The following is a 72089-nucleotide window of genomic DNA, read 5'->3' as shown; positions in this document are numbered from 1 at the left end:
GTTCTTCCAGCTCTACCGGTTGCTCCGTAAGTACTTGGGATGCTGGTTGGAGGAACGTGAGGACGGGTACCACAACTGCACCATTGACTTGAGTCCAGGACCGAGGGAAGTCTCCGAGCACAGTACTAACCATATCTTCCCTTTCCTCTATGGGTCGAGGGTCTTCTTGTTCCTCTTCAGGGTTCCGTAGCTGTTCGGGACACTTCTTCAGGTGATCCCGGGATACAATGGCTGTGGTTTCCCCTCCGTCTTTACTGATGGTACAGACCTTCGGGTTGTCGTGGCTTGAGGGCAGTACGGTGTACGGGTCCTTCTCCCACTGGTCGTCCAACTTGTGGAGCCGTCTTTTCCTCTTCAAGACCTGCTCTCCGGGCACCAGGGGAACAGCGGGAGCATACTGGTTGTAAGTTTTCTCTTGTCTTTCCCTAGCTTGACAGAGACTTCGCTCCACGCTCTCCTGTACTTTCCGGTACTGCTGCTGCCTCTCTGTATCCCAGTCTGCTTCTGGTGAAGTATCCTCCGGTGTCAGGACTCCCATCTCCAGGTCAAGAGGTAGCTTACCAGGTCTTGCCCTCATCAGGTAAGCCGGGGTACAGTTGGTGGAACCTACCGGGATGTGGTTGTATAGGTCCACTAGGTCGGGCAGCCTCTCGGGCCACAGACTGCGTTCTTCCAGGGGCAATGTTTTCAGAAGATCTATCACCACCTGGTTCATTTTCTCACAAAGTCCATTAGTTTGCGGATGATAGGGTGTCGTCCTTATCTTCCGGCAACCATACAGAGTGCAGAATTCTTGGAAGACCTCCGCTTCAAAGGCAGGTTCCTGGTCCGTCAACACTTGGTCCGGGTACCCGTGTGGACGGCAGAAATGCTGCTGGAAGGCTCTAGCTGCTGTTCGAGCTGTTAAGTCCTTGATGGGGACGACAACCAAGAACCGGGAGTAGTGATCCACGATGGTTAGCGCGTAGACGTAGCCACTTCTGCTTGGGGTCAGTTTTACATGATCCAAGGCTACCAGTTCCAACGGCTGCCGGGTGACGATGGACTGCAGGGGAGTCTTCTGGCTGGCACGGTCCTTCCTTCTTAGGTTGCACGGGCCACAGTCTCTGCACCACCTCTCGATGGTTCCTCTCATGCCTACCCAATGGAACCGCCCGCGCAGCAGGAACTCCAGCTTCTTCCATCCGAAGTGCCCAGCTCCGTCGTGGTATGCCTCCATCACCATAGCTGCGTCTCTTCTTGGCACCACTACTTGCCAGATTAGTTCATGCGTCCGGGAGTTAACCATTCTGCGGCACAACTTCCCCTTGTAAAGGAACAGTCGACTCTTCTCAGCCCACAGTTGCTTGGCTTCCTCCGGAGCGTCTGGGTCAAGGCGTGCATCTGGCCGAGTCAGCATCTCCTTTACCAGTCGGACGGCAGGGTCACTGTCTTGCGTCTCCGCCCAGTTATAATGAGGTAAAGGGTTGAACGTAGCGGATTTACTCCTTACACGGTGGGAATACTGGATAGTCCCATGACGGTGGAATGCGGGGAGTTCAACTTCTTCCAGTCCCTCTGAATCTTCCCCTACGTCCGGTAGATTTGGCATCCTGGACAGGGCGTCCGCGTTGGTATTGGAGCGTCCTGCCCGGTATTTGATTGTGAACTCATAGTTGGACAAGCGGGCCATCCATCTCTGCTCTAGGGCACCGAGTCTTGCTGTGTCCAGGTGTGTCAACGGGTTGTTATCCGTGTACACGGTGAACCGGGAAGAAGCGAGGTAGTGCTTAAAGCGTTCGGTGACTGCCCACACCACTGCCAGGAACTCTAGCTTAAATGAGCTGTAATTTTCAGGGTTTCTTTCGGTGGGTCGCAGTTTTCGGCTGGTGTAAGCAATTACCCGTTCTTTTCCCTGCTGGATCTGTGACAGTACGGCTCCTAGCCCGATGTTACTGGCGTCGGTGTAGAGGATAAAGGGCTGGCTATAATCAGGGTACGCCAGGATTTCATCCCCCGTGAGGGCCATCTTCAGCTGGCGGAAGGACTCTTCCTCTAGCTTCTCCCATCTGAAGGGTGGCTTCTGGTTCTTGGCCTTCCTGGACTGGCCTATCAGGAGGTCCTGCATAGGAGCTGCCTTTTTGGTGAAACCGGGAATAAACCTTCGGTAGTAGCCTACCAACCCGAGGAACTGCCTCACTTCCTTTACGCTGGAGGGGCTTGGCCATTCCTTAATTGCGGTGATCTTATCAGGGTCGGGAGCCACTCCGTCAGCACTCACCACGTGTCCCAGGTACTGCACCTTTGGCTTCAGGAGGTGACACTTAGAGGGTTTCACCTTCAGGCCGTAACTTGCCAGGGCTTCGAACACTTCCGCCAGGTGTTTCAGGTGGTCCTCATAAGTCTTGGAATATACGATGACATCGTCCAGGTACAACAGGACCGTCTCGAAGTTTCTGTGTCCCAGACAGCACTCCATTAATCGCTGGAAGGTTCCTGGTGCATTGCAGAGTCCGAACGGCATACAAGTAAACTCGCTAAGTCCCATCGGGGTGGTGAATGCGGTCTTCTCCCGGTCCGCCTCTGCTACAGGAATCTGCCAGTACCCGCTAGTGAGATCCAAGGTAGAGAAGAAGTTAGCAGATTTTAAAGCAGCCAAAGACTCCTCTATCCTTGGTAAGGGGTACGCATCCTTGTGTGTGATACGGTTGATTTTCCGGTAATCTACACACATCCTCATGGTGTTGTCTTTCTTTTTGACTAAGACTAGTGGGGCTGCCCAGGGGCTACAGCTATCCCTGATTACCCCAGCCTCCTTCATGTCTCTAAGCATCCCCTTGGCGTGTTGGTAGTGTGCAGGGGGTACGGGTCGATACCTCTCTTTTATGGGAGGATGGTCTCCCGTGGGGATGTGGTGTTCTACCCCCTTGACTCGCCCGAAGTCTAACGGGTGTTTACTAAACACTCTCTCGTACTCTTGAACCACCCGGTAGACTCCCTGTTTCTGGTGGGAGGGAGTGGAGTCAGTACCCAAATGTAGTTGCTGACACCAATCCTCCATTATTTTCTTAGAGCCGTTACCTTCCTCCGGGTGAGATGGAGGCAAGGGTTCCACAGACTGTATAGAGTTTTGGTTGATGGTATATAATTTGGCTAGCGTGGCATACCGGGGTAGGTACACTTCCCTCTTCCCGATATTTATTATGCGAACGGGCACCCTCCCATGGCGTACATCAACCACCCCCCGGGCTGTCAAAATGGTGGGCCTACTGTCTGAATAGACTGGTTCTACCATTGCCTGGTAATCTCTACCTCTCAGACCAATAGCTGCCCGGCACCAAATCATCATTTCACTTTTCGGGGGCATGGCAATAGGGAAAGGGTCACACATTCTTACGCTACCAATCTCACCGCCGGAGAGTTCCACCTGTTGCCGTCGCATCAGTGCCCGGATCTCTTTCTGGAGCACTCGCTGCTGGCCGGAGCTGGCGTTCTTGGCAACCTGCTGTAAAATGAAAATCACCTCTGCAAGACAATTTTCAATCACATTAGTTCCTAAAGTTATCTTTGGGTGACTCTCGCGCTTGTCAATGTCTACAATGATCAGTCCCTGCGCTGCCAGTTCGACTCGACCGATTTTAATGGTCATCTCTTTAAATCCGATCTGTGGCACGGGCTGACCATTACTGGCGATGATACTCAAGTCGTCGTCAGGGTAGCGGGTTATATCCGAGTCATTCCAGTACTGCTTGAAGAGCACGTACAGGATGGTGGTGACCTGTGACCCGGTGTCCAGTAGGGCACTCATAGGAATGCCATCCAGTACCACAGGCAAGACTGGACGTCCTCCCACATATTTGTCGCGCCAGTTCGATGGGCCTGGTGATCTTTTTCCTGGGGGTTGGCCCTCTACCCCAGGTTGTGCCAGTTTAAAGGACAGTACCTTGCCATATGTCCGGGTTGATTGCAGCGGCGGCAGATGGGTTGTCCGTCCTCGTTGTATCGGTCGCTGGGTCTTCCTCTGGCCGGTGGGGTCCTCCTTGGTCGACGCCACGGGATGTCCTCCGGTCCGGATGCCAGCTGGATCTTCCCTGGAGTGGAAACCTGTAAAGACTGCACAGTTCGGGTTAGCGCAGCAACGCTTTTAGCTAGCTCTTGGACCTGATGGTGCAAGTCTGGAGCCGGGTCATTGTTCAAAGCCTGCGCATCAGCTCCCACTGGCCCTGCCGACAAGGGTGCCGCCTCCTGGTGGTAAGCGGTAGCAGGGCGCCTGTGGGCCACAACGCCACCCGGTGCCGGTTCTCGGAGCACCCGGATGGCTCTGTCCTTGAACTGTGCAAAGTCTAGATGAGGATCCTGTAAGGCTATGGCCCGCAACTGGGTTCGGTGGACATTGCAATATAGTCCCTCTATAAATTGTTCGGTCAACAGCCTGTCCTCGTTTCCCACGCTGTCAGGGTCGGTCTACTTAATGGCTCTCAGGGCCTCTTGTAGGTTTAGTGCATAGTCCCTTATACTCTCATGTGCTCGCTGCTTGCACCCATAGAATCTAAGCTTAATCTCGGCTGAGGTGCGGGTATCAAAGGTGTCCCTCAGCCGGGTTAGTATCCCTGCGACAGTCCTCCTCCCAGATGGCCAGGACTTTACCTCCCTTTGGGCTGCCCCGGTTAGTTGGGCCACCAGGATGCTCACTTTTTGCTCTTCTGTGTGGGGGTACACCTGGAAGAGGCTATCCAGCTTTTCTCTAAAGTCATTCAGGGTATGTGACTCCCCTGAGTACTGGGGTAGCCAAGCTGCTCCCGGGATATAGGGCATGGTGAAAGGCATGACTGCAGCAGCGGTGGCGCTGGCGGGGGTTGAGGCAGTGAAGCTCTCCTCCGTATCCGACATCTTCCTCCCCCCTAGTGGACCGTGGCCTACCTTGCGATGATCCTCTTCCGTAGGCCGCGGCTCCGCAGTGGATCGTCAGGGTTGAGGACCTTCCATCGCGCTCCTGTGACGTCGGCGTCTGCTGGGCTCCTTCCAGGACCTTACGCGACGTCCGGACGTGAGGCGGGGCTTCAGTTCTCGCGCGCTTTCGGAGTCCACGCCCCTCTTCTTCCCGCGCGGCGTCTTCAAGATGGCATCCAACGGCGGGAAAACTCCAGGGATGGCGGGAAGAAGGCTGAAGATGGCGCCGGATGGCGGGAAAACTTCGCGGATGGCGGGAAGAAGGCTGAAGATGGCGCCGGATGGCGGGAATCTTCACCGATGGCGGGAAGAAGGCCGAAGATGGCGCCGGATGGCGGGAATCTTCACCACAGGTAAGTTTTAAAAGTCTCTTTTTCAGGCACGCAGTACCCGGTGGTTGCGGGCACGAAATCCTGCCGACTACGCCAAAAGTTGACGCGCCCCTGGGCCTGAGTCGCGCAGCGTTGCGCACGCGGGAGCCTACCCGGAGCCGGATCTGATAGGGATAGTAGTCTCGTGGCGGTGACCCGGTCCGTGCCCAGGGAGTCAGACTAAGTGGCGGTATGTTAGCAGTAGATGTTGGATGACTACGCCACCCGTTGAATGCAGCTATGGAGCTGCCGCTGCAGGGCAGACCGCTGAGGCCGGTGGAAGGATGGTGCAGCGTGGATGGTATAACCCCCAACGGGAGGGGTATGGCCTCAGGGCAGCCGACGTGGATGATGGGGGTAGCAGGAACCACTCAGAGACGATGCGGTGTAGTTCAGGGTCTTTACTGGTGACAAAGGTAGACCCTCCCGGAGTACTTGCTAGAGATCGGGGCCTGGTCAGTCCTTGAGCAGATGGGATCTCCCCTGGCCAGGCGGAGTTGTAGGCCTTCCCAACTAACTGTACTCTTCTGGCTACCTTGCTAGAGGCGGGTAAAAGTAGCCCACGTCCCTGAGTGTACCGTGTGGTGCTCACCCGTATAGCCGGTGACTCGGGGCCTTCTAATGGCTTCCGCTCCACGACGGCGGTGCTGGTCCCACGCGTGTGACCGTGCCTTCGGGTTTCTGGGCCAGAGGACCCGAAATCCCCTGCCGGTCGGTTTCTGCTGCTGGGTATGGATTAGTCCCCACAGCTTCGGACTCCGGGTCCGGTGATAACTTCTCAGTCAGGGCGAGCTCTGCAGCTGCCAGCCCCTGACTCATTGTAGCACTGCTCCCACAGAGCTCCTGTTGTTTCTTCCTATGGCTGCTTCTCTTCTCTACTCTTCTTCTACTCTGTTCTCCTAACCCTGCCTCAGCCCCAAGTTTATATAGGGGAAGTTCTTCCCCTCCCAGGACTGGGCAGGAGGTGTGGCATGCATAGGATTCCTGACCAAGAGACCTCCCACCTGCTCTCAGACATAATATTGCTATTATTGTGGAGACCAGAAACCTGGGGTGCCACATTTACATGGCCCCGCATAGTGCTCCGTACTGTATACATGGCCCCGCATAGTGCTCGTACTGTATACATGTCCCTCCATAGTGCTTTGTACTGTATACATGGCCCCGCATAGTGCTCCGTAATGTATACACGGCCCCCGCATTGGGCTCGGTACTACTATATACATGGCCCTGCTTAGTGCTCCGTACTGTATACATGGCCCCGCATAGTGCTCCGTACTGTATGCATGTCCTCGCATAGTGCTACCTACCGTATACATGGTCCCGCATAGTGCTCCGTATTATATATATGGCCACGCATAGAGCTCCATACTGTACATACTGTATACATGGCCCCGCATAGTGCTGCACACACTATAAATGGCCCTGCATAGTGCTGCACTCAGTATACATGGCCCCGCATAGTGCTCCGTACCGTATACATGGCCCCGCATAGTGCTTCCTACTGTATACATGGCCCCGCATAATGCTCCGTACTACTATATACATGGCCCCGCATAGTGCTCCGTACTATATACATTGCCCCGCACACTGCTCTGTTTTGTATACATGGCCCCGCAGAGTGCTGCACACAGTATACATGGCCCCGCATAGTGCTAAGTACTGTATACATGGCCCCACATAGTGCTCCGTACTGTATACATATCCCCCGCATAGTGCTCTGTACTGTATACACGGCCTCGCATAGTGTTCCATATTGTATACACGGGCCCGCATAGTGCTCCGTACTCTATATACTGCCCCCGCATAGTGCTCTGTACTGTATACATGGCCCCCGCATAGTGCTCCATACTGTATACATGGCCCTGCATAGTGCTGCACTCAGTATACATGGCCCCGCATACTGCTCCATATTGTATACATGGCCCCCATCGTGCTCCGTACTCTATATAGGACCCCAGAAAAGTGCTCTGTACTATATACATGTCCCCGGCATAGTGCTCCGTACCATATACATGTTCCCCGCATAGTGCTCCGTACTATATACATGGCCCGGTATAGTGCTCCATACTGTATACATGGCCCTGCATAGTGCTGCACTCAGTATACATAGCCCTGCATAGTGCTCCGTACTGTATACATGGCGCCGCATAGTGCTCCCTATTGTATACATGGCCCCGCATAGTGCTCCGTACTGTATACATGGCCCCCCATAGTGCTCTCTACTGTATACATGGCCCCACATAGTGGTCCCTACTGTATACATGGCCCCGCATAGTGCTCCATACTGTATACATGGCCCCGCATAGTGCTCCGTACTGTATACATGGCCCCGCATAGTGCTCCGTACTGTATACATGGCCCCGCATAGTGCTCCATATTGTATACACGGCCTCGCATAGTGCTCCGTACTCTATACATGGCCCTGCATATTGATCTGTTTTGTATATATGGCCCCGCATAGTGCTGCACACAGTATACATTGCCCCGCACAGTGCTCCATACGTATACATGGCCCCGCATAGTGCTCCGTACTGTATCCACTGCCCCGCATAGTGCTCCGTACTCTATATACGGCCCCCGAATAGTGCTCTGTACTGTATACATGGCCCCCGCATAGTGCTCCATACTCTATACATGGCCCTGCATAGTGCTCCGTACTGTATACACTACCCCGCATAGTGCTCTGTACTGTATGCATGGCCCCGCATAGTGCTCCGTACTGTATGCATGGCCTCGCATAGTGCTCCGTACTGTATGCATGGCCTCGCATCGTGCTCCGTACTGTATACATGGCCCCGCATAGCGCTCCGTACTGTATACACGGCCCAGCATAGTGCTCCGTACTGTATGCATGGCCCAGCATAGTGCTCCGTACTGTATACATGGCCCGCATAGTGCTCCGTACTGTATACATGGCCCCGCATAGTGCTCCGTACTGTATACTTGGCCCCGCATAGTGCTCCGTACTATATACATGTCCCCGCATAGTACTCCGTACTGTATACATGTCCAACGCATAGTGCTTCGTACTGTATACATGGCCCCGCATAATGCTCCATACTAATATATACATGGCCCCGCATAATGCTCCATACTACTATATACATGGCCCCGCATACTGCTCTGTTTTGTATATATGGCCCCGCATAGTGCTGCACACAGTATACATGGCCCCGCATAGTGCTCCGTACTGTAAAAATGGCCCCGCATAGTGCTCCGTACTGTATACATGTCCCCCGCATAGTGCTCTCTACTGCATTCATGGCCCCGCATAGTGCTCCGTACTGTATACACGGCTCCGCATAGTGCTCCATATTGTATACACGGGCCCGCGTAGTGCTCCGAACTGTATACATGGCCCCCGCATAGTGCTCCGTACTCTATACGTGGCCCTACATAGTGCTCCATACTGTATACATGGCCCCGCATATTGCTTCGTACTGTACAGATGGCTCCGCATAGTGCTCCGTACTGTATACATGGCCCCTCATACTGCTCCATATTGTATACACGGGCCCGCATCGTGCTCTGTACTCTATATACGGCCCCCGCATAGTGCTCTGTACAGTATACATGGCCCCACATAGAGCTCCATACTGTATACATGGCCCCGCATAGTGCTACCTACTGTATGCATGGTCATGCATAGTGCACCGTACTGTATACATGACCCCGCATAGTGCTCCGTACTGTATACATGGCCCCACATAGAGCTCCATACTGTATACATGGCCCCGCATATTACTCCGTACTGTATACATGTCCCCCGCATAGTGCTCTGTACTGTAAACATGGCCCCGCATAATGCTCCGTACTACTATATACATGGCCCCGCATAGTACTCCGTACTGTATACACGGCCCCTGCATTGTGCTCAGTAATACTGTATACATGGCCCCGCATAGTGCTCCGTACTGTATACATGGCTCCCGCATAGTGCTTTGTACTGTATACATGGCCCCGCATAGTGCTCCGTACTGTATACATGGCCCCGCATAGTGCTCCATACTGTATACACGGACCACATAGTGCTCCGTACTGTATAGATGGCCCCGCATAGTGCTCCATACTGTATAGATGGCCCCGCATAGTGCTCCATACTGTATACACGGACCACATAGTGCTCCGTACTGTATAGATGGCTCCGCATAGTGCTCCGTACTGTATAGATGGTCCCGCATAGTGCTCCGTACTGTATAGATGGCTCCGCATAGTGCTCCGTACTGTATACATGGCCCCGCATAGTGCTGCAAACAGTATAAATGGCCCCGCATAGTGCTCCCTACTGTATACATGGCCCCGCATAGTGCTCCGTACTGTATAGATGGCCCCGCATAGTGCTCCATACTGTATACACGGACCACATAGTGCTCCGTACTGTATAGATGGCTCCGCATAGTGCTCCGTACTGTATACATGGCCCCGCATAGTGCTGCACACAGTATAAATGGCCCCGCATAGTGCTCCCTACTGTATACATGGCCCAGCATAGTGCTCCCTACTCTATACATGGCCCAGCATAGTGCTCTGTACTGTATACATGGCCCCGCATAGTGCTCCGTACTCTATACACGGACCGCATAGTGCTCCGTACTGTATAGATGGCCCCGCATAGTGCTGCACACAGTATAAATGGCCCCGCATAGTGCTCCCTACTGTATACATGGCCCCGCATAGTGCTCCCTACTCTATACATGGCCCCACATAGTGCTCCCTACTGTATACATGGCCCCGCATAGTGCTCCGTACTGTATACATGGCCCCGCATAGTGCTCCGTACTGTATACACGGCCCAGCATAGTGCTTCGTACTCTATACATGGCCCCGCATACTGCTCTGTTTTGTATATATGGCCCCGCATAGTGCTGCACACAGTATACATGGCCCCGCATAGTGCTCCGTACTGTATACATGGCCCCACATAGTGCTGCACACAGTATCCATGGCCCCACATAGCGCTCCGTACTGTATACATGGCCCAGCATAGTGCTCCCTACTGTATACATGGCCCCACATAGTTCTCCTTACTGTATACACGGCCCATCATAGTGCTCCATATTGTATACACGGGCCCGCATATTGCTCCGTACTCTATATGCGGCCCCCGCATACTGCTCTGTACTGTATACATGGCTCCCGTATAGTGCTCCGTACTGTATATATGGCCCCGCATAGTGCTCCGTACGCAAACATGACCCCGCATAGTGCACCTACGTATACATGGCCCCGCATAGTGCTCCGTACTCTATATACGGCCCCCGCATAGTGCTCCGTATTGTATACATGTCCCCTCATAGTGCTTCGCACTATATACATGGCCCCGCATAGTGCTTCGTACTGTATCCACGGCCCCGCATAGTGCTTCATATTGTATACCCAGCCCCGCATAGTGCTCCGTACTCTATATACGGCCCCCGCATAGTGCTCCGTATTGTATACATGTCCCCTCATAGTGCTTCGTACTGTATACATGGCCCCCGCATTGTGCTCGGTACTACTATATACATGGCCCCGCATAGTGCTCCGTACTGTATACATGGCCCCGCATAGTGCTCCGTACTGTATACATGGAACCGCATAGTGCTCCATATTGTATACATGGTCCTGCATACTGCTCTGTTTTGTATATATGGCCCCGCATAGTACTGCACACAGTATACATGGCTCCGCATAGTGCTCCGTACGCAAACATGACCCCGCATAGTGCCCCTACATATACATGGCCCCGCATAGTGCTCCTTACTGTATATATGGCCCCGCATAGTGCTCCTTACTCTATATACGGCCCCCGCATAGTGCTCTGTACTGCATACATGGCCCCCGCATAGTGCTCCGTACTCTATACGTGGCCCTGCATAGTTCTCCCTACTGTATACATGGCCTCGCATAGTGCTCCGTACTGTATACATGGTCCCGCATAGTGCTCCATACTGTATACATAGCCCCGCACAGTGCTCTGTACTGTATACATGGCCCCGCATAGTGCTCCATACTGTATACATGGCCCTGCATAGTGCTCTATACTATATACATGGCCATGCATAGTGCTCAGTACTGTATACATGGCCCCGCATAGTGCTCTATACTATATACATGGCCATGCATAGTGCTCAGTACTGTATACATGGCCCCGCAAAGTACTCCGTACTGTATACATGTCCCCCTCATAGTGCTCCGTACTGTATACATGGCCCTGTATAGTGCTCCATACTGTACATACGACCCAGCATAGTGCTGCACTCAGTATACATGGCCCTGCATAGTTCTCCGTACTGTATACATGGCCCCGCATAGTGCTCCGTACTACTATATACATGGTCCCGCATAGTGCTCCATACTACTGTATACATGGCCCCGCATAGTACTCCATACTGTATACAAGGCTCCCGCATAGTGCTCAGTACTACTATATACATGGTCCCGCATAGTGTTCTGTACTGTATACATGGCCCCGCATAGTGCTCCGTACAACTATATACATGGTCCCGCATAGTACTCCGTACTGTATACATGTCCCCTGCATAATGCTTCGTACTGTATACATGGCCCCGCATAGTGCTCCATCCTACTATATACATGGCCCCGCATAGTGCTCCGTATTGTATACACCGCCCAGCATAGTGTTCCGTACTACTGTATGCATGGCCCCGCATAGTGCTCCGTACTGTATACATGGCCCCCATAGTACTCCATACTGTATATGTGGCACCCCAGGGGTCTGGTTTCCACAGTAATGTAATGTTATGTCTGAGAGCAGGTGGGAGGTCCTTTGGTCAGGGATCCTGTGCATGCCACACCTCCTGCCCAGTCTTGGGAGGGGAAGGACTTACCCTATATAAACCCGGGGCTGAGGCAGGGTTAGTGAGTAGAGAAGAAGTAGAGACAGAGAAACAGCATAGGAAGAAACAACAGGAGCTCTGTGGGAGCAGTGTACAAGGAGTCAGGGGCTGGCAGCTGCAGAGCTCGCCCTGACTGAGAAGATTTCTTACCGGACCCGGAGTCCGAGGCTGTGGGGACTAACTCCTACCCAGCAGCAGAATCCATCAGGCAGGGGATTTCAGGTCCTCTGGCCAAGAAACCTGAAGGCACGGTCACACACATGGGACCAGCACCGCCATCGTGGAGCGGAAGCTACTAGAAGGCCCCGAGTCACCGGCCATACGGGTGAGCACCACACGGCACACTCAGGGACGTGGGCTACTTTTACCCGCCTCTAGCAAGGTAGCCAGAAGAGTACAGTTAGTCTGGGAGGCCTACAACTCCGCCTGGCCAGGGGAGATCCCATCTGCTCAAGGACTGACCAGGCCCCAATCGCTAGCCAGTACTCCGGGAGGGTCTATCTTTGTCACCAGTAAAGACCCTGAACTACACAGTACCGTCTCCGAGTGGTTCCTGCTACCCCCATCATCCACGTCGGCTGCCCTGAGGCCATACCCCTCCCGTTGGGGGTTATACTATCACGCTGCACAATCCTACCACCGGCCTCAGCGGTCTGCCCTGCAGCAGCAGCTCCCTGGCTGCACTCAACGGGTGGCGTAGTCATCTAACATCTACTGCTATAACATCGCCACTTAGTCTGACTCCCTGGGCACGGACCGGATCACCGCCACGAGACTACAACCCGCAACAGATCCGGCTCCGGGTAAGCTCCCGCGTGCGCAACGCTGCGCGACACAGGCCCAGGGGCGCGTCATATACATGGCCCCGCATACTGCTACCTACTGTATACATGGTCATGCATAGAGCTCCATACTGTATACATGGCCCCGCATAGTGCTCCGTACTGTATACATGGCCCCGCATAGTGCTCCGTACTGTATACATGGCCCCGCATAGTGCTCCGTACTGTATTCATGGCCCCGCATAGTGCTCCGTACTACTGTATACATGGCCCAGCATAGTGCTACCTACTGTATACATGGTCCCGCATAGTGCTCCGTCCTGTATACATGACCACGCATAGTGCTCCGTACTGTATACATGCCCCGCATAGTGCTCCGTACTGTATTCATGGCCCCGCATAGTGCTCCGTACTACTGTACACATGGCCCCGCATAGTGCTACCTACTGTATACATGGTCCCGCATAGTGCTCCGTCCTGTATACATGACCCCGCATAGTACTCCGTACTGTATACATGTCCCCCACATTTTGCTTCGTACTGTATACAAGGCCCCGCATAGTGCTCCATCCTACTATATACATGGCCCCGCATAGTGCTCCGTATTGTATACACGGCCCGCGCATAGTGCTCCGTACTGTATACATGGCCCCGCATCGTGCTCCGTACTGTATACATGGCCCCCATAGTACTCCATACTGTATACATGGCCCCGCATACTGCTACCTACTGTATACATGGTCATGCATAGAGCTCCATACTGTATGCATGGCCCCGCATAGTGCTCCGTACTGTATACATGGCCCCGCATAGTGCTCCGTACTGTATACATGCCCCGCATAGTGCTCCGTACTGTATTCATGGCCCCGCATAGTGCTCCGTACTACTGTATACATGGCCCAGCATAGTGCTACCTACTGTATACATGGTCCCGCATAGTGCTCCGTCCTGTATACATGACCACGCATAGTGCTCCGTACTGTATACATGCCCCGCATAGTGCTCCGTACTGTATTCATGGCCCCGCATAGTGCTCCGTACTACTGTACACATGGCCCCGCATAGTGCTACCTACTGTATACATGGTCCCGCATAGTGCTCCGTCCTGTATACATGACCCCGCATAGTACTCCGTACTGTATACATGTCCCCCACATTTTGCTTCGCACTGTATACATGCCCTGCATAGTGCTCCATCCTACTATATACATGGCCCCGCATAGTGCTCCGTATTGTATACACGGCCCGCGCATAGTGCTCCGTACTGTATACATGGCCCCGCATCGTGCTCCGTACTGTATACATGGCCCCGCATAGTACTTCGTACTGTATACATGGCCCCGCATAGTGCTCCGTACTGTATATATGGCCCCGCATAGTACTTCGTACTGTATACATGGCCCCGCATAGTACTCCATACTGTATACATGGTCCCGCATACTGCTACCTACTGTATACATGGTCCCGCATAGTACTCCGTACTGTATATGACGCGCCCCCTGGGCCGTGTGTGTGTGTGGATACCTGGAACCGGACCTTTTGTGGATGCTGGGGGTTGTAGTCCTTGCGTGGCGGGGACCCGGTCCCGTGGCTCAGGATGGTCAACCCAAATGGCAGTCTATTTATAGGGTTTTGTGATTAAATGTCCGACTACGCCACCCGTGGATTGCGGTAAGAGTGAACCGCCGCTGCAGGGCCGACCGCTGAGGCTGGTGTTGTGGGTGCAGCTGAGGGTAGTATAACTCCCCACGGGATGAGTATAGCCTCAGGGCAGTAAATAGGGATGTTGGTGGTGATGGTGCGCGGGAGCAGCAGTAACCACACGGAGTCTGTCAAACAATTCAGGGTCTTTACTGTTGGTGGTATTAAGGGACCCGTCCGGAATACAGGTTAACAATGGAGGCCTGGTCAGTCTGAGAGCAACTGGGAGATCCCGCTGGTCAGGGGGAGTTTGTAGGCCTACCGTGCTGACTTCAATCTTTCATGGCTATCCCGCTGTAGTGTAGTGGTAGCCCACGTCTCTGAGTGTTGTTCTCACCCATATGACTGGCGACTCGGGCCTTCCGTACTTCTCACCCCTCCAGGGCAGTAGTGGTCCCTCTTGCGTGGCTGAGCCTCCAGCCTTCCTTGGGCCAGAGGACTTGAAGTCCCCTGTGTGGTGGTTTTCTGCTGCTGGGCTTATAACCCTCACAGCCTCGGACTCCAGTGTCCGGCTTTGTAAGCCTCTAGCCAGGATGAGCTCTTCCAGCTCCCCTCCTGGCCTCGTGTTCCTCCTCTGCCTACAGGGACTCCTCAGCCGGCTGCTGACCTGTCCCTATCTGCAACTTCTCTGGAACTTGTCCGGCACTTCTCTCACTAACCACGCCCCAGATCCAGTTTATAAAGGGCAGGTTTCTCCCCTCCCTGGACTGAGGCAGGAGGTGCTGAATGCTAATTGTCCCCAACCAGGGAACCTCCCACCTGCTCTCAGACATGACATTGCTGCCACTGTGGCGACCAGACCTGGGGTGCCACATTTAAATGTCCTCCGCACAGTGCTCCGTACTGTATATGTAATGCAGGTGCCGGGATGCAACGCACAGAGACACAAGGCGAGAACAGTAAGAGTTGAATATAAACAGTTTATATATATATATATATATGTAACAGGTACGCTGAACAAGGGATTGCAACAAGGGTAATAAACAGTAATTTGAAGTATTAGCAAAATGCGAAGTCTCTCAAGGTAATGTGGTGCCCTCGATCATGAGAGACACCACGTGAGTTCCTTAACTGTGCATATGGCTCTAGCGGTGGTCACCGGTTATTCCCGCTAGGCCTTGAGTCTTTTTCCGGATAAATTCAATTAGATTGCGTTGAGCTTCTTTAGCCCCAACCGTTCCCCTCCCAACCTGAGTACCTAAACCCAATTGTCCCCGATACCGTGGGTGAACAGTAGAAGTGAAGGCCCTGTTCAAGTATTCAGCTCCTCTGCTTTCGCTGGCGTGACTTTCCTGAGGCAGCCGTCTCTCAAGTCCTCTCTGCTTGGCCGTTGGAGGCAATCTCTCGAGCCTTGGGTAGGGGGGTCCAGACCTCGTCTGTCGGCGGGTGATGTCGGGTTCCGCGAACTCACTCAGCACCGCAAGCAGGTTCCGAGTCTCCTCAGCATGCAAAGCACTCGGGTCACATCTGTGAGGGATCTGGAGCTCTTCTACCGGTGCCCGGCTGTGGCACGTCACAGGTCTCTGGCTTAGGCCTGTCACGCGGGGCTTCCCAGCACGCAGGGAACACGTCTGCTCCTTTCTGCTGCTTGGCGCCAAAGACCCCTCAGGTTTGGCGCACTGGCCTCTTATCTCTCGGAACTCCTTCCTGGAAGTCACCTGATCGGGTCCAGCGTCTAAATCTGCTCTCCCTTCAACTTCCCTTGCATATCTTGGTTCCGCTTGACTGTGTCTGGCCAGCAGATGGCAGCCTCTCTCCATTTTTGAAACATCATGTAGGAGTTCCCTTGCAAGCTCTCTCGCCTTTGCTACATTCCTCCCTCCTTTTTGCTCGCCAGTCCTCGTGCGAGTGGACTTCTCGCATAATTGATGCCTCTTTCCAGGCAGTGCAAGTTCAGACAGGAGTTGGGCACACTCCTGCATTTTCTGCTGGATTTGAGACCAGATAAACTCTTCTTGAGCATACCGGTTAGGAGGAATTCCGGCATTAGCCCGCTCAGTTCTGCGGGGCTCCTCTTGCGGAGGTGACTCCGGGAGATCCGATGAATCAATTACTAGGGATTGCAAGTCATTTCTCGACTCATTCTGGGTTCCACTCGGGATTGGCCTCAATGGTTCTGACGGGCCCAACTGCATTGTGGCCCATCCTTCTTCATCCCCCAAGGTTCCTGCATGTGGCACTTCAGCCAATACGTTTGAAGGCCCAACTTCGTTACAGACTTCTGCTTCAGAGGAGCAAGGTCGCAGCATATTGCGGTGCAACACCCTGGGTGTTGCGGCGTCTTCCCCTTCGGGCCTAACCTCGTAGACGGGGTTGTCTGGGTGAACCTTCTTCACCACCCGATATGGTATCGCCTCCCAACGATGGTCAAGTTTACTCCCAAATCGTTTGGCCCTTACCAGTACTCGGTCTCCTGGCTGAAATGATCCGCCTGCAGTCGGGGGCCGATCTGCATGCTCTACTTACTGAAACTTCTGAGCAACCAGTCTTCTCACTGTATGGAGCTGACGCTGGTGTTCTCGAATCCAGGTACTTGGGCTACTGCCCGGGCCGGAGTCTTCTGAGTCTAGCTCCAGTTCAGTAATTTCTCGCCCACTTCTTCCAAACAGCAACATGCAAGGGGTGTAGCCGGTAGTCGCATGAACTCAATTATTATACACCCACACCATCTCTGACACAAATTCGGGCCACTTCATCTTTTTGTTCGCTTCCAGCGTTCGCAACATTTGCAACAGGGTTCGGTTGAAGCGCTCGCATGCGCCGTTCCCTTGAGGGTGGTAGGGTGTTGTTCGAGATCGGTCGATCCCATAGATGCAGTATAGCTTATCCATCACTCATCCTTGGAAGCAGGCCCCCTGGTCAGAATGTATTCGCTTCGGGCACCCATAAAGCCAGATAAAATCCTGACAGATGGCCTTAGCTGCGGCTTCTGCTGTCTGGTATTTAGTAGGCGTCACTACTGCGAACTTGGTGAAGTGATCAGTCATGACTAAACAGTGTCCCTAACCATTGTATGAAGTTCCTATCATCAGGTAGTCAATCATCAAGACTTCCAAGGGGCCAGAAGTTCGGATAGTCTGAATGGGAGCTCTTTGTTCCGGGGGCTTGTTCAACTCACACTGACGACATGTTCGGCAGACCCCCTTGACGTCTTGCCGCAGTTGAGGCCAATACACCAGCCGTTGCAACCACCAAAAGGTCTTTTCTACACCGAAGTGAGCACCTCTTCTATGAGCTTCTTCGGCTAGCGGCATTACTAGCGCTCCTGGAACTACCACCAGCCAGGTAACATCAAACTCTCGAGGCAGCTGGATTCTTCGCCATAGCAAGCCGTCCTTCAGGAAGAGCCTCTTCCACTGGCCTAGGATTTGTAGGGTAGTTGGAAGTGAAGAGGCTCTGGCTTCCTGGTCGGGTCTTTGCCTAAGGGCGACCCATTCTCTCAGCTTTGCTAACTCTGGGTCGGACTGCTGCAGATGTATCCATTCGTCTCTTGAACGGACCAGAATTTGAGTGGGCCTCGGCTCCTCTCTGGTCTCCTGGGCGTCGACCACAACAGCGGCGAACTGGCTGAAATCCGGGATCTCGTCGCCTTCGAGCTCCTCAACTCTGTCCCTCTTCGGCCCTGCCTGAGTGACCCGGGACTGGGCATCTGCATGAGTGTTCAGGGCCATGGACGGATAGGCGATTTTATATTGGTATTTGGACATCCTTGCGACCCACCGCTGTTCTAACGTGCCCAGTTTGGCGTTCTCCAAGTGGGCCAAAGGGTTGTTATCTGTCCGCACTTGCACTTCTGACCCTGACAAGTACTCAGCAAATTTCTCGGTCATGGCCCACACCAGTGCCAGTAGCTCCAGCTTAAACGAACTGTAGTTGTCCGGATTCTTCTCCGTGTCTCAGAGTGACCTGCTGGCATACGAGATCGCTCACTCTTTTCCTCCTTGTACTTGAGCCAGCACTGCTCCCAGTCCATGCAAGCTTCCATCAGTGTACAACATAAAAGGCGCAAAAAGTCAGTGTAGGCCAGGATTGAGGCATCCGTTAGCGCCATTTTTAATGCTCAGAATGCCTCTTCTTGTCGGGGTCCCCACTGAATGGGCTGCCGCTTGGCTCCCCCAGCCATTCCTCTCAGCAATTCATTGAGCGGGATCGCAATCTTAGCGAAGTCTTTAATGAATCTGCGGTAGTATCCAGCGAGCCCCAGGAACGCCCTCAGTTCCCTTAGATTGATGGGCGTGGGCCACTTCTGCACGGCAGCTACTTTCTCCGCATTGGGGTGCACTCCTGCACTGGACACAGTGTGCCCCAGATATTCAATTTCTCATTTGAAGAGACGACACTTACTAGGCTTAATTTTCAGGCCGTGACTTTGAAGCCGTTCTAACACTTGTTCCAATCGGCGGAGATGATCTTCAAACGTAGCGGAATAGATAATTATATCGTCCAGATATATTAAAGTGGCTTCAAAGCTGAGGTCCCCCAAGCATCTCTCCATCAGCAGTTGGAAGATTCCTGACGCATTTGTTAGCCTGAAAGGCATCCGATTGAACTCAAACAGGCCCATAGGGAGAACAAAAGCTGTCTTCGGACGATCCTTCTCAGCTACTGGGACCTGCCAATAGCCACTGGCCAGGTCGAGGGAAGAGAAGAATTTGGCACTCCCTAGTGCAGATAGAGACTCTTCAATTCGGGGGAGTGGATAGGAGTCCAGTACTGTACAGACATTCAGCTTTCGATAGCCTATGCAGAATCTCAGGGTACCAGCCTTCTTCCGGACCAGCACGATCGGAGCCACCCAAGGACTCTGACTTTCAAGGATCACACCGTTCTGTAACATGTGGGCCAACAGCTCTTTCACCTCCTGGTACATTTGTGGCGGCATCCGCCAATATCTCTCTCTGATGGGAGCAGTATTTCCGGTGGATATTTCGTGCTGAATGTCCCGAGTGCACCCGAAATCATCTTCATGCTGTGCAAACACTCCCTGATATCGCTGTAGAAGTTGTTCGATCTGCCTTACTTGTCCAGCAGAAAACTCAGTCAGATTAGCCTCCATTTCCTTCAAGAGGTGGCGCCCAGCCAACGGTTCTCTTCCATTCTCTTGGCTATTGAGGGACACCTCCAGGGTCCATGGCTTTCCTTCCACAGGTACCAGCCCTATAGCGTCAGCTCTAGTAAGGGCTTCTGGCATTATACACACTCGCGCCACCTCTTGTCGGGGCAACAACTGTAAACTTGTGCCACTTAAATTGATGCAACGCACGGGTACTCTACCGTGCCGCACAGTGGCCAGGGTCCGAGCAACCAGGAGTCCAGAGGGAGCTTCCTCTCCCTCCATTGGTTCAATTTGAATGCCACACCCTCTAAGGACACATGTGCCAGCACCGGTAGAGTGAGTACAGTCTGTCCCACTGGCAGTGTCATTGTGGCTTCGGGTGGTATCGATACCTTACCAAGGTACTGAGAGGTAGCGGGCAATTTTTGAATCTGACTGACCCGCACGAGATGCTGAAATACTCTCTTGTTAGCTGGGTCTCGAGTGGCACGGGTCCAGTTGTTTTTGTTACAGCCCTCAGCCAGGAACTGTTCGACCTCTTTCAGCACATTCATGCCCAGGGTTACAATGGGCCCATTGCCTCCGGGCCCTGTGGTCAGTACGATCCCTTTCCGACCGAGGTCCTTTCCACATGCCCGAACGGACATCCATACTACTCCCGCTACTGGGATAGGTAGTTGATTAGCCGCCACCAGTTTGACAGTGGGTTCCCGGCAGGAACGAGCGACTTCAGGAAAGTGACTTTGGAAATACGTCTCAGGCATAGTGGTCACTTGAGACCCAGTGTACATTAAACAGGGGATCCACTGCCCATTGAGTTCAGCCCAGATAATGGGCCTCTCGGAGACAATGTCTTCAGAGCTCCCTCTTCCACTCTCTGAAGCTCGAGACCCCACGGTATGCTCCACAACCGTGGGGCATTTTAGTTTAACGGCTGTCTCCTCCTCCTCCTTTCTCGGTTTGGACAGTCTTTGGAGATATGATCTCTACCTCCGCAGGTCCAGCACTCTGGTCCTCGTTCTACCGATAGGTCGGGTACATGCTGTGCTGGGGCCGGGTAGGAACGCTTTTCTCGCTCTGGTCTCCGTCCGTGTTGGGCAGTACGGTCCGTCGGCAAGGGGGCAGTAGGGGTCTTTCTAATAGCATTCAACTCACCCGAATGTCTCGAATTTCCTGACGTGTTTCCCGTACTCAATCAGGCTCTTTGTTGGTGAATTCAGGGGCAATTGCCTCATGACTTCTAACTGTGGCTTTGAGAACAGGAACTTCTCTCTCCAGGACTCTAGCTTCAGCCCCTACCTCCAGGAAGCCCAGATCAGGGCTCAGTCGCAGCCGCTTCTTCAGGATCTGCCTCAGGCAAGTGTCTCTCAAGCCAGCAATCAGTTGGTCACACAACACCTCATCTAATGGTCCCAGTCCTCGGTTCCCATCTCGAACTTTCTTGGTGATATGGGCCGTCACTTCCTGTAATCCATTAACATACTGATTTACTGTCTCATTTTCCCCTTGGACCCGCTGAAACAACTGTAAGCGCAAGTGTCCCAAATCTGTAGTGTCACCGTGCATGTCCTCTAGAATTTTTATCACTTTGTCCACGGTGTCACGGTCCCCAGGTGGGCGGTACATCATAGTCTGCCGGGCCTCTCCATCAAGGGTTAGGAGGGCCAGCTCCGCCTGGGCTAGGGGATCGAGGAGATACATACGTAGCATACTTCTCAGTCTTTCTACCCAGTCCCACAGTGACATGCCATCCCCCATAAACTTGGGTAGATGGCTGAGCATAGCCCCCAAAGATATATGGCTCCGGCCGGACCCAGTCACAGGCTGCTCCGCCATCTCTGCGTCTGAATGTTGCATCCTGCCGACTACGCCAAATGTAATGCAGGTGCCAGGATGCAACGCACAGAGACACAAGGCGAGAACAGTAAGAGTTGAATATAAACAGTTTATATATATATGTAACAGGTACGCTGAACAAGGGATTGCAACAAGGCTAATAAACAGTAATTTGAAGTATTAGCAAAATACGAAGTCTCTCAAGGTAATGTGGTGCCCTCGATCATGGGAGACACCACGTGAGTTTCTTAACTGTGCATATGGCTCTAGCGGGGGTCACCGGTTATTCCCGCTAGGCCGTGAGTCTTTTTCCAGATAAATTCAATTAGATCACGTTGAGCTTCTTTAGCCCCAACCGTTCCCCTCCCAACCTGAGTACCTAAACCCAATTGTCCCCGGTACCGTGGGTGAACAGTAGAAGTGACGGCCATGTTCACGTATGCAGCTCCTCTGCTTTCCTTGGCGTGACTTTTCTGGGGCAGCCGTCTCTCAAGTCCTCTCTGCTTGGCCGTTGGAGGCAGTCTCTCAAGCCTTGGGTAGGGGGGTCCAGACCTCGTCTGTCGGCGGGTGACGTCGGGTTCCGCGAACTCACTCAGCATCGCAAGCAGGTTCCGAGTCACAGCACTAGGGTCACATCTGTGAGGGATCCGGAGCTCTTCTACCGGTGCCCGGCTGTGGCACCTCACAGGCCTCTGGCTTAGGCCTGTCACGTGGGGCTTCCCAGCACGCAGGGAACACGTCTGCTCCTTTCTGCTGCTTGGCGCCAAAGACCCCTTAGGTTTGGCGAGCTGGCCTCTTATCTCTCGGAACTTCGTCTTGGAAGTCACCTGATCGGGTCCAGCGTCTAAATCTGCTCTCCCTTCAACTTCCCTTGCATATCTTTGTGGCGCACCTGAGGGTTCGACCGCCACAGGGATGCTGCACCTCTTTAACGGGGTGTAGTGTTCCTCCTTTGAGGTAAGAACAGTGCGATGGTCGGGACCCTACCTCCACATCCAACACCACACTTCTCCCACCAGAGGGGGCTAGTAAGCACTAGGTGCTGCCCCTACTGGGAATCGGGAGACTGGGGAACCAAGACATAGGGGAACCAACTAGTGGGTGAGGGTGGAGGATTCACATTTTAGTGACACTTTAAATTTCATATTTAATACACAGCCATCTTGGGTCTGGGTTCTTTGATCGTGACCTTCCTCCCTGAACGTGGATCCTGTGTGGACCTGCAGAGGATGGAGGCACGGCCCTCGTACCCTGGCCTTGGGTCGAGGGGCAGGTCGCAGATAATGAATGTCTCAGCCCGGTCAAGGACCATGACCAAGAAGACCCGGAGCTTAGGAGTGTAGCTCCACCGCAAATGGATCCCAGGGGGGTGCAGATGGAGTGGTATACGCCACCTGTCCTCGCCAACCTGATCTATTCAGAGGGATTCCGGCTGCAAGAGGGGAACCGGCCCCCGACACCTGACCTTGCCACTCTACGTCCTGGTCAGGGAAGTCCGGTAGGCCCTGAGGATCCCACCGGGTAACGGACGGAGCGGAGCTGCCACCCGTACCCTTTTTCTGAGTGAAGTTCAGAGGGAGACCCGGCCTATCTACACACACACAGACAGGAAAGGACCCGGTCTGAAGTCTAGGAACACTTTGGTGCGGGGTCCTGATTGAACACTGGACTTACTCGGAGGTTGTCGGACCCCCCCCCGTCTCTGGTGACCGCAGAACTCCGCGAGGAGCAGGGAGAAGCCTTTCAACTGCAATCTCCACCGTGAATAAAAACCCTGGAAGTTAACCCCTATGGCCTCCGGACTCTTTATTCTGCATTACACCGCACTACGCAGCACCAGACCTCCTACACTACAACCCCCTCCATCCTGTCTCTCTGCCCTGAGGCCCTGCTCCGCCTGTGGGGATGAGTAACAACGACGGCTGCCATAACATCCTGCCTCAGCGGACTGCAGCAGCTCTGGTGGCCTTCACCAGGTGCCACAGGTGGCGTAGTCGAGATCAGCCACTCAACCCGGATAAGCCCATACCATCCTTTTTTAATGTGACGGCCCTGGGCACGGAGTGGGTCCGGGCCACGGCTGCACCCCATCTACAACACAGGACCCGGCTCCGAGTCCCCCATCTCCCAGGGTAGGGCTTCCAGCGTCACTCATCTTGGTTCCGCTTGACTGTGTCTGGCCAGCAGATGGCAGCCTCTCTCCATTTTTGAAACATCATGTAGGAATTCCCTTGCAAGCTCTCTCACCTTTGCTACATATACATGCCCCGCATAGTGCTCCGCACTGTATACATGGCCCCGCATAGTGCTCCGCACTACTGTATACATGGCCCCGCATAGTGCTACCTACTGCATACATGGTCCCGCATAGTGCTCCGTACTGTATACATGACCCTGCATAGTGCTCCGTACTATATATACAAGGCCCTGCATAGTGCTCCATACTGTATACATGACCCCGCATAGTGCTCCGTACTGTATACACGGCCCCACATAGTGCTCCGTACTGTATACATGGCACCGCATAGTGCTCCATACTGTATACATGGCCCCACATAGTGCTCCGTATTGTATACATGGCCCCGCATAGTGCTCCATACTGTATACACGACCAAGCATAGTGCTCCGTACTGTATACATGGCCCCGCATAGTACTCCGTACTGTATACATGTCCCCCTCATAGTGCTCTGTACCGTATACATGGCCCCGCGTAGTGCTACCTACTGTATACATGATCCCGCATAGTGCTCCGTACGGTATATATGGCCCCGCATAGTGCTCCATACTGTATACATGGCCCCACATAGTGCTCCGTACTGTATGCATGGCCCCGCATAGTACTCCTTACTGTATACATGTGCCCCTCATAGTGCTTCGTACTGTATACATGGCCCCGCATAGTGCTCCGTACTACTATATACACGGCCCCCGCATTGTGCTCGGTACTACTATATACATGGCCCCGCATAGTGCTCCGTACTGTATACATGGCCCCGCATAGTGCTCCGTACTGTATACACGGCCCCGCATAGTGCTCCGTACTGTATACATGGCCCCGCATAGTGCTCCGTACTATATACATGTCCCCCTCATAGTACTCCGTACCGTATACATGGCCCCGCATAGTGCTACCTACTGTATACATGGTCCCGCATAGTGCTCCGTACTGTATATATGGCCCCGCATAGTGCTCCATATTGTGAACATGGCCCCGCATAGTGCTCCATACTGTATCCATGGCCCCGCATAGTACTCCGTACTGTATACATGTGCCCCTCATAGTGCTTCGTACTGTATACATGGCCCCGCATTGTGCTCGGTACTACTATATACATGGCCCCGCATAGTGCTCCGTACTGTATACATGGCCCCGCATAGTGCTCAGTACTGTATACACGGCCTTGCATAGTGCTCCATACTGTATACATGGTCCCGCATACTGCTCTGTTTTGTATATATGGCCCCGCATAGTGCTCCTTACTGTATCCACGGTCCCGCATAGTGCTTCATATTGTATACCCGGCACCGCATAGTGCTCCGTACTCTATACGTTGCCCTGCATAGTTCTCCGTACTGTATACATGGCCCCGCATAGTGCTCCATACTGTATACATGGCCCCGCATAGTGCTCCATACTGTATACATGGCCCCGCATAGTGCTCCGTACTGTATACATGGCCCCGCATACTGCTTCGCATTGTATACATGCCCCGCATAGTGCTCCATCCTACTATATACTGTACATGGCCCCGCATAGTGCTCCGTATTGTATACACGGCCCGCGCATAGTGCTCCGTACTACTGTATACATGGCCAAGCATATTCCTCCGTACTGCATACATGGCCTCGCATAGTGCTTTGTACTGTATACATGGCCCCGCATAGTTCTCCGTACTTTATACATGGCCCCGCATGGTGCTCCATACTGTATACATGGCCCCGCATAGTGCTCCGTACTGTATACATGGCCCCGCATAGTGCTCCATACTGTATACATGGCCCCGCATAGTGCTCCGTACTGTATACATGGTACCGCATAGTGCTCCGTACTGTATACATGGCCCTGCATTGTGCTCCGTACTGTATACATGGCCCCGCATAGTGCTCCGTACTGTATACATGCCCCGCATAGTGCTCCATCCTACTATATACTGTACATGGCCTCGCATAGTGCTCCGTATTGTATACACGGCCCGCGCAAAGCGCTCCGTACTACTGTATACATGGCCCCGCATATTCCTCCGTACTGTATACAGGGCCCCGCATAGTACTTCATACTGTATACATGGCCCCGCATATTCCTCCGTACTGTATACATGGCCCCGCATAGTGCTTCGCACTGTATACATGCCCTGCATAGTGCTCCGTACTGTATATATGGCCCCGCATAGTGCTCCGTACTACTGTATACATGGCCCCGCATATTCCTCCGTACTGTATGCATGTCCCCCGCATAGTGCTTCATACTGTATACATGGCCCCGCATAATGCTCCGTACTACTATATATATGGTCCCGCATAGTGCTCCGTACGTATACATGGTCCCGCATAGTGCTTCGTACTGTATACATGGCCCTGCATAGTGCTCCGTACTACTGTATACATGGCTCCGCATAGTGCTTCGTACTGTATACATGGCCCCGCATATTCCTCCGTACTGTATACATGTCACCCGCATAGTGCTTCATACTGTATACATGGTCCCGCATAGTGCTCCGTACTACTGTATACATGGCCCCGCATAGTACTTCGTACTGTATACATGTCACCCGCATAGTGCTCCGTACTGTATACATGGCCCCGCATAGTGCTCCATACTACTGTATGCATGTCCCCCGCATAGTGCTTCGTACTGTATACATGGCCCCGCATAGTGCTCCATACTGTATACATGGCCCCGCATAGTGCTTCGTACTGTATACATGGCCCCGCATAGTGCTCCATACTTGTATACAGAGTCCTGCATAGTGCTCCGTACTGTATGCATGTCCCCCGCATAGTGCTTCGTACTGTATACATGGCCCCGCATAGTGCTCCTTACTGTATACAGAGTCCTGCATAGTGCTCCGTACTGTATACATGGCCCCGCATAGTGCTCCATACGGTATACATGGCCCCGCATAGTGCTTCGTACTGTATACATGGCCCCGCATAGTGCTCCATACTACTGTATACATGTCACCCGCATAGTGCTTCATACTGTATACATGGCCCCGCATAGTGCTCCATACTACTGTATACATGTCATCCGCATAGTGCTTCATACTGTATACATGGCCCCGCATAGTGCTCCATACTACTGTATACATGTCATCCGCATAGTGCTTCATACTGTATACACGGCCCCGCATAGTGCTCCGCACTACTGTATGCATGTCCCCCGCATAGTGCTTCGTACTGTATATATGGCTCCGCATAGTGCTCCATACTACTGTATACATGTCATCCGCATAGTGCTTCATACTGTATACATGGCCCCGCATAGTGCTCCATACTACTGTATACATGTCATCCGCATAGTGCTTCATACTGTATACACGGCCCCGCATAGTGCTCTCTACTGTATACATGGCCCCGCATAGTGCTCTGTACTGTATACATGTCACCCGCATAGTGCTTCATACTGTATACACGGCCCCGCATAGTGCTCCATACTACTGTATACATGTCATCCGCATAGTGCTTCATACTGTATACATGGCCCCGCATAGTGCTCCATACTACTGTATACATGTCATCCGCATAGTGCTTCATACTGTATACACGGCCCCGCATAGTGCGTCGCACTACTGTATGCATGTCCCCCGCATAGTGCTCTGTACTGTATACATGTCATCCGCATAGTGCTTCATACTGTATACAAGGCCCCGCATAGTGCTCCATACTACTGTATACATGTCATCCGCATAGTGCTCCGTACTGTATACATGGCCCCGCATAGTGCTCCATACTACTGTATACATGTCATCCGCATAGTGCTTCATACTGTATACACGGCCCCGCATAGTGCTCCATACTACTGTATACATGTCATCCGCATAGTGCTTCATACTGTATGCATGTCCCCCGCATAGTGCTCCATACTACTGTATGCATGTCCCCCGCATAGTGCTTCATACTGTATACATGGCCCCGCATAGTGCTCCATACTACTGTATACATGTCATCCGCATAGTGCTTCATACTGTATACACGGCCCCGCATAGTGCTCCGCACTACTGTATGCATGTCCCCCGCATAGTGCTTCGTACTGTATATATGGCCCCGCATAGTGCTACCTACTATATACACTGTGTTCCAAATTATTATGCAAATAATATTTTCTCAGATTTTCCCAAATTACCTATATGAATTGCAGTCATTGTAATTTTCCAGTCAAATAACTATTAGAGTACAATTGAAAGGTTTTTGTACAAGCTGCCTATGATAACAGTATATTTTTAAAAAAATAAAAAACTCAACTGCACTCAAAATGCATGTTCCAAATTATTATGTACAGCAGAGTTTTCAACCTTTTCATTTTAATAAAGAACAAAAAATGGTCATTTTTGAAATTATAAGCATTAGCAGGTTATTACAAACTGAAATCAAACAGTTTTCAACTCAAAACTTTATTCTAGGTGATGTTACATTTGCACATAGGACCCCTTGTTCGAAAGAAGCTTCTGAACTTTCTCGTCCATTGAATTTGTCAGGTTTTGGATGGTTTCTGCTTCAATTGTTTTGCATGAGGACAGAATACCCTCCCAGAGCTGTTGCTTAGATGTGAACTGCCTCCCGCCATCATAGACACTCCTTTTGATGATGCTCCAGAGGTTCTCAATGGGGTTGAGGTCAGGGGAGCATGGGTGCCACACCATAAGTTTGTCCCCTTTTATGCCCATAGCAGCCAGAGATGCAGATGTGTTATGTGCAGCATGAGACTAATTCAATGCAGCTGGAGGTCACATGACCGCCTCCAGCTCTGCAATATATGGTGTCCTGCCTGGCTCAGCCTGCAGCCTGCAGCTGAAGCCTGGCAGGAGACTCTGACTGTGAAAGTCAGTGAAGATCTCATGTAATGTAATATATGTCTATCAGAAAAATAAAAATTAATGTCCCATACAGGGACAATGTAAAAAAAAGTAAAAAAAAATGTTTTGAAACTGTTAAAAAAAAATTACAAAATAAATTAAAATAAATAAATAAAATATTAAACCGATAAATCTGTATATTTATGCAAAAATAAAAAAAAGTACACATATTTGGTATTGCCGCGTCCGAAACAACCCGAGCTATAAAATTGTCACACTAATTAACTCCTTCTGTGCACACCGTAATAAAAATAAATAAAAAACGGATAAAAAAACTATGCTTTTTCCTCATATCGCCAAACAAAAAGTGGAAAAAAATGCGATCAAAAAGCAAAATGGAAATAAGAAAGGTACCGCTGAAAACGTCATCTTGTTCCGCAAAAAAAAAGCCACCATACAGCTCCATCAGCCGAAAAATAAAAAAGTTATAGCGCTCAGAATAAAGCAATGCAAAAAAAATATTTTTTCTATAAAATTGTTTTATTGTGTAAAAGCACCAAAACATAAAAAAAATATACAGTAAGTGTAGTATCGCTGTAAACGTACTGACCCGAAGAATAACGCTGCCTGATCACTTTTACCACACGCAGAACGGCATAAAAAAAAACTCAAAAAACAATTCTTGAATTGTTGGTTTTTGTTAATTTTACCTCCCAAAAAACGGAATAGAAAGCGATCAAAAAATGTCCCGTACGCAAAAATTGTACCAATAAAAATGTCAACTCGTCCCGCAAAAAACAAGCCATCACATGACTCTGTCGGCCGAAATATGGAAAAATTATAGCTCTCAAAATATGGCGATGCAAAAACTAGATTTTGCAAAAAAAAAGCGTCTCTTAGTGTGTGACAGCTGTCAGTCATAAAAACCCGATATAAATCTGGTATCTCTGTAATCGAACCGACCCGAAGAATAAAGTAATCTAATCAGTTATATCACACTAGGAACGGCGTAAAAAAATAAATAAAACCAATTCTTCACCTGCTACTGATTTGTTTATTATGTCTCCCAAAGATCGCAGTATGGCTCGTCACACATTTATCCTGCGCTCTGCGCTGAGCACTTACGCCAGAGTTTCCGTGTAAATCTCTAAAATATGTGATTCAGCCGGAACCCATGACGGAAGATTCCCTGTAATGAGGCAGATATAGGCCACTGTGGATGCCGTCTGGCCTGTGATCCCACGGTGTCATTTGTTTTAGGCGTGCATAAAAGTGCGGTTGGCCACAGTTTTGTGCACTTCTGAAAAAAAGGACACCACTAAACAGAGGCCAGACGGAGTCCAGAGTAACTCTGCTGCCTCATTACAGTGAATGGATCCCGCAGGGGTTTCATCTGAATTACATCACTTGGAAATTTAGATGGAAACCCCGATGTAAGTGCTCAGCATAGAGCGCCGGATAAATGTTACGCAAAATGTTCCCAATAAAAGCTTCAACTCAGTCCTCAAAAAAAGCTAGTCCCCACTCAGGTCCGTCATCTGTTAAAAATATAAGGGACTTCCAAGTTACTGGTAGCAGAAAGGCTTTGGAAAAGCGAAATGGCCCTTGCCCCCCAAAAGAAATTCAGAAAATTTTGTGCTCCCAAATCCAAATGCCTATTCTACAATAATTTGTTCTCCAATTGTCAAATAGCGCTCTGTCCCCCCCAGATCCCGCCGTATGGCTGAGTGGTACGATACAGCCACATATGGGGTATTGCCACTTTTAGAAGAAATTGTGTGACACATTTCGGCACCATTTTTACCCATTGCCCTGTGTGAAAATGTAAAATCTGAGGGTAAAACATTTTTTTGTGGTAAAAATCTAATTATGCTTTTATCACTGCCCAATGGTATAAATTTAAAAATTAAAAAATACTCACTACTTCCCTAGATGAATTCCTTGAGAGGTGTAGTTTACAAAATGGGGTCACTTGTGGGGGTTTCTGCTGTTTCGGCATGTCAGCGACTCTTCAAATGTGACATGGTGTCTGCTGCCTATCCCAGCCAACATAGCGCTCCTTTCTCTTCTGAACCCTGCCGTACACCAAAGCAGTGGTTTTCCCCCACATATGGGGTATCAGCGTACTCAAGAGAAATTGTACAACAAATTTCATGGTGCAATTTATCCTGTTACCCTTATGATAATGCAAAATTAGGGAATGAAAAACATTTTTTGTGGGAAAACTGTGAAAATTTTATTTTTATGCCTCAATATTATAAACTTCTGTGAAGCAGCTGGGGGTGCAAGGTGCTCACCACACATCTAGATAAGTTCCCTAAGGGGTCTAGTTTCAAAAATGGTGTCACTTGTGGGGGGTTTCCACTGTTTAGGCACATCAGGGGCTCCCCAAATGCAACATGGCGTCCGCTAATTATTCAAACAAATTTTACATTAAAAAAGTCAAATGGCGCTCCTTCCCTTCCAAACCCTGCCGTGCGCCCAAACAGTGGTTTGCCTCCACATATGGGGCATCGGCGTGTTCAGGAGAAACTGCACAACAAATTTCATGGTGCAATTTATCCTATTACCCTTATGATAATGCAAAATTAAGGGATGAAAAGCATTTTTGTGGGAAAAATGTGAAAATTTTATTTTTACAGCTCAATATTATAAACTTCTGTGAAGCACCTTGGGGGTTCAAGGTGCTCACCACACATCTAGATATGTTCCCTAAGGGGTCTAGTTTCCAAAATGGTGTCACTTGTGGGGGGTTTCCACTGTTTAGGAACATCAGGGGCTCCCAAAATGCAACATGGCGTCCGCTAATTATTCAAACAAATTTTACATTCAAAAAGTCAAATGGCGCTCCTTCCCTTCCAAACCCTGCCGTGTGCCCAAACAGTGGTTTGCCTCCACATATGGGGTATCGGCGTGTTCAGGAGAAACTGCACAACAAATTTCATGGTGCAATTTATCCTATTACCCTTATGATAATGCAAAATTAAGGGATGAAAAATGTTTTTGTGGGAAAAATGTGAAAATGTTATTTTTACAGCTCAATTTTATAAACTTCTGTGAAGCACCTTGGGGATCAAGGTGCTCACCACACATCTAGATATGTTCCCTAAGGAGTCTAGTTTCCAAAATGGTGTCACTTGTGGGTGGTTTCCACTGTTTAGGAACATCAGGGGCTCTCCAAACGCAACATGGCGTCTGCTAATTATTCAGACAAATTTTACATTCAAAAAGTCTAATGGCGCTCCTTCCCTTCCGAGCCCTGCTGTGCGCCCAAACAGTGGTTTTCCCTCACATATGGGGTATCAGCGCACTCAAGAGAAATTGCACAAAAAAATTTGGGGTCCAATTTTTCCTGTTACCCCTGTGAAAATAAAAAAAATTGGGTCTAAAGTAACATTTTTGTGAAAAAAGTTAAATGTTAATTTTTTTCTTCCACATTCCAAAAATTCCTGTGAAGCACCTGAAGGGTTAATAAAGTTCTTGAATGTGGTTTTGAGCACCTTGAGGGGTGCAGTTTTTAGAATGGTGTCACTTTTGGGTATTTTCTGTCATAAAGACCCCTCAAAGTGACTTCAAATATGATATGGTCCTTAAAAAAATGTTTTTGTAAATTTTGTTGGAAAAATGAGAAATCGATGGTCAACTTTTAACCCTTATAGCTCCCTAACAAAAAAAAATTTTGGTTCCAAAATTGTGCTGATGTAAAGTAGACATGTGGGAAATGTTATTTATTAACTATTTTGTGCGACATATCTCTCTGATTTAAGGGCATGAAAATTCAAAGTTTGAAAATTGCAAAATTTTCAAAATTTTCGCCAAATTTCCGATTTTTTCACAAATAAACGCAAGTGATATCAAAGAAATTTTACCACTATCATGAAGTACAATATGTCACGAAAAAACAATCTCAGAATCAGGGGGATCCGTTGAAGCGTTCCAGAGTAATTACTTCATAAAGTGACAGTGGTCAGAATTGAAAAAATTGGCCTGGCACGAAGGCAAAAACAGGCTCTGGTGCGAAGTGGTTAAAATGAAAAGGTTGAAAACTCTGCTGTGCATAATAATTTGGAATAAGCATTTTGAGTGCAATTTGAGTTTTTTATTTTTTGGAAAATATACTGTTATCATAGGCAGTTTGTACAAAAACCTTTCAATTGTACTCTAATAGTTATTTGACTGGAAAATTACAATGACTGCAATTCATATAGGTAATTTTGGAAAATCTGAGAAAATATTATTTGCATAATAATTTGGAACACAGTGTACATGGTCCCGCATAGTGCTCCGTACTGTATATGACGTGCCCCCTGGGCCGTGTGTGTGGGGGAATACCCGGAGCCGGGTCTCTGTGTGATGCTAGGGGTTTTACTCTCCGTGGCGGTGACCCGGTCCCGTGGCTCAGGGTGGTCAAACCAGTGGCGGATCTGTTTACTTGGTTTGTAATGTTCAAGTGTCCTACTACGCCACCCGTGGATTGCGGTCACTGAGAACCGCCGCTGCGGGGCAGACCGCTGAGGCTGATGTTGTGTGCGCAGCAGAGGGTAGTATAACTCCCCATGGGAGGAGTATAGCCTCAGGGCAGCGAGTGTAGATGATGGGGGTGATGGTGCGTGGGAGCAACAGTAATGACTCAGAGTCCAGTGATGCAGTCCAGGGTCTTTACTCACAGTTTTACACTCCAAGCCACTTCTGCAGGTAACGGCTGCCCACGTCGTGCTGTGCTCACCAGGTGAGGGGCTCGGCCAACTCCCAGGTACCTTTGGAATGCTTTTCAGGACCCCCTTCGTGTGTCCTTTCTCTGGCCTGTCGTACCCCACAATTGACCGCGTTTCTTTCCAGCTGCCTCGGGCCTTGGCGGGCAAAGGTATATTCCGTTTCCCTGGGTCCAATGTGGTGCCTTCCTAACGGGTGTAGTGAGGGGCCGTGCACGTACAATGCCACGGCCTCCGGTTGCTAGCTGAGGGTAGTTGCTCTCCTCCACTAGATGAGGGATCCGGTTCCCTTTCTTGGCCTGACTCTGGTAGCGGCGGGCGTGCGGTGGCGGCTGGCCGGTCCGCACCCCTGGGGTCCCTTCACTCCACTTCTGGAGCCTCCTCCGTTCCTCTCCTCTCCTTTCCTCTTCTCCAGGACCAGGCCTTGAGACTTGGCCTGCCTGCGGAGCAGAGCCCATAGAGAGCCCCTGCTCCCAGCCTCCCTCTCTCTCTGCTCTCTCTCTTCTTTTCTCTCCGACTCTAAGATGGTGCCCACCATATATACTCCCCTATACAGTGCACCCGGGATCTACTCTCCCCACCCAGACACTACTGGGTTCCCCCTTTCTAGGTGTTCCCTCCCCCCACTCCAGCCAGGGACAGGGACAGTTGTGCTCACCCTTGGGAGCATTGTTGCCCTGTCCCCTGGAAATGTGGTGTAGTGCATGTGGGTGTTAGGGTCCTGAGCCACACTCCATCCTTACCTGGAAGTGAGATATCACACCTCTGGGTGAGCTGCAATTCCTCTGTAGCGACCGAACCCTCGGGGCGCTACATATACATGGCCCTGCATGGTACTCCGTACTACTATATACATGGCCCCACATAGTGCTCCGTACTGTATACACGGCCCGCGCATAGTGCTCCGTACTACTGTATACATGGCCCCGCATATTCCTCCGTACTGCATACATGGCCCCGCATAGTCCTTCATACTGTATATGTGACGCCCAGCTGCGCTTGGTATCACAGATCTGGAAGAGTGCATTGATGGATTCCTCCACAAGAGGCCCCCATAACCATACACACATCTCCACCTTCCAACTCAGACCAGCAGAGGGAGCCCGTTAGGGATATAAATAGGGAAGGTGGGGCCAGGCAGTTCTGTCTGGTTTAGATGTTGAGTCCAGATCAGTCTGAGAAGAGCTACCTCAGAGGACAGAGTCTGTTCCAGCTCCAGCAGTTGCTAGTTTGCAGTGGAGTTCATTCAGACCAAGACTCAGTGTAGCTCAGAGCAGCGAGCTTTAGGTGTGCCGGCGCCATAAGATCGGTGAAGCGTGGCAAGCTGCCATTAGTGTGTATAGCCTAGTGAGGGCCAGAGTAGGCTGAAGGCAAGTGGAGAGTTAGTACGTAGGGGGCAGAGGAGCTTAACTGGCTCACCCCGAAGCTTTACCAGACACTGGGTCCAAAGCTTCAGGTATCTCTATGACCCAGTAAGGCATAACCGGAATCCCTGGAGAACTACAAGTCCCAGGATCGCTAAAGTGCTGATACGTAACAGAGCCAGGAAACACATAGGCCCCGTAAGCTGGGAGCGTGCACTCCAAGAGAAGGCCCTACCACAAAGTCAGCCAGCGCAGGACAGAGACAAAGTTAGGCCTAGCTCCAGGCAGGTCAGAAACTTACTACGCAGAGGCAAGTAAAAGGAGGCCCGAAACCCGCTCATTGGGGAGGATCCTGACAGGCACCCTTCACCCTGCAGCGCTCCGGGACGTGCCTGAATTTCCATCAGTAAAAGGTAGTGAAGTGACTATCGTGTCTGTCCCTGTTCTTGCTCTGACCCGGCTGGGTCTCGCCTGTCCTGCATCCCCCTTCATACGCTGCCCTGAGGCCTAGCTCCACCTGTGGGGAGCAACACCATCAAGCTGCCTTATCACCAGCCTCAGTGGACTCCGCAGCGCTGGTGATTCTCACCAGAAACCACAGGTGGCGTCACGAACTCTTATAGAATTAACAAATATCCACCCTTTCAAAGAGCGACCCAAGGGTACGAGCCTGGGAGCCGACCACCGCGACATCCCCAAGGCCAGGCAAAGGTCCAGGTACCGAGTCATCCCCATCCCCTGGGCTAGTCATATACATGGCCCTGTATAGTGCTGCATACAGTATACATGGCCCCGCATAGTGCTCCGTACTGTGTACATGGCCCCGCATACTGCTGTTTTGTATACATGGCCTCGCATTGTGCTGCACACAGTATACATGGCCCCGCATAGAGCTCCATACTGTATACATGGCCCCGCATAGTGCTCCGTACTGTATACATGGCCCCGCATAGTGCTCCGTACTACTATATACATGGCACCGCATTGTGCTGCACGCAGTATACATGGCCCCGCATAGAGCTCCATACTGTATACATGGCCCCGCATAGAGCTCCATACTGTATACATGGCCCCGCATAGAGCTCCATACTGTATACATGGCCCCCCATAGTGCTCTGTATTACTATATACATGGCCCCGCATCATGCTCCGTACTGTATACATGGCCCCGCATAGAGCTCCATACTGTATACATGGCCCCGCATAGAGCTCCATACTGTATACATGGCCCCGCATAGTGCTCCGTACTGTATACATGGCCCTGTATAGTGCTCCATACTGTATACATGGTCCTGCATAGTGCTCCGTACTGTATACATGGCCCCGCATCGTGCTCCATACTGTATACATGGCCCCGCATGGAGCTGCACACAGTATACATGGCCCCGCATAGTGCTCCGTACTGTATACATGGCCCCGCATAGAGCTCCGTACTGTATACATGGCCCCGCATAGTGCTCTGTATTACTATATACATGGCCCCGCATCGTGCTCCGTACTGTATACATTGCCCTGCATAGTACTCCGTACTACTATATACAAGGCCCCGCATAGTACTCCGTACTGTATACACGACCCCCGCATAGTGCTCGGTACTACTATATACATGGCCCCGCATAGTGCTCCGTACTGTATACATGGCCCCGCATAGTGCTCCCCACTGTATACATGGCCCCGCATACTGCTGTTTTGTATACATGGCCCCGCATAGTGCTCCATACTGTATACATGGTCCCGCATAGAGCTCCATACTGTATACATGGCCCCGCATAGGGCTCCGTACTGTATACATGGCCCCGCATAGTGCTCCCTACTGTATGCATGGCCCCGCATCGTGCTCCGTACTGTATACATGGCCCTGCATAGTACTCCGTACTACTGTATACATGGTAGTAAACACTTCGGCCAGCGTAATAGAGGTCACGAGTATGGAGTGCGGAAGAACCGCAACTCACACCCCATAGTCGCAGGAAAAATCTGCCTACTCAAAATGAGTGTAAAAACACAAGAAAAAGCTGAGTGTACGGCATATATGAAAAACTTTATTAGTAAAAGTATAAATACATAATATTACATGTATAATAGATGGATGCAGATAGGGAGGCGATACGGATGCAAGAAAACACGTAACAAGTATCCACAGCTAAAAAATATAGCAGGATAATAAAAAGAGGGGGAGAAGGAAGAGCGACCCAAGGGTAACATATGTTAGTTGATGACAAAGTAGGAGAGGTATATGTAGAAGGATATCAATAATTCAAATAATACTGAATAAGTATCCCACTTTTCCTACAGTGGGGCAAGAGTAGTTATAATCCATGATAGAGGATACACTCACCAGTATAATCACCAAGGGACGCTCAAAGGGGGGGCAGGGGAACAAGGCAGGAGCAGACCAGTGTGGGACCTGCGGGCCTCGACGCGCGTTTCGCAAGTTCGCTTTGTCAAGAGGCGTCACAATGAAAGCACCGGCGTCTTTTTAAATATCCCTCCAGAAATTGGTCACATGTGCATGCATGTGACCGGAAGGAAATGGCCGCCGACCGGAAGGCGTGAGCGGCGCATGCGCAGGGATCGTCAGAACATCCCGCCCCCAGAACGCCCGTCATGACGTCGGCGCGAACCCGGAAGTGCTAAAGAGCAGAGTCCGGGGCAGCGCCGACACCATGGAGACAGACGCATGGGAAGCCAGGAGGGTGAGTAGCCCCGCGCATGCGCACCGCCCGACCAGGGAGCCGGGTATAGTTACCAAAGTACTAATGTCCACATATACATTGTGCCACCATACTCGGATACAATAAATCTCACATGGTACATATATAGGTAGGTACAGCTACAAAGATTGAAGTACAAAGGGACAATAGGTGCTAATATAAAAACGTGAGGATGTCCATGGCACCAAAGCAGCCTGAGGGCAGTGTCCGTAGATGTCAATGATCATTCCATTTCCTTATCTTCAATCTTATCAACGGGAGGGAGTATATCACCAGAAAGCAGGCTTCACGGCAGGTATGAAGTCCACAAAGAGAAAGACACTATGTATTAAGTATAAGAAAAAAAGAAGTTAAAAAATAAACATACTAATAAATATACACATTAAAACAACATGAGCCACAGAGGCTCACTGCCATGATGAAATATATACAGAAGGGGCCACAGGAGAGCATGCAGCGATTAACAAATAGGCTGCATGGTTAATAGTATCCAGAAAGAGGATAATCATATGGTCATAATATCTAAATTTGTTCCTCCATAATACCCAATAGGGAATTGGAGGAACCGTCATTCCAAAGGAGGCGCAGGACAAAAAAGCACGATATATATCACAAAAAAGGTGAGAAGCCCAAACTTTCATTCAGACCCCGCGGTGCCAAGGTGTTAAGGGTGATGATCCATCTCGCCTCTTTTTGGGCCAGGAGGCGTTTAGCATTCCCCCCCGGGAGCCAAGACACACCTTATCGATCCCCCGCACTCTGAGTGAGCGGGGGTCACAATTGTGAACAGCCTTAAAATGCCGTGGCAGTGTCTTCAGCTCCCGGGGATCCGTGGCCGTGCGAGCCGCGCCAATGTCCCGGACGTGTTCCCGAACCCTGATTTTGAGCTCCCTGCTGGTCAATCCTATATAAATTAATTGGCACCCGCATGTGGCCAAATAGACCACATGTGTGGTGCCACATGATATATGGCGACGAATGTCAAATTGGCGGGAGCCATCAGAGTTGGAGAAAGACGTGCAACGTAGGACGCAGTGGCCACAGGGGAATGAGCCCACCGTGGGACCGCGGGATCCAAAGAAATTGGGACGCGGGGGGACATAGTGGCTGGAAACCAGAACATCCCCTAGCGTCCTAGATCGTCGTGGCGTCATGTGAGGGAAATCGCCTAGGCAGTCCCGAAGGGAGGGCTCCGTATGAAGTATACTCCAATGTCGAGAGAGGATCTGCCGCATAGCTCCCCACTCATGATTGAATGTGGATATGTAGCGGATCCTCTCAGGTATCCCATGTCTAGGCACAGGGGAGGGATGGATGAGATGGTCCCTGGGCGTGTCGCGGGCCCTCTTATAGCCACGGCCGATACATCGATTACTGTAGCCACGTTGTTTAAAGCGATCAGCCAGATCTGCAGCCTGTTTCTCAAAACTAGAGTTAGTGGAGCAGATACGCCTCATCCTGAGGAACTGTCCAACTGGAACGGCTCTGATGGTAGAGCAATCATGAGCCGATGAGGCATGAATCAGGGAATTTACTGCAGTAGGCTTCCTAAATACATCTGTCTGGATTCGACCATCCGGATCCACCTCAAGGGTGACATCCAGGAAGTCGATCCTTTTAGGATGATAGGTATAGGTAAGCCTAATTGCATAAGTATTGGAATTTAGTCGTGACATAAAATCGTCGAGCTCCTCCACCGTCCCCAGCCAGAAAAATAGAATGTCATCTATATATCTCACCCATGACACGACCCGGTCCGCGCCCTGCACTCCCCCGTCGCCAAAAATCTCTCTCTCCCAGGCTCCCAGGAAGAGGTTGGCGTACGAGGGGGCACAGGCCGCACCCATGGCCGTGCCACGCCTCTGGAGATATACCGTGTCATTGAAGAGAAAATAGTTGTGGCAGAAGACGAATTGGAGGAGCTCAAGGATAAATTCCCTGGAGGGTCCGTCCAGGTCAGAGCCCCCCAGGAAGAGGCGAACTGCGGAGAGGCCCAGATCATGGCTGATGCATGTGTATAAGCTCTCGACGTCGGCCGTGACCATAAGGGTATCATCTGTCACAAGGGCGCCGTCAACCCGTGTAAGGACGTCCGTCGTGTCCTTCACATAGGAAGGAAGAGTGCTTACAAGAGGGCGAAGATGGTAGTCTATATATTGACAGATGGGGCCACATAGCCCCTCAATTCCTGACACGATCGGACGTCCTGGTGGGCTGAGAGCGTCCTTGTGAATCTTGGGCAAGAGGTAAAAGGTCGCCGTCTTGGGGAAGCGGACCGTTAATGCCTCCACAGTTCGTTGGTCGATGATACCTATATTACAGGCCCGCCCAAGGATACCCTGAAGTGTGGCAGAGAAGGAGGCCGTGGGATTGTATGACAGTTTAGTGTAGGTCTGAATATCTCTTAATTGGCGCATTGCCTCTTTCTCATACATGGAGCAGGGCCAAAGAACGATGTTCCCTCCCTTGTCTGCCGGTTTAATGACAATGTCCGGCAGAGATTGTAGTTGATGGAGTGCCGTGCGCTGGTAATACGTGAGGTTGTCCCGGCGTCTCCGTGTAGGGAGGCGCCCCAAAGCTTCAGTTACCAAGCGCACAAAAATCTCAATTGCCGGACTCAGAGACAAGGGAGGGAACTTCGTTGATCTAGGGTGTCGAGATTGTAATCGTGTACCTGTACTAGGTGATTCTTCCTGCTCCAACAGTAGATCTTCGAGGTTTCGTAGGGCCTCCCTCTCTGTCACAGTCAGGGAACATCCCTCACCAGGTGCTCTAGAATGCAATTTATGTAAAATTAATTTCCGGGCAAACAGGTGGAGGTCCTTGAGGGCAGTGAAATAGTCAAAGGCATTCGTAGGTGAAAAGGATAGGCCTAAGCTCAAGACCTCCATCTGTGCCCGGGTAAGAGTATGTGAAGATAAATTAATGACACGGAGCCCTCCCTGGGACACACTCACCTGGTAAGGTGTGGTAGGTTTCCTCCTGTTGAAGGGTCTCGTCTTGATCCTCGAGATCTGCTGAACCTCAGAGACCCGTCAGGTGGTTAGGTTCTCAGAGGATGGCTGTTCACTTGTAGAAGCCGTTGAGGCTAGCGAGGAGGACCTGGAGCGCAAGGGACGGGCGTAATGAGATCTGACTCGAGATCTATCTTGGGGGATCCGCCACCTATATACACTCTTTGATTGTTTATCGTGAATGTCACGTTGTAGTTTTTTAAGTTTATTGGCGTGGATATCTTTCACCCATCTCTGGCACTCCAGGTCCATCTCGTCGTTCAGCTGTTTCAATTTAGTGGAATCCAATTCTTTTTTAAATTGCGTTTGAATCGACTCAATCTCCTTTTCCATTGTATCAAGAGATGAGTCATTCAGATCTTTCAACAGGCTAAGGAAACCAAAGGAGCAGGTGTTAGCTAGGTCCTCCCATTTGTCTTTAAAAGCCTCATCCTCAATGGGGAAGGAGGGGAAGATCTGCACCCGCAAGCCACGTGGAATCAGGGCCTTCTCAATGTATTTAGTCAGGAAGGCCCTGTTCCACCATGTGCGTGTCCTACGCCTCAGGAGTGACTTAAATTTAGTAATGCTGTCCTGTAGCCCCTGCTGTATCCCCAAGCCCCCATGTATACATGGCCCCGCATAGTACTGCATACAGTATACATGGCCCCGCATAGTGCTCCGTACGTATACAAGGCCCCGCATAGTGCTCCGTACTGTATATATTGCCCCGCATAGTGCTCCGTACTGTATCCACGGCCCCGCATAGTGCTTCAGATTGTTTACCCGGCCCCGCATAGTGCTCCGCACTCTATATACGGCCCCCGCATAGTGCTTTGTACTGCATACATGGCCCCCGCATAGTGCTCCGTACTCTATACGTTGCCCTGCATAGTTCTCCAAACTGTATACATGGCCTCGCATAGTGCTCCATACTGTATACATGGCCCCGCATAGTGCTCCGTACTGTATACGTGGCCCTGCATAGTGCTCCATACTGTATACATGGCCCCGCATAGTGCTTCATATTGTATACATGGCCCCGCATAGTGCTCCGTACTATATACATGGCCACGCATAGTGCTCCGCACTGTATACAAGGCCCCACATAGTGCTCTGTACTGTATACATGGCCCCGCATAGTGCTCCATACTGTATACATGGCCCTGCATAGTGCTCCATACTGCATATATGGCCCCGCATAGTGCTGCACACAGTATACATAGACCTGCATAGTGCTGCACTCAGTATACATGGCTCCGCATAGTGCTCCGTACTGTATACATGGCCATACATGTTCCCGCATAGTGCTCCGTACTGTATTCATGGCCCCGTATATTACTTCGTACTGTATACATGTCACCCGCATAGTGCTTTGTACTCTATACATGGCCCCGCATAGTGCTCCGTACTACTATATACATGGTCCCGCATAGTGCTCCGTATGTATACATGGTGCCGCATAGGACTCCGTACTATATACATGTCCCCCGCATAGTGCTTCGTACTGTATACATGGCAATGCATAGTACTCCGTACTACTATATACATGGCCCCGCATAGTGCTCCGTACTACTATATACATGGCCCCGCAAAGTGCTCGGTACTGTATACACGTCCCCCGCATAGTGCTCTGTACTACTATATACATGGCCCCGCAAAGTGCTCCGTACTGTATACATGGCCACCGCATAGTGCTCTGTACTGTATACACGGCCCCGCATAGTGCTCCGTACTGTATACATGGCCCCGCATAGTGCTCCGTACTGTATACACGGCCCCGCATAGTGCTCCGTACTGTATGCACGGCCCCGCATAGTGCTCCATACTGTATACACGGCCCCACATAGTGCTCCGTACTGTATACATGTCCCCCTCATAGTGCTCAATATCGAATACATGGCCCCGCGTAGTGCTACCTACTGTATACATGGTCCCGCATAGTGCTCCGTACTGTATACATGTCCCCCTCATAGTGCTCAATATCGTATACATGGCCCCGCGTAGTGCTACCTACTATATACATGGCCCCGCAAAGTGCTCGGTACTGTATACACGTCCCCCGCATAGTGCTCTGTACTACTATATACATGGCCCCGCAAAGTGCTCCGTACTGTATACATGGCCACCGCATAGTGCTCTGTACTGTATACACGGCCCCGCATAGTGCTCCGTACTGTATACATGGCCACCGCATAGTGCTCCGTACTGTATACACGGCCCCGCATAGTGCTCCGTACTGTATGCACGGCCCCGCATAGTGCTCCATACTGTATACACGGCCCCACATAGTGCTCCGTACTGTATACATGGCCCCGCATAGTACTCCGTACTGTACACATGTCCCCCTCATAGTGCTCAATATCGTATACATGGCCCCGCGTAGTGCTACCTACTGTATACATGGTCCCGCATAGTGCTCCGTATTACTGTATACATGGCCCCGCATAGTGCTACCTACTGTATACATGGCCCCGCATAGTGCTCCGTACTGTATACATGGTCCCGCATAGTGCTCCGTACTGTATACATGTGCCCCTCATAGTGCTTCGTACTGTATACATGGCGCCGCATAGTACTCCGTACTGTATACATGTGCCCCTCATAGTGCTTCGTACTGTATACATGGCGCCGCATAGTGCTCCGTACTACTATATATATGGCCCCGCATAGTGCTTCGTACTGTATACACGGCCCCCGCATTGTGCTCGGTACTACTATATACATGACCCCGCATAGTGTTCCGTACTGTATACATGGCCCCGCATAGTGCTCCATACTGTATACATGGCCTCGCATAGTGCTCCATACTGTATATATTGCCCCGCATAGTGCTCCGTACTGTATACATGGTCCCGCATACTGCTCTGTTTTGTATATATGGCCCCGTATAGTACTGCATACAGTATACATGGCCCCGCATAGTGCTCCGTACGTATACATGGCCCCGCATAGTGCTCCGTACTGTATATATTGCCCCGCATAGTGCTCCGTACTGTATCCACGGCCCCGCATAGTGCTTCAGATTGTTTACCCGGCCCCGCATAGTGCTCCGCACTCTATATACGGCCCCCGCATAGTGCTTTGTACTGCATACATGGCCCCCGCATAGTGCTCCGTACTCTATACGTTGCCCTGCATAGTTCTCCAAACTGTATACATGGCCTCGCATAGTGCTCCATACTGTATACATGGCCCCGCATAGTGCTCCGTACTGTATACGTGGCCCTGTATAGTGCTCCATACTGTATACATGGCCCCGCATAGTGCTTCATATTGTATACATGGCCCCGCATAGTGCTCCGTACTATATACATGGCCACGCATAGTGCTCCGCACTGTATACAAGGTCCCACATAGTGCTCTGTACTGTATACATGGCCCCGCATAGTGCTCCATACTGTATACATGGCCCTGCATAGTGCTCCATACTGCATATATGGCCCCGCATAGTGCTGCACACAGTATACATAGACCTGCATAGTGCTGCACTCAGTATACATGGCTCCGCATAGTGCTCCGTACTGTATACATGGCCATACATGTTCCCGCATAGTGCTCCGTACTGTATACATGGCCCCGTATAGTACTTCGTACTGTATACATGTCACCCGCATAGTGCTTTGTACTCTATACATGGCCCCGCATAGTGCTCCGTACTACTATATACATGGTCCCGCATAATGCTCCGTATGTATACATGGTGCCGCATAGGACTCCGTACTATATACATGTCCCCCGCATAGTGCTTTGTACTGTATACATGGCCCTGCATAGTACTCCGTACTACTATATACATGGCCCCGCATAGTGCTCCGTACTGTATATGATTCGCCCCCTGGGCCGTGGGGCACGCGGATCCGGGCAACAGGGAAACGATGGGGGTAGTAGTGGCGGCCCGGTCCCGCGGCTCAGGGTGGTCAGACCAATGGTAGTCTGCTATGTACCGTTGATAATGTCCGACTACGCCACCCGTCGATTGCGGTTATTATGAACAGCCGCTGCAAGGTAATCCCCTGAGGCTGATGGTGTGTGCAGCTGAGATTGGATAACTCCCCACGGGAAGAGTGTACCCCAGGGCAGTGCAGTGGATGATGGGGGTGGTTGTGCAGGGAGTCCCAGTACCGGTAGTGCTGGAGGAGCGAGAAAGTACACAGACAACGTACTGCAATCCAATGTCTTTTACTCACAGTTCATGTGCTCCTGGTCACTTCGGCACCAGTAGTGACCGCCCGAGCCGTGCTGCGTCCACCAGGTGTGGGGCTCGGTCAACTCCCAGGCAGTTCAGAAGTATGGCTCAGGACCCCCTTCTGTCCTTTCTCTGGCCTGCCTCACCAGTGACCCACTTTTGTCCAGCTGCCGCGGATCTGCGCGGGTAAACGTGGGCCCCGTTACCCGCTGTCCTATATGGTGCCTTCCTAGCAGGTTTGATGAGGTGTCGCACCAATAAATGATCACGACCTCCGGTCTTTGGCTGAGGGTAGTTTCTCCTCCACCAACTTGGGATCCGGTACCCTTAAGCTGCCTGACCCTTCACCCGGTATTCTCGTGGGTTCTTAGGGTCCCTTCCACCTTCTTGTTCCTGAGCCCCTGTGTTTCTCTCTCTCTTCTCCTTCTTTCCTGTTCCTTCTTCTCCTCCTTTCTTTGGCCTCTTCTCCAGGCCCACTTCTCTTTCTCCTCTCAGACTCCGGCCTTTTCTCTAGGCCTGCCTCTGAACAGAGCTCCTACAGAGCCTCTGCTCCCTGTCTTCTCTGACTGGACTTCACTTCATCTACTCCCAGAACTAAGATGGTGCCCACCTTTTATACCTCCCTTTACAAACATGAGCCCAGGTGACCAGCAACCAATGGGCTCCTACCTACGCTCAGGAACCGTCCCCTCCTGCTCCTACATCACTGGGTATTCCTCCCCCCTCCCCACTCCAGCCAGGGACATGGTCTGTCGTGCCTGCATTTCTGTCTAATGGGAGCACCGTTGAGCTGTCCCTCGGAAATGGGGTGAGTGTGCTGTATGCAGCTACCTGAGCCCTGGTCCATACTCCATCCTTACCTGGGAGTGGAATATCACACCTCTGGCAGAGGTGAAATACCCCTGTAGCGGCCGAACCCTCGGGGCGCTATATATACACGGCCCGCGCATAGTGCTCCGTACAACTGTATACATGGCCCCGCATAGTGCTTCCTACTGCATACATTCCCCCGCATAGTACTCCATACTGTATACATGGCCCCGCATAGTGCTCCGTACTACTGTATACATGGCCCCGCATAGTGCTCCGTACTGCATAGATGGCCCCGCATTGTACTCCATACTGTATACATGGCCCCGCATAGTACTCCATACTGTATACATGGCCCCGCATAGTGCTCCGTACTGTATACACGGCCCAGCATAGTGCTCCGTACTACTGTATACATGGCCCCGCATAGTGCTCCGTACTGCATAGATGGCCCCGCATTGTACTCCATACTGTATACATGGCCTCGCATAGTACTCCATACTGTATACATAGCCCCGCATAGTGCTCCGTACTGCATACATGGCCCCGCATAGTACTCCATACTGTATACATGGCCCCGCATAGTGCTCCGTACTGTATACGTGGCCCGCGCATAGTGCTCCGTACTACTGTATACATGGCCCCGCATAGTGCTCCGTACTGTATACACGGCCCGCGCATAGTGCTCCGTACTACTGTATACACGGCCCGCGCATAGTGCTCCGTACTACTGTATACATGGTCCCGCATAGTGCTCCGTACTGTATACATGGCCCCGCATAGTGCTCCGTACTGTATACATGGTCCCGCATAGTGCTCCGTACTGTATACATGGTCCCGCATAGTGCTCCGTACTGTATACATGGCCCCGCATATGCTCCGTACTGTATACATGGTCCCGCATAGTGCTCCGTACTGTATACATGGCCCCGCATATGCTCCGTACTGTATACATGGTCCCGCATAGTGCTCCGTACTGTATACATGGCCCCGCATATGCTCCGTACTGTATACATGGCCCTGCATAGTACTCCATACTGTATACATGGTCCCGCATAGTGCTCCGTACTGTATACACGGCCCCGCATAGTACTCCGTATTGTATACATGTCCCCCGCATAGTGCTTCGTACTGTACAGTCATGGCCAAAAGTTTTGAGAATGACACCAAAATTATATTTTCACATGATCTGCTGGCCTCTGTTTTTTATTAGTGTTTGTCTGATGTTTATATCACATACAGAAATATAATTGCAATCATATTATGAGTACCAATAGGTTATATTGACAGTTAGAATGAGTTAATGCGGCAAGTCAATATTTGCAGTGTTGCCCCTTCTTCTTCAAGACCTCTGTAATTCTCCCTGGCATGCTCTCAATCAACTTTTTGACCAAATCCTGACTGATAGCAGTCCATTCTTGCATAATCAATGCTTGCATTTTGCCAGAATTTGTTGCTTTTTGTTTGTCCACCTGTCTCTTGATGATTGACCACCATTCTCAATGGGATTAAGATCTGGGGAGTTTCCAGGCCATGGACCCAAAATCTCTATGTTTTGTTCCATGAGCCATTTAGTTATCACCTTTGCTTTATGGCAAGGTGCTCCATCATGCTGGAAAAGGCATTGTTGGGCGCCAAACTGCTCTTGGACGGTTGGGAGAAGTTGCTCTTGGAGGACATTCTGGTACCATTCTTTATTCATGGCTGTGTTTTTAGGCAAGACTGTGAGTGAGCCGATTCCCTTGGCTGAGAAGCAACCCCACACATGAATGGTTTCAGGATGCTTTACAGTTGGCATGAGACAAGACTGGTGGTAGCGCTCACCTCTTCTTCTCCGAATAAGCTGTTTTCCAGATGTCCCAAACAATCGAAAAGGGGATTCATCAGAGAAAATGACTTTGCCCCAGTCCTCAGCAGTCCACTCCCTGTACCTTTTGCAGAATATCAGTCGGTCCCTGATGTTTTTTCTGGAGAGAAGTGGCTTCTTTGCTGCCCTCCTTGAAACCAGCCCTTGCTCAAAGAGTCTCCGCCTCACAGTGCGTGCAGAAGCACTCACACCAGCCTGCTGCCATTCCTGGGCAAGCTCGGCACTGCTGGTAGTCCGATCCCACAGCTGAAACAGTTTTAAGATACGGTCCTGGCACTTGCTGGTCTTTCTTGGGCGCCCTGGAGCCTTTTTGACAACAATGGAAAGCTCTCTCCTTGAAGTTCTTGATGATGCGATAGATTGTTGACTGAGGTGCAATCTTTGTAGCTGCGATACTCTTCCCTGTTAGGTCATTTTTGTGCAGTGCAATGATGGCTGCACGTGTTTCTTTAGAGATAACCATGGTTAACTGAAGAGAAACAATGATACCAAGAACCAGCCTCCTTTTAAAGTGTCCAGTGATGTCATTCTTACTTAATCATGACTGATTGATCGCCAGCCCTGTCCTCATCAACACCCACACCTGTGTTAATGGATCAATCACTAAAACGATGTTAGCTGCTCCTTTTAAGGCAGGACTGCAATGATGTTGAAATGTGTTTTGGGGGTTAAAGTTCATTTTCTGGGCAAATATTGACTTTGCAAGTACAGTAATTGCTGTTAAGCTGATCACTCTTTGACATTCAGGAGTATATGCAAATTGTCATTACAAAAAATGAAGCAGTAAACTTTGGAAAAATTACTATTTGTCTCATTCTCAATACTTTTGGCCATGACTGTATATGACTCGCCCCCTGGGCCGTGGGGCACTCGAATCCGACTACTCCTCCCGTGGATTGCGGTCAGCATAGGCGGATTATAATGAGGTCAATCCGGGCTACCGCCCGGGGCCCTGGGCTGCCATGGGGCTCGGGGCTCCCAGGGGCCTGTGGCCGGATTGACCTCATTATAATGTGTGACAGGAGGGCCCGTGAGTCGGAAGATGGAATCTGCTCTGCTGTGTCCAGCGGCGCTGCGAGGATGACTCACAAGCTGCTGACTATGTAAGTGCAGGAGAGGAGGCTCCGCCACCTGCTCCGGCCTCCAGCAGAGCACAGAGCCAGCCTACAGCATGGCCACTGCTCTCCCTGCCCCCTACCCGGGACTGAATGTTACCTCTCCGCTCTCCCCCTCCTACCCTGCAATTACACCAGAGCTCTGCAGTTGGGCCTCAAGAGGAGGAGAGGCTGCCCCACAGAGAAGATGGAAGAACCTGCATAATGTACAGAAAGGGTAAGTCCATGTGCAGTGTGTGTGTGTGTTTTATATATATATATATATATATATACATATATATATATATATATATATATATATATATATATGTGTGTATGTATGTATATGTGTGTGTATGTATCTATATCTATGTATTTGTGGACCATAATAGGGGCTCACTCGCTGTCGTGGCCCAGGCTGCTTCCCCTGTGCAGGACCGCTGGCACTTCACCTGACATGGCCGTGATCTGTGCGGCTGTGTCTGGTATTAATGACACGGCAGGGGCGACACTGCGCCTATAATTGTGCTTGTGTATTGCCCCTGCCGCGCCATTACTACCAGACACAACCGCACAGCGCACGGCCATGTCAGGTGAAGTGCCGGCAATCAAGCAGCGCCAGAGGTCCTACACAGATGCTGTAGAAGCAGCCCAGGCCCCAACGGCGAGTGGGCCCCTCTGATGGTCCAGGGCCATGTCTGTGACATACCGGCGGCCCTGGACTGAGACATGCATGAGGAGCTGCTGGACAGGACAGTTTTATGTGTTTATAAGATATGTACGTATGCATGTGTCTGTGCGCATATCTGCGTACCGTGTGCATGTGTGCGCATATCGTGCGTGCGCACGTGTGCTGGCCTGGCCGCATCACAGCTAGAAGACACGGCCCTGTGCGCGCCAGTGTCTGCTAGCGTGACGTCATGCAGTGTGCCCTGCACTGCTTCTTACCACCATAGAGGAGCTGGACGACTGGAGCCGAGCAGGGGGACGGTGAGTGATGTGTCAGTGTGTGCAGATATCATTGTGTGATATGTCTGTTTATATGTATTTTTGTGTTTCAAATGTGTTTATGGCTAAGTGCCCACGATGCAGAAATGCTGCATATTTTTTCCGCTTCTCCCTGGCAGGAAAAATGCATGCAGATTTTACATGCGTTTTTCCCACCAGGTAGAAGCGTTTGTCAAGCGTTTTTGCATGCATTTCCGCATGCGGGTTATCAAGCACTTTTCCAAGCGATTTTAGCATCACTTGGAAAAGTGCTTGATAACTTGGTCACACTATATAAATCCATGCAACCGGCATATATAGTGTGACCAAGTAATAGTTAAAAAAAAGAATAAGAATGGTAAAAAGTAAAGATTATACTTACCTTCTGATGGCCCCCGGTCTTCTCTCCGGTGCGTCCGGTGTGTTGAGCGGCTCACGGTCATGTGACGTCATGTGACGTCATTTAGTCATGTGACAGGTCATGCGACAGCCGATATCAGCTGTCGTGTGACCTGTCACATGACTAAATGATGTCATGGCAGGTCCTTTCATACCACCGCAACGCATACAACAGACCGGACGTATCGCTGAGGAGACCAGGGGCCATCGGAAGGTGAGTATAATCTTTATTTTTTTTATTTTAAATTCTTTTTTTTACAGGTACTATGGTACCCGGGTATGGATGAGAGCCTCCTTTTCTCCAGACCAGGGTACCATCCGCACAATGAATCGCTTCATATCCGCGTGTGCACATGTAGTCATGCGGATATTAAGCGATTCAATGCAAGTCAATGGCGGCAATTACGCTGCGCGTCCGCAAAATTAATGGACATGCTGCGTTTTTTCTGCAATGATAATCCGCATTGGAAACTTCCGCAGCATGTGCAAAGCACATGAGGATTATCATTGGGGAACATGGGGCACGTATTACCAAGCGTTTTTTCAGCGTTTTCGCTGCGGAAATTCCGTGGCAAAAACGCTTGAAAAACGCACAGTGGGCACGAAGCCTATGCGTGTATGTATCTTTGTATATGTTTGTTTGTGTGTGTGCGGCCTTCGGCTGTATCTGGGGGGGGGCACCGTGCGTCCTTCGGCTGTATCTGGGGGGGGCACCGTGCGTCCTCCGGCTGTATCTGGGGGGGGGGCACCGTGCGTCCTCCGGCTGTATCTGGGGGGGGGCGCTGTGTGTCCTCCGGCTGTATCTGGGGGGGGGGCACCGTGCGTCCTCCGGCTGTATCTGGGGGGGGCACCGTGCGTCCTCCGGCTGTATCTGGGGGGGGGCACCGTGCGTCCTCCGGCTGTATCTGGGGGGGGGCGCTGTGTGTCCTCCGGCTGTATCTGGGGGGGGCGCTGTGTGGCCTCCGGCTGTATCTTGGGGGGGCGCCGTGCGGCCTCCTGCTGTGTATAGGAGGATTATGTGAAAGCTCATATTATACAGTATGAGACCCTACATACATAGTGGGATGTCCGCATACTTAATTGTGCTCAATATTAAGTCATACAATTAATATAAAAAAATAATTATAATTAATACGTTAATATTGTGCAGAATTAATTTCACGTGAACTGTCACATGATCTATCAAAGGGGGATCATGTGACAAGTCATGTGATACATCAGGTGTGTGTGTGTGTGGGGGGGGGGCCCATGCCGTCTAAACTGCCCGGGGCCCTTGCTACTCTTAATCCACCCCTGCCGGGGTGCCATCATTCACAGGCAAAACAGGGCAATTCAATTTAAAATAGCAAGTCCCCCAACGCGTTTCACCGCTTACTTGGCGTCATCAGGGGCAGGGACACAAACAATAATGGCCGTCGGCCGTCACCCCCCCCCATACATAGCTTATGTAGGTGTAGACCCACCAATAAGATACTGAGTGATATATCTGCAATTACCAGTCCTGTTGATCGACAGTCCATGCCAATCCTAAAGCTGCTACGTATCACTATCATCCGTCACACACAAGCATCGTATTAACAATGTTACTATGGAAATAACTTACCAATCCCAAAAGCTTGCGGTGCTACACAGCCCAATGACGAATCCACTCGTCACCCAAAACCTCACCATGACGTCTGACACTTTGATAGGGCAACATTCACCGCAGTACAAGCCAATCCTAGGGCTGTGACATACCGCTATTAGCCAATCACGAACAAGTACCGCCTCACGGACCGTTGTCATAGTAATGAACTACCAATCAGGTCAGTCTGCATTGCCGCATGGACCAATAGGAGCTGCGCTCGTCAGCCATCACGGCATAATGATGCGGAATAATGTGATACGGCAATTTCCTCTGTGAATACTCCGCCCCCCTGTGGACTCTCGGAGTTCCTACACGCTCGTCATTATGATGCAACGCATTGTGATTGGATGAGAGCTCAGCCGAATCGCTGTATCTGAAACGACATAGAGCTATGCCACCGCCTATTTACACATTGCCGCGGCATCGAATGTATCATTGTACTTACATTCAATAGGAAACTTATCAGAACCGCCTGCGTTTAGCTTTGTATTATGAATTTAATGTTTATATTGTTATCTATAATAAATATGCTTAAGATTAAATGTTCAGCATCACGTAACCTATTTCTATCTTAGCTGCACTACATAATAAGCAAGACTTCTGGATGCACATAGATCCATTTTATATTACTAACTTAGTGGCACCTAAGGGTGAATAATCACTACTGTCACCTTCTTAAGAGGTTACTAACAGGATATTATTATTGGCTTGAAATTGTAGCATCCGAGCTCTATGATAATATAAGTATGAAAGCAGCAGCATATCGGCTTAGAATTTATATTCAGGATAATGCATTTTAATCATGGTCTAAAAAAGCCATAGTGGACAACCTTCCCTACACAAACTGATTGAGGAATAGTTGTCAGACTGTGATATTAATCATATAAACCTTTATATCAAACAGATCTGCTTCTCTCTGTTCTCAGATAGGACAAGGGAAATACAGAGCATAAATAATAGGGCCAAGTCACCCGCCCTTTCCCCCTTTAAAAGTAAAGAAATAAAAGATCATCATAATTGGCATCACAACGTCTGTAAGGTTTGTTAGGGATTGTGCAGTTGACGGCACAAACATCAGACCGCACTCAGACCAATATTAGTCTATGGGGTCGTGCCCACTATGCGTTTTTCAAGCATTTTTGCTGCGGAATTTCCACAGTGAAAACGCTTGGTAATACGTGCCCCCTGGTCCCCAATGATAATCCTCATGTGCTGTGCACATGCTGGGGAAATTTCTGCTGCGGATTATCATTGCGGAAAAATACGCAGCATGTCCATTAATTTTGCGGACATGCAGCGCAATTGCCGCCATTGACTTGCATTGAATCGCTTAATATCCACATGACTACATGTGCACGCGCGGATATTAAGCGTTTCAATGTGCGGATGGTACCCGGGTCTGGAGAAGAGGAGACTTTCATCCAGACCCGGGTACCATAGTACCTGTAAAAAAAAGAATTTAAAATAAAAAATAAACATATACTCACCTTCCGATGTCCCCGGTCTCCTGTATGATGCGTCCGGTCTCTTGTACGGCTCGCGATGGTCTAAAACAGTGGTCCCCAACCTTTTTTGCACCAGGGAGCGGCTTGAAGCAAGATCATTTTTCCATGGCCCAGCAAGGAGGGGGTGGGGTGGGCGGGGCTTTGGTCATATGGGGGCGGGGTAATGGAGGGATTTGGAGTTTAGTGCATACTTATCATATAGTGTAGACCAGGTCCCCGCCAGGAGCTATGCCAGGAGCCCCACATAATGTGCTGTGCCAGGAGCCGCATCACTGAGGCCCCATCACGCCCTGCAGCAGAACAGGGCAGCTGTCCTGACAGCTGCTGTTCAGCTGCATTTACTTCGTCCCAGGGGCGGACACAGACTGTAGTGGGCCCCTGTGCAAGAAATTTTTGGGGGCCCCCCCCGCCCTTCATAAGGCAACAAAGTTATGTAAACATAACCCCTCCCATGTGCATCTCTCACCCCCCCATGTGCAGCTCACCCCCCGTGCATCTCTCATCCACCCCCCGTGCATCTCTCATCCCCCCCGTGCATCTCTCACCCCCCCGTGCATCTCTCATCCCCCTCCGTGCATCTCTCATCCCCCCGTGCATCTCTCATCCCCCCCGTGCATCTCTCATCCCCTCCGTGCATCTCTCATCCCCCCGTGCATCTCTCATCCCCCCGTGCATCTCTCATCCCCCCGTGCATCTCTCATCCCCCCGTGCATCTCTCATCCCCCCCGTGCATCTCTCATCCCCCCCGTGCATCTCTCATCCCCCCCGTGCATCTCTCATCTCTCCCCTCCCCCCATGTGCATCTCTCATCTCTCCCCTCCCCCCCATGTGCATCTCTCATCTCTCCCCTCCCCCCATGTGCATCTCTCCCCTGCCCCCCATGTGCATCTCTCATCTCTCCCCTCCCCCCATGTGCATCTCTCATCTCTCCCCTCCCCCCCATGTGCATCTCTCATCTCTCCCCTCCCCCCCATGTGCATCTCTCATCTCTCCCCTCCCCCCCATGTGCATCATTCATCTCTCCCCTCCCCCCCATGTGCATCTCTCATCTCTCCCCTCCCCCCCATGTGCATCTCTCATCTCTCCCCTCCCTCCCATGTGCATCTCTCATCTCTCCCCTCCCCCCCATGTGCATCTCTCATCTCTCCCCTCCCCCCCATGTGCATCTCTCATCTCTCCCCTCCCCCCCATGTGCATCTCTCATCTCTCCCCTCCCCCATGTGCATCTCCCATTCCCCCCACTCCTAGTTAATTGTATTTAAAAAAAAATAAAACTTGTTATACTTACCCCCATGCGATCCCTGCAGAATCCTGGCGCTCGTCCAAATCGCTGACACCGGGTTCTCCTGCCTTCCGGTCATGTGACGGCGCCGTCACATGACCGGAAGTCAGAGGAATTATGAGATGTCCTGGACGCGGCGCTTTGCATGGGGCCGGGGGCCCCATGAGGAGAGAGACGCACAAGAGGGGGGCTCCGAGGGGGCTCCTACCGGCCGGGCCCCATACTGGAGTCAGGGCAGTCATGCCCTGATGGCGGCCCTGCTGGAGGCTGGAGGGGCCCCCTCTCCCTCGGGGCCCCCTCTCCCTCGGGGCCCCCGTTCAATGAACCGGCTGCACGGGCGGTAGTTCCGCCCCTGCTTCATCCTGCTTCAGGACCTGTGGTGACATCACAGTTATGTACCTTGATGTCATCACAAGTCCTCTACAGGTCTACCCTGCGGGAGTCTAGAACAGCGGGCAGCATCCACCCCACACAGTGTGCTCTGAGCCACCGCAGACCAGAGCACACTGTCAATGTTTAGTGATTGTCTGTGGCGGTGCCGCGGACCGGCTGAAAAACGGACCGGCGGTTGGGGACCTCTGGTCTAAAAGGACCTTCCATAACGTCATTTAGTCATATCACAGGTCACGCGACCGCAGACGTCGGCAGTCGCGTGACCTGTCACATGACTAAATGACGTCATGAAAGGTCCTTTTAGACCATCGCGAGCTGTACAAGAGACCGGACGCAGTGGAGAAAAGATCGGGGGCCATCGGAAGGTGAGTATAATGTTTTTTTTTTCAATCTTTTTTTCAACTATTAACTTGGTCACACTATATAAATCTATGCCGGTCGCATGGATTTATATAGTGTAACCAAGTTGTCAAGCACTTTTCCAAGTGATGCTAAAATCGCTTGGAAAAGCGCTTGATAACCCGCATGCAGAAATCCATGTGAAAAACGCTTGACAAACGCTTCTACCTGGCAGGAAAAACGCATGTATAATCCGCATGCGTTTTTCCTGCCAGAGGGATGTGGAAAAAATTTGCAGCATTTCTGCATCTTGGGCACTTAGCCTTAGGGGCCGTGCACATGTCCAATATTTTCCTTGGACAAAGCCGATACGAGAAGAAAAAAAAATTGCTGTACGCCCAGGCTTCATCTGATATTCAGATCGCACGAGGCCATGAAAGTCAATGAGTCTGTAGAAATCATTGGACTGCACTCGGATGACATCTGAGTGCAGTCCAATTTCCGTGGACTGACAGAATGGAGATGATGGAGAATTTTTTTCTCTCCATCTTCTCTTGGATGAGAGAAAATATGTTGGTGTGACCCTAGCCTAAGTCTGATCTATGAAAATATAATTAACATGTATGGTAAATGCTGTTCAGAGAGAAACATAGAAAAACCATAAGTGAGTAAAAGAAATAAAATAAATAAACTAGAATTGCGTGATTACCTTCCTTGAAAAAAAGAAAATAAACAAAAACAAGAAAAAGAGCTTAAAGTTGGCACAAAAAAGTAAAAAATAAAAAAGTTCTCTTTACCTTGCCAACTCTTCTTCGTCTGTACACTTTCTGCGGTTCCCCAGTATGGTATGGAGCTAGGACCTCTGCCCATTGCACTGGGGGAAATTTCTCCCTGTCTGTTTTCCTGTCAAAGACAGTCAGGAAAGCTGTAAGAGCTGATATACTGTATTAGGTAAACAGCAGCCATTCAGCAATTCACAAACATCAATTGAACATATGTCCATGTTTCTTAACCTACTACAAATATATGTCTGGCATAATTAAGATTACATGTTGTGCTGTCACATTGGGCATATCAAGTGTTGACATAGGGGGGGCAATATTATTCACAAGCCAGATGCTGAAGCAGGATAAGACATCGGTTCCAGAGGCAACTGAGAAGAGGAGAGAAAAGCCATGAGAGTCCTTAGAGTCCATTAAAAAGGCACATATAGAAGTCCTTGTATTTAAGGAGTATAAATCTAACTCAATAAGTGGATTCTTTCAGATGAGGTAGTAGAAGTTGGGCACAGGACCCTCCAGGACCTGGTAATAGGTGGTCCCTGGTCTGTAGTGTCAAATAGCCAAAAACATAAGGTAAACAGATCATTCGATAACAGGAGCCAAGTCTAATGTCAAGGACCCCCCAGAGAGATTAGCATAGGGGACACACAGCTTCACAGGCCCATTAGAATATTTATTACTAGTGTTGAGCATTCCGATACTGAAATAACGGGTATCGACCGATGTTCGCTGTATCGGAGTTCCGATACTGAGTTCCGATACTTTTACAATATCGAATACCGGAATCGGAAGTTCACATAATGCCTGCGCTCTGCAGTGTCTCTGAAGGATGACAAGCTGGATGGCAGCGCTCAGCTGCGATCTAGCCTGTCATCAGAATGCCATCCCAGCGTGGGAGAATTCTCCTGCTCAAGCGCTGACATTACATTATCTCCCTTACATTACAATTAAATGGAATAGCAAGAATTAATATTTTTTAAAGACGTTAAAGCCATAGCCATGGTGGTTATGGCATTACAGTGGTTGCCCAAATCGATGGGAACAGTGCAAACAGTGAAACATAAAAAGCCGGCAATTCATCAGCGGCATATACCGGTACCCGACAATTTAGAACAGAAAGAATAGAGCTTCACACATAGATTAGATAGATAGAAACATGTCAGTCACATATATAAGAAGTACAGTGACAGTGTTGGTTACTGTACTTGTCATTTAGTGTAAAGGATTTATTTAAAAAAAATAATAGTGTTTTCATATACCGTCTCTTTAAAAAAGCCGGCAATTCAGCAGCGGTACCCGACAATTTAGAATAGAAAGAATAGAGCATCACACATAGATTAGATAGATAGAAACATGTCAGTCACATATATAATAAGTACAGTGACAGTGTTGCTTACTGTACTTGTCATTTAGTGTTAAAATAAAGGATTTATTTAAAAAAAAATTGGCGTGAGGTTCCCCGTAATTTTAGTCTCTAGCGGAGGTGAAGCAGACGGCTGGGGCAGATGTTTGAAGCCTGGGAAGGGGGTAATACCCACGAAGCTTCCCAGGCTACTAATATCAGCCCCCAGCTGAATACCTAGCCTTTACTAGCTATTAAAATGGGGGACCCCCCAAAAAAATGACGTGGGGTCCCCCCTATTTTAATAGCTAGCAAAGGCTAAGCAGACAGCTGGGGGCTGATATTAATAGCCCAGGAAGGGTGCCATGAATATTGCCCCCCTCCCAGGCTAAAAAAACCAGCCGTCAGCCGCCCCAGAAATGGCGCATCCATAGGATTCGCCAATTCTGGCACTTAGCCTCGCTCTTCCCACTGTCCTGTAGCGGTGGCAGTGGGGTAATAGGGCTGGGGTTGATGTCAGCTTATAATGCCAGCTGACATTGTGTCACCCCAGGCCTGGATGCCACAAACATTTAAGGCTGTGTCTGAGAGCAGGAGGGAGGTTCTCTGGTCAGGGACCATTAGCATGCAGCACCTCCTGTCCCAGGCCAGTAGGGGGAGCAGGCTGCCCCTATAAAAGCTGGAACTGAGGGCAGGGTTAGATAGACCAGGACCCACTTCTGAAGCATCCAGAAGGGTTCCCAGAAGAGAGAGACAGGTTAGCCGCAGCTGAGGAGTCCAGGAGGCAAAGGAGGAACAGCAAGCCAGGGACAGAGGCGACGAGAGCCGGTCCTGGCAGAGTGAAAACTACACAACCAGACCCTGGGGTCCGAGGCTGTCAGGGTTGCAAGTCCTGCAGCAAATCACCTACCTGCGAGGGATTTCAGGTCCCTTGGCCTAAGAAGCCTGGAGGCTCCGCCACACAGAGGGACCAGTACAGCACGGAGAAGCTACAGGTACCTAAGGCCCGAGTCGCAAGCCATACAGGCGTAGTACACGGCCAGCTCAGGGACGTGGGCTATCACACCACTAAAGGGGGAGATAGTCAGCAAGGGCAGAGAGAGAACGGTAGGCCTACCCACTCACCCTGACCAGTGGAGCTCGCCCGAATGCCCTCAGACACCCAGGTCCATTCCTACCCTGTACTCCTGGTGGGTCAGTGATAATATCTGCAGTAAAAGACCCTGGACTGCATTATTGGACTCTGTGTGATTTTTGCTGCGCCTGCACCATCACCCCCAGCATCCTATTACACTGCCCTGAGGCTACACTCTTCCCGTGGGGAGTTATCCTATCCCTGTGCTGCATACCAACATCAGCCTCAGCGGTCTGCCTTGCAGCGGCGGTCCTCCCTGACCGCAATCCACGGGTGGCGTAGTCGGACTTTCAAAACCTACAAATACACTGCCACAGCATTTGGTCTGACCACCCTGAGCCACGGGACCGGGTTGCCACTACTACTCCCATCATTGCCCTGAAGCCCGGTTCCGAGTGCCCCAGGGCCCAGGGGGCGAGTCAGCTTTGGCGTAGTCGGCAGGATTGTGACCAACCCGCCACAAACGGGTATTGCTTGAATGAAAAAGACTGTACACGTACCTTAAAAAGAGGTTGCCGCCATCCGGAGCCATTTTCCGCCATCTTCAGTCGGTTCCCGCCATCTTCAGCCGTTTTCCCGCCATCGGACGCCATCTTCAGAACGCCACGCGGGAAGAAGAGGGGCGTGGACGTCAAAAACGCGAGAGACTTGAAGCCCCGCCCTACGCACCGACGCTGCGCAAGGTCCTGGAAGGAGAGAGAGCGACGCTGACGTCACCAGGACGCGACGCAAGGTCCTCGTCCGGAGCAGCACCAGCGGAGCCGCGGCCTACAGAAGAGGATCGTCGGAAGGTAGGCCACGCTTAACTAGGGGGGAGAAAGATGACAGACGCGGAGGGGCTTTCTACAACCAGCGGGGCTGCGGCAGCGGTGATGCCGTTCTCTATGCCATATATCCCCGGAGCAGCCTGGCTGCCCCAATACTCAGGGGAATCCCATACCTTAACTGACTTTAAGGAAAGACTGCACAGTTTATTTAAAGTTTATCCCCTGACAGAAGAACAGAAAGTGAGCATTCTGACGGGGCAGCTAACCGGTGCAGCCCAGCGGGAAGTGAAATCATGGTCAGATGAGGAGAAAAGGACTGTAAAGAACATTCTGACCCGGCTGCGGAGTACCTTTGATACCCGTACCTCAGCAGAAATCAAAATGCGGTTCTATGGCTGTAAGCAGCGGGCCCAGGATAGTATCAGAGACTATGCCTTGAACCTGCAAGAAGCCCTGAGAGCTATCAAACAAGCTGACCCTGGTAGCGTGCAGGACACTGATAAACTGTTGACTGACCAGTTCATAGAAGGTCTGCTGTCCAGCGCCCACAGGACTCAACTGCGCCTCATGGCCCTACAGAACTCCAATTTGACTTTTGTGCAGTTCAAGGATAGGGCCATCCGGGTGCTCAGAGAACCTGCACCAGGTGGCGCTGTAGCTTTCTGGCGCCCTGCCATCACTTACCACCAGGGGGCCGCGCCCTACCCCGCAGACCTTGTGGGGGCTGATGCACAGGCCCTAAATCCATCCCAGCCTGCAGCCCTGCACCATCAGGTCCAGGAGCTAACAAAGAGTGTGGCTGCATTTGACCAGGACCGTACAGTCGTTGCAGGTGGAACCGTCAAGACCCATCAAGCTGGCTTCCAGTCCGGAGGATGTCCCGTGGCGTTGACAAAGGAGGATCCCGCCGTTCAGAGGGAGGCCCGCCGACCGCTACACTGAGGATGGACAGCCGATTTGCCGCCATTGCAGTCAGCCAGGACACATAGCAAGGTACTGTACTTTAAATGGGTCCGACCTGGGGAAGAGGGCCAACCCCCAGGCATAAGGTTATCAGGCCCGTCTAATTGGCGTGATAAGTACGTGGGGGGACGCCCGGTCTTACCCGTAGTGCTGGACGGTATCCACATGAGTGCACTGCTGGACACCGGGTCTCAAGTGACTACCATCCCCTACGTACTTTTCAAGCGGTACTGGAGTGACGCTGACATAACCCGCTACCCAGATGATGACTTAAGCATCATTGCCAGCAATGGCCAACCCGTGCCGCAGGTGGGGTTCAGAGAGATGACCATCAAGATTGGTAAGGTGGAACTGCCGGCACAGGGAGTGATTATTGTGGACATTGACCGTCGTGAAAGTCACCCTAAAATAACCTTGGGTATTAATGTGATTGAAAACTGTCTTTCAGAAGTAATTATGATTTTGCAGCAGGTGGCGATGAATGCGAGCTCCAGCCAACAGAGGGTCCTCCAGAAAGAGATAAGAGCCCTGATGAGACGGCAACAGGTAGAACTGTCTGGTGGTGAGATCAGTAGCGTGAGGATGAGCGACCCGTTCCCCATTGCCATGCCTCCCAAAAGTGAAATGATGATCTGGTGTCGGACAGCAATCGGGTTGAGAGGCAGAGACTACCAAGCCATGGTAGAACCCGTGTACTCAGTCAGCAGGCCCACCATTTTGACAGCCCTGGGGGTGGTTGATGTCCGTCACGGGAGGGTGCCCGTTCGCATTCTCAACATTGGGGAGAGACCCAGGTACGCTACACCTGCCAAACTGTTTGCTGTTCAGCACAAAGCTATCAGGGCCGTGGAACCGTTGCCTCCATCTCCACAGGCGGAGGGTAATGGCTCCCAGACACAAAAGGAGGACTGGTGCCAGAAAATCCATGTGGGTGCTGACTCCACTCCCCTGCACCAAAAACAAGGAGTCTACCGGGTGGTTCAGGAGTACGAGAGAATTTTTAGTAAGCACCCGCTGGACTTCGGCAGAGTAAGAGGGATAGAACACCATATCCCCACGGGGAGCCACCCACCAATAAAAGAGAGACACAGGCCTGTACCCCCTGCACATTATCAGAACGCCAAGGGTATGCTGAGAGAAATGAAAGAAGCTGGGGTCATTAGAGATAGCTGTAGCCCCTGGGCAGCACCCTTAGTTTTGGTAAAAAAGAAAGACAGTACCATGAGAATGTGCGTGGACTATAGACAAATCAATCGTATCACCCATAAAGATGCGTACCCGTTACCTAGGATAGAGGAGTCTTTAGCAGCTCTAAAATCAGCTAATTTCTTCTCTACTTTGGACCTTGCTAGCGGATACTGGCAGGTTCCTGTGGCAGAAGCTGACAAGGAGATGACCGCCTTCACCACCCCGATGGGATTGAGCGAGTTCAACTGTATGCCCTTCGGGCTCTGCAACGCACCAAGGACCTTCCAGAGGCTGATGGAATGCTGTCTAGGGCACCGAAACTTCGAGACGGTCCTCCTTTACCTGCACGACGTGATCGTCTATTCGAAGACTTACGAGGACCATCTAAAGCACCTGGCCGAGGTATTCGAAGCCCTGGCAGGCTATGACCTGAAAGTGAAGCCTTCAAAGTGCCACCTGTTAAAACCAAAGGTCCAATACCTAGGACACGTTGTGAGTGCAGAGGGAGTAGCCCCCGACCCCGACAAAGTCACAGCCATCAAGAGCTGGCCAAGCTCCTCTAGCATCAAGGAAGTGAGGCAATTCCTCGGGTTGGTAGGCTACTACCGAAGGTTCATCCCCGGGTTCACAAAGATAGCAGCTCCAATGCAGGACCTCCTGATAGGCCAGTCTAAATCCAGAAGTCACAAGCCACCCTTCAAGTGGGACAAGCCGGAAGAGGAGTCCTTCCGCCAGTTGAAGATGGTCCTTACGGGGGATGAGATCCTGGCCTACCCCGATTATGGCCAGCCTTTTATCCTCCACACAGATGCCAGTAATGTGGGGCTGGGAGCTGTACTGTCACAGAACCAACAGGGCAGAGAAAGGGTGATCGCGTATGCCAGCCGGAAGCTGAGGCCCACTGAAAGAAACCCGGAGAATTACAGCTCCTTCAAGCTAGAATTCTTGGCAGTGGTGTGGGCCATCACAGAGCGGTTTAAGCATTACCTGGCCACCGCAAAGTTCACTGTGTACACGGACAACAACCCGTTGACGCATCTGGACAATGCAAGACTAGGTGCCCTAGAACAGCGGTGGATGGCCCGGCTATCCAATTATGACTTCACAATCAAATACCGGGCAGGCAGAACCAACGCCAATGCTGACGCCCTATCAAGAATGCCCCACCTACCCGAAGGAGAGGAAGACTCAGAAGAGCTGGAGGAAGTAGAGCTCCCTGCGTTCCACCGGTATGGGGTCACTCAGTATTCTCACCGGGTAAGAGACAAAGACTTAACCACCGTCATGTTCAACCCCTTACCCCACCACGGCTGGGCTGCAACGCAAGATAGTGACCCTGCAGTTCGCCTGGTGAAAAACCTGTTAACCCAGGCAGACGCTAGCCCTGGCCCGGACGCTCCAGAGGAAGCCAAGCAGATATGGAAGGAGAAAAGCAGGCTATTCCTCTACGAGGGTAAGCTGTGCAGAAGGCTTGTCAACCACCGGACGCACAAGCTGACCTGGCAGATAGTGGTCCCAAGGCGAGATGCAGCAATGGTCCTGGAGGCCTACCATGACAGAGCGGGACACTTCGGGTGGAAGAAACTGGAGTTCCTACTGAGGGAGCGGTTCTACTGGGTCGGCATGAGAAGGGCCATCGAGAAGTGGAGCAGGGACTGCGGCCCATGTCACCTCAGGAGGAAGGACCGTGCCAGCCAGCAGACACCCTTGAGGCCCATCGTCACCAGGCAGCCTCTTGAGCTGGTAGCTCTGGACCATGTGAAATTGGCTCCAAGCCGGTCGGGCTACGTCTATGCCCTGACAATTGTGGACCATTACTCCCGGTTCCTGGTAGTGGTTCCTGTTAAAGACCTGAAAGCCCAAACAGCGGCCAGAGCCTTCCAGCAACACTTCTGCCGTCCACATGGGTATCCGGAACAGGTCTTGACAGATCAAGGTCCAGCGTTTGAGGCTGAAGTATTCCAGGAGTTCTGCAACCTCTACGGCTGTAGGAAGATTCGGACAACGCCTTACCACCCGCAAACCAACGGGCTGTGTGAGAAAATGAACAATATCGTCATTGATCTCCTCAAGACGTTACACCTGGAAGAACGCAGCCTGTGGCCGGAGAAGCTGCCAGACCTGATTGACTTGTACAACCATATCCCAGTGAATGCTACAAATTGCACCCCGGCTTACCTGATGCGAGCAAGACCAGGTAAGCTGCCGATAGACCTGGAGATGGGAGTCCTGACACCCGAGGACACCTCCCCAGACGCAGACTGGGATACGGAATGGCGGCTACAGTACAAGAAGGTACAGGAGAGTGTGGAGAGGAGTCTGGCTCAAGCGAGAGAAAAGCAAGAGAGGCTCTTCAACCAACACGCCCCTGCTGGTCCCCTGGAACCTGGTGAGCTGGTCCTGAAGTGGAAGAGAAGGCTACACAAGCTGGATGACCAGTGGGAGAGAGACCCGTACACAGTACTGCAGTCCGACCACGACAACCCGAAGGTATGTGTGATTACCAAGGATGGAGGAGAAACCACTAGCACCGTCTCCAGAGACCACCTAAAACGGTGCCCCGAGCAACTACAGAGTTCAAATGAAGATCAAGATGACCTTGAACCCGCAGAGGACAAGGAAGAGATGATCAGCACTGTTCTCGGAGAGTTCCCCCGGACCTGGACTCAGATAAATGGCGCAATAGTGTTACCCATCCTACACTTCCTTCAGCCTACCCAGCCGGGGCCTACAGGAGAGCAGGAAGAGCAGGAAGAGCAAGCATCCCCAGAGGCAGAAGAACCCACGCCAGCAGCCCAGGAGAGTCAACCCTCTGCTGACAGTGAGCCTGCCATACCTACGGCAAGCCAAAGAACCTGCGGACAGCTGCCTGCCCTGCCTATGAACCTAGCTAGTAGCTGTACCCTCAATGATAGTGGGGAAAGCCAGGTTGGTCCACCACCAGACAGTGGGTTAAGGAGGTCAACCAGGAGCACTAGGGGTCAAACACCAGCTCGCTGGAGGATATAAGTACAAGATCTAAATGTACCATGTATATATTTAATATGATTGTTACCTGTAACTAATAGTGTTTTCTCCAGTTTTTCTAGATATATGGACTGACAGGTTATGAACTTTGGATAACCGGAACTACATTGTGAATAGTTGCACTTGGTGCCTTTTGCGAAGACGGCCATGGAAGAAAAACCTGTCTGGCGTGGCCCCGTGTGGTCTAAAGTGGATAGCTTCGTTTTGCAGCCACGCCCAGGGCCAACGCTTGGGGCTTGCTTTGGACAGGTCCCCGCACCGTTTAAGACTTCGCCTTACTGGGTGAAACGGACACCCGGTCACAGACCACACTGTGACCTAAAGAACTCAATATGTGGTGTTGTTTGTTGTTTTCTTCTCTGTTGTGTTTATGTTATAATTTATACCCTGTATTCGTGTTTCTTGTTTAGTCCCAGAGTACTAAGCTTTACTAGGGGGGAATGTGTCACCCCAGGCCTGGATGCCACAAACATTTAAGGCTGTGTCTGAGAGCAGGAGGGAGGTTCTCTGGTCAGGGACCATTAGCATGCAGCACCTCCTGTCCCAGGCCAGAAGGGGGAGCAGGCTGCCCCTATAAAAGCTGGAACTCAGTGCAGGGTTAGAGTGACCAGGACCCACTTCTGAAGCATCCAGAAGGGTTCTCAGAAGAGAGGGACAGGTCAGCCGCAGCTAAGGAGTCCAGGAGGCAAAGGAGGAACAGCAAGCCAGGGACAGAGGCGACGAGAGCCGGTCCTGGCAGAGAGAGAACTACACAACCGGACACTGGGGTCCGAGGCTGTCAGGGTTGCAAGTCCTGCAGCAGATCACCTATCTGCGAGGGATTTCAGGTCCCTTGGTCTAAGAAGCCTGGAGGCTCCGCCACACAGAGGGACAGGTACAGCACGGAGAAGCTATAGGTACCTAAGTCCCGAGTCGCAAGCCATACAGGCGTAGTACACGGCCAGCTCAGGGACGTGGGCTATCACACCACTAAAGGGGGAGATAGTCAGCAAGGGCGGAGAGAGAACGGTAGGCCTACCCACTCTCCCTGACCAGTGGAGCTCGCCCGAATGCCCTCAGACACCCAGGTCTATTCCTACCCTGTACTCCTGGTGGGTCAGTGATAATATCTGCAGTAAAAGACCCTGGACTGCATTATTGGACTCTGTGTGATTTCTGCTGCGCCTGCACCATCACCCCCAGTATCCTATTACACTGCCCTGAGGCTACACTCTTCCCGTGGGGAGTTATCCTATCCCTGTGTTGCACATCTACATCAGCCTCAGCGGTCTGCCTTGCAGCGGCGGTCCTCCCTGACAGATGAGCCGAAGTCAAGTCCAATGAACTCAGCTCACCTCATGCATGTCACTGACAGAGTGGGAAAATTCTCCTGCGCTCAGCGCTTCAGCAGGAGAATTCTCTCACGCTCACCGCATGCGCAGGAGAATTCTCCCACGCTGTCAGTGACGTGCATGAGGTGAGCTGAGTTCATTGTCGGCTCATCTGGATGCCGTCACAGCCAGACACTGAGGAGCGCAAGCATACCTGCGCTTCTCAGTCTCTGCGGCATGGCAAGCTGGATGGCAGCTTTCGGCTTCGGTCCAGCCTGTCATCTCGATGTAGCAGAGCTGGAGCTGTCCTGGGAACCATGGAAAGGTAAGGATGATGTTGCTTTATTATTTTACTTTTATTGCAGAAGACATTGGCTTCAGCTGGAATGGGCGATACGGTAAGTATGGTTTAATTTAGAACAATAAAGAATTGCGTGTTTATTTCAATTAAAGGACTTTATCCTGGGTCTTTGACTATGGGGTTAGTAATGGGGGTGTCTTATAGACGACTCTCCATTACTAACCTGGGCTTGATGTCAGCTGGCATTATAAGCTGACATCAACCCCAGCCCTATTACCCCACTGCCACCGCTACAGGGCAGTGGGAAGAGCGAGGCTAAGTGCCAGAATTGGTGCATCCTATGGATGCGCCATTTCTGGGGTGCGTGACGGCTGGTGTTTCTAGCCTGGGAGGGGGCCAATATTCATGGCACTCTTTCTGGGCTATTAATATCAGCCCCCAGCTGTCTGCCTAGCCTTTGCTAGCTATTAAAATAGGGGGACCCCACGTCATTTTTTTGGGGGGTCCCCCATTTTAATAGCTAGTAAAGGCTAGGTATTCAGCTGGGGGCAGATATTAGTAGCTTGGGAAGCTCCGTGGGTATTACCCCCTTCCCAGGCTTCAAACATCTGCCCCAGCCGTCTACTTAACCTCAGCTAGAGACTAAAATTACGGGGAACCCCACGCCAATTTTTTTTTTAATAAATCCTATATTTTAACACTAAATGACAAGTACAGTAACCAACACTGTCACTGTACTTATTATATATGTGACTGACATGTTTCTATCTATCTAATCTATGTGTGAAGCTCTATTCTTTCTGTTCTAAATTGTCGGGTACCGGTGTATGCGCTGATGAATTGCCGGCTTTTCATGTTTCACTGTGAGCACTGTTCCCATCGATTTGGGCAACCCCCTCCCCCAATACATTCTACATTATTGTTAGTTGTTTTCCTTCATGTAGAATTAACCTGCAAGGAAAGAAAGGGTTTATTTTCATTCCGATATTTGTGTCCCATTGACTTGCATTGGTTTCCGGTATCGGAATCGGCGATATCCGATACTTTTTGAGTATCGGCCCAATCCAATCCGATCCGATATTTCCTGATATCGGAAGGTATCGCTCAACACTATTTATTACATATTTAAGAATTTTTGCTCTATTATTGCTGTGCTTGTGCTCCCTTTCCCTTTCTGTTTTCCCATCCTACTCTTTCCCGCAATGGTACTTAACAATTGAGAGTCAATGTTGTTTCAGCTGTGGTCCTCTATGAGCAAGTTTTAGAAGATTCTGTTGTTTGAAAAGAAGATGCATCTTTATCCTGATTGGTGAACTAGAGCTAATGAAGGGAATATTTCTGCATAAAAGCCCCAGTTTCGCCAAAGTCCGGGGTAGTCCGTGCACAGCAAGTCACCAGTGTCCTGCCAGCCCACCCTCTTTTTGTTGCGATGCCTATTAGTTGGCTAAAGCTGGCAAGACTTGGTCCAGTTTTGATAGTCACAGTTGATTATTTATTTGATTACTGACAGATTAATGTATTCCATGGTTTTTAATATTTATGGACTTATTAATTAATGTTTTAACCTTTAATAAACATGGTGAGTCTATTCTTTATCCAAACTAACCTAGTCTAGTCTTTTTTATTAATAGGTTAAAGAGAACCTGTCACCAGCATTTCCAGCATAATGCAGGAAGAGAGACCCTGATGCCAGCGATGTCACTTTCTGGGCTGCTTGCTGTCGTTTTGATAAAATCACTGTTTTATCAACAGGAAATTATCACTAGTAGACTAGTAAACCTGCTGCCTGTTAGTCCTCCATATTTATGAGCTCTGTATAAATCTGCCCCACACCACTGATTGGCAGATTTCTGCCTATGCACAGTGTACACAGAAATCTGCCAATCAGTGATGTGGGCGGGGTTATACATGGTTCAGCATTCTGAGCTATGCTAGATCTGCAGCAGAGAAAACAGTGATTTAAAAACTGCAGCAAGCAGGCCAGTAAATGAAATATCCCTGGAATTAGGGTCTCTGCCCCTTCATCATGCTGCTCTCAGATGGGGTAGCAGAAACCTGGTGACAAATTCATTTTTGTTGGGTTTTGTGCCACCATGCTTGTAGTACTGACAATTAGCTGGTAATGTAAAGTGCACGTGACTAGCCCAGGGGGATAAGGGGGAAACTCGGTACCCGGGCCTTTACCCTCTTGGGATGTCACGGCAGTCGGCTCCCGGGCCCGTACCCTGGGGTCACTCTTTAAAAGGGGTTTGTTAACAGTTTTTGTCTCGTGACGCCACCTGTGGTTTCCGGTAATGGGTACCGGCACTGTGTCAGTCCTCTGGAGCAGATGTTAGGGCAGCTGGGTTGGTGCAGCTCTCCACAGGCAGGGCACAGCTCCAGGGCAGTGTAGGTGCAGATGGTGATGCTGGGCGTTGTAGTGCAGGGGCGGTAGCGTGGTATAAATAACTGATAGAAACAGTGGAGTGCAGTCATCCGAGTTTACTCACAGTTCTTTAGGTTCCTCGGGCACACTGTCCAGGTGTCAGCCTCCTGCGTCGCATTGCGTTTGCCACGCAGGGGTTCAGCACTCCCTCAAGTATATCAGAAGCATTTAACAGGACCCCCATTCTTTATGTTCCTTCCTTAGCCGACTTCCCGCACTGGGTCTTCTCCCTCCTGCCCTGCGCCCCGCCACACAAAGTCCCGATCGGGTACTCTGAGATCCCTCTGGGCAACTTGTAGTTCCCGGACCTTACTTGGTGCCCTTCACGGCGGCTTAGGTGTGGTTGTGGCAACTGCACCATGGAAGTGCAGAAGCCTCCGGTTTTCCAGCCGAGACCTGGAGTACTCGGCTAGTCCAGGGACCGGTTCCCTTCTTGCGGCCTGATCCTTCTGACGCCTAGCAGATTCGGGCGTACGGGTGCCGTCCTACACTCACCGTACCCCCTGGGATCCCTTCAGTTACCAGAGCCTTCCTCCCTGACTCCCCTCTCACTACTGGGCCTCTCTTACTAGGCCCCACTCCGGAGCAGAGCTCCTGAAGAGACTCTGCTCCCCTCCTCTTCTCCTCTCTCTCCTTACTCCTCACTGCACTAACTAAGATGGCTTCCCTTTATATATACAGTACAGACCAAAAGTTGGACACACCTTCTCATTTAAAGATTTTTCTCTATTTTCATGACTTTGAAAATTGTACATTCACACTGAAGGCATCAAAACTATGAATTAACACATGTGGAATTATATACTTAACAAAAAAGTGTGAAACAACTGAAAATATGTCTTATATTCTAGGTTCTTCAAAGTAGCCACCTTTTGCTTTGATGACTGCTTTGCACACTCTTGGCATTCTCTTGATGAGCTTCAAGAGGTAGTCACCGGAAATGGTTTTCACTTCACAGGTGTGCCCTGTCAGGTTTAATAAGTGGGATTTCTTGCCTTATAAATGGGGTTGGGACCATCAGTTGTGTTGTGCAGAAGTCTGGTGGATACACAGCTGATATTCCTACTGAATAGACTGTTAGAATTTGTATTATGGCAAGAAAAAAGCAGCTAAGTAAAGAAAAACGAGTGGCCATCATTACTTTAAGAAATGAAGGTCAGTCAGTTCGAAAAATTGGGCAAGCTTTGAAAGTGTCCCCAAGTGCAGTTGCAAAAACCATCAAGAGCTACAAAGAAACTGGCTCACATGAGGACCGCCCCAGGAAAAGGAAGACCAAGAGTCACCTCTGCTTCTGAGGATAAGTTTATCCGAGTAATCAGCGTCAGAAATCGCAGGTTAACAGCAGCTTAGATTAGAGACCAGGTCAATGCCACACAGAGTTCTAGCAGCAGACACATCTCTACAACAACTATTAAGAGGAGACTTTGTGCAGCAGGCCTTCATGGTAAAATAGCTGCTAGGAAACCACTGCTAAGGATAGTCAACAAGCAGAAGAGACTTGTTTGGGCTAAAGAACACAAGGAATGGACATTAGATCAGTGGAAATCTGTGCTTTGGTCTGATGAGTCCAAATTTGAGATCTTTGGTTCCAACCACCGTGTCTTAGTGAGACGCCGAATAGGTGAACGGATGGACTCTACATGCCTGCTTCCCACTGTGAAGCATGGAGGAGGAGATGTGATGGTGTGGGGGTGCTTTGCTGGTGACACTGTGGGGGATTTATTCAAAATTGAAGGCATACTGAACCAGCACGGCTATCACAGCATCTTGCAGCGGCATGCTATTCCATCCGGTTTGCGATTAGTTGGACCATCATTTATTTTTCAACAGGACAATGACCCCAAACACACCTCCAGGCTGTGTAAGGGCTATTTGACCAAGAAGGAGAGTGATAGGGTGCTACGCCAGATGACCTGGCCTCCACAGTCACCAGACCTGAACCCAATCGAGATGGTTTGGGTTGAGCTGGACCGCAGAGTGAAGGCAAAAGGGCCAACAAGTGCTAAGCATCTCTGGGAACTCCTTCAAGATTGTTGGAAGACCATTTCCGGTGACTACCTCTTGAAGCTCATCAAGAGAATGCCAAGAGTGTGCAAAGCAGTCATCAAAGCAAAAGGTGGCTACTTTGAAGAGCCTAGAATATAAGACATATTTTCAGTTGTTTCACACTTTTTTGTTAAGTATATAATTCCACATGTGTTAATTCATAGTTTTGATGCCTTCAGTGTGAATGTACAATTTTCATAGTCAAGAAAATACAGAAAAATCTTTAAATGAGAAGGTGTGTCCAAATTTTTGGTCTGTACTGTATATTCTCTAAGTGCTCCCCTGTCCTGCGTCCTCCACCCACACCCACTACTGGGTTCCCCCTCACTTCTGGTTCCCCCCACTCCAGCCAGGGACAGGGCAGCAAAAGAAGTGCATAATGCCCTTTCCAGCAGGCCCGGAGTAGTGTTGAGTACAGGTGTTGGGGTCCCGGGCAGTGCTCCATCCTTACCTGAGAGAAGGAGATGCCACACCTCTCCGTCCTGCACTCACCGTACCCCCTGGGATCCCTTCAGATACCGGAGTCTTCCTCCCTGACTCCCCTCTCACTACTGGGCCTCTCTTACTAGGCCCAACTCCGGAGCAGAGCTCCTGAAGAGACTCTGCTCCCCTCCCTCCTCTTCTCCTCTCTCTCCTTACTACTCACTGCACTAACTAACTAAGATGGCTTCCCTTTATATATATATCAGTGTCCTGCCAACCCACCCTCTTTTTGTTGCGATGCCTATAAGTTGGCTAAAGCTGGCAAGACTTGGTCCATTTTTGATAGTCACAGTTGATTATTTATTTGATTACTGACAGATTAATGTATTCCATGGTTTTTAATATTTATGGACTTATTAATTAATGTTTTAACCTTTAACCCCTTAAGCCCCGGAGCATTTTCCGTTTTTGCATTTTCGTTTTTTGCTCCCCTTGTTCCCAGAGCCATAGCGTTTTTATTTTTTGGTCAATATGGCCATGTGAGGGCTTATTCTTTGCGGGACGAGTTGTACTTTTCAACGACATTACTAGTTTTACCATATCATGTACGGGAAAACGGAAAAAAAAATTCCATTTGCGGTGAAATTGCAAAAAAAGTGCAATACCACAGTTTATTTTTTTTTTTTACCACGTTCACTGAATGCTAAAACTGACCTGCCATTCTGATTCTCCAGGTCATTACGAGTTCGTAGACACCAAACATGTATAGGTTCTTTTTTATTTAAGTGGTGAAAAAAAATTCCAAAATTTGGTTAAAAAAATAAATAAAAAAATAGCGCCATTTTCTAAGACCCGTAGCGTCTCCAGTTTTTGGGATCTGGGGCTGGGTGAGGGCTTATTTTTTGCGCACCAAGCTGAAGTTTTTATTGATAACATTTTGGGGTAGATACGATGCTTTGATCGCCCGTTATTGCATTTAATTGCAATGCTGCGGGGACCAAAAAACGTAATTCTGGCGTTTAGAATTTTTCTCTCGTTACGCCTGTTACCGATCGGATTAATTATTTTTTATATTGATAGATCGGGCGATTCTGAACACGTAGATACCAAATATGTCTATGTGGGTTGTTTTTTTTATTATTTTATTTTGAATGAGGCGAAAGGGGGGTGATTTAAACTTTTATATTTTTTTTATTTTTTTTATATTTTTAAAAACTTTTTTTTTTCACTTTTTGCATGCTTCAATAGTCTCCATAGGAGACTAGAAGCAGCAATTAACTGATCACCTCTGCATGCAGCAGAAATGGTCCTGTGCTATGAGCGCCGACCACTAGGTGGCGCTCATAGCGACCAGATCATGACAACCACAGGCGTCTGCTGCAGACCCTGGGTTGTCATGCCCACCCATCGGGGACCCGCGATCACGTGACGGGGTCGCCGGTGGGCGGGGCTTAGGATGCGCTTCCAGGAAGCGCGCGTTAAATGCCGCTGTCGGAGATTGACAGCGGCATTTAACATGTTAACAGCCGCGGGTGGATCGCGATTCCACCCGCGGCTGTTGCGGGCACATGTCA

Source organism: Phyllobates terribilis, unplaced genomic scaffold (genome assembly GCF_046119375.1).
Source record: "Phyllobates terribilis strain yellow unplaced genomic scaffold, ASM4611937v1 Scaffold_3__8_contigs__length_932513732, whole genome shotgun sequence".
Lineage (NCBI taxonomy): Eukaryota > Metazoa > Chordata > Amphibia > Anura > Dendrobatidae > Phyllobates > Phyllobates terribilis.
This window is presented reverse-complemented; position numbering follows the sequence as displayed.